Source organism: Callorhinus ursinus, unplaced genomic scaffold, assembly GCF_003265705.2.
Source record: "Callorhinus ursinus isolate GAN/ISIS: 27379988/994484 unplaced genomic scaffold, GSC_fseal_2.0 scaffold3, whole genome shotgun sequence".
Lineage (NCBI taxonomy): Eukaryota > Metazoa > Chordata > Mammalia > Carnivora > Otariidae > Callorhinus > Callorhinus ursinus.
Window position 1 is genome coordinate 52,018,376 of NW_027397065.1, and position 69,593 is coordinate 52,087,968.

General features: G+C 53.2%; 2 protein-coding genes, 1 long non-coding RNA gene and 1 pseudogene across 4 annotated transcripts in view; 1 reads left to right on the forward strand and 3 right to left on the reverse strand.

Annotated features, from left to right (window-relative positions):
* Nucleotides 1–8,701: 8,701 nt before the first annotated feature.
* LOC141372385 (uncharacterized) lies at nucleotides 8,702–32,388 on the reverse strand. 2 transcript variants are annotated; one of them, XR_012377573.1, is made up of 3 exons: nucleotides 32,202–32,388; nucleotides 17,360–17,498; nucleotides 8,702–15,648 (listed from the first exon to the last, which is right to left on the reverse strand). It is a non-coding gene; the product is annotated as an uncharacterized lncRNA (long non-coding RNA). The 2 variants fall into 2 exon arrangements; XR_012377572.1 differs by having other exon boundaries at nucleotides 8,702–15,678.
* A 6,361-nt stretch (nucleotides 32,389–38,749) lies between these two features.
* Nucleotides 38,750–52,418, reverse strand: LOC112820402 (ferritin light chain pseudogene; annotated as a pseudogene).
* A 1,402-nt stretch (nucleotides 52,419–53,820) lies between these two features.
* Nucleotides 53,821–62,001, forward strand: IL17B (interleukin 17B). The gene is made up of 4 exons (XM_073891137.1): nucleotides 53,821–53,929; nucleotides 55,066–55,163; nucleotides 58,750–59,039; nucleotides 61,700–62,001. The coding sequence occupies exons 1-4, from the start codon at nucleotides 53,821–53,823 to the stop codon at nucleotides 61,929–61,931; spliced, it is 729 nt and encodes a 242-aa protein (XP_073747238.1). The 3' UTR covers nucleotides 61,932–62,001.
* Nucleotides 62,002–67,473: 5,472 nt separating this feature from the next.
* Nucleotides 67,474–69,593, reverse strand: part of PCYOX1L (prenylcysteine oxidase 1 like) — an 11,190-nt gene continuing 9,070 nt past the window's right edge. Inside the window, exons 5-6 of the mRNA XM_025867274.2 lie at nucleotides 68,876–69,016; nucleotides 67,474–68,419 (exon numbers count right to left, since the gene is read on the reverse strand). Of these exons, the coding sequence (XP_025723059.1) occupies nucleotides 67,758–68,419; nucleotides 68,876–69,016 (803 nt within the window). The 3' untranslated portion in view covers nucleotides 67,474–67,757. The remainder of the gene's footprint in view (nucleotides 68,420–68,875; nucleotides 69,017–69,593) is intronic.

A 69,593-nucleotide genomic window follows, 5' to 3' on the forward strand; every position in this document is an offset into this window, starting at 1 on the left:
CCTTAAATCATGAAGCTTGGCTTGCTGTATGACTTGCTTTGACCAACAGAGGCTTCAGTGGCGCTGTGCTCGTTCCAAGCTTAGGTCTTAAGAGGGTTGTGGCTTCTGCTTTTGCTCTCTTAGACCTTGAGCTGCCATGTAGAGAAGTCTGGCCACCCTACTGGAGGGACCACATGAGAGAGGAGCCCTGGGCAGCCTCTAGATATTCCATTCACCATACTGACAGCACCAACCATGTGAGGGAAGCCATGTTGGACTTCCTAGTCCCAGCCAAACAGAGCACTGAACACAAAGTGTGATGCCGTCCTGATGACATTACCTGGGCCTTTGGATCCAGCCATGCCTGAAGTCAGTCCAGCTGGAAGCCGCTGAATGCACCTGCCTGAGCGCCAACACCAGGTGGAGCAGAAAAACTACCCAGCTGAGCCCAGCCCACCCACAGAATCATGAAAAATAAGAAATTGCTGTTTTTATTTGTTTAAGATTTATGTATTTATTTGAGAGAGTGTGTGCACGTACTTGCACTAGTGGGGGGAGGGCAGAGGGAGAGAATCTTTAAGCAGACTCCCTGCTGAGCACGGAGCTGGTCTCGGGGCTCGATCCCAAGACCCATGAGATCATGACCTGAGCTGAAACCAAGAGTCAGACGCCTAACCGACTGAGCCATGCATGCACCCCTTAAACCACTGAGTTTTGAGTTGGTTTCTTATACAGCACGAGCTGACTGAAATACCCACGTGAGCAACTTTGGAGTATCAGGATGTGTCACTGGGTAGCTTATTTGAATTCCAGGAACTTATCCCCTCATTGAGAAATGGTGGCAGGATGTGTAGGGACCAAGGGTCAGAAGAGCAGAGCATGAGGACGGAGAATCTAGAACAATGAGGCGAGGCACTCTGCTTCAGCACTGGGGGTTCCTGGGTGGCAGGGAACTCACCTTGAGGAAGAGAGAGCTCAAAGGCCGGATTTCAGCCCAGGAGCCTATGCGATGGTGAATGACAAACACCCTTTGGGAGGAAGTTGTTCGAATGTCCTCCAGCCCAGCAGTCTTCAGGGAGGGGGGAGCAGGAGCAGAGCCTGGTGGCCCCGGGGCAGCCCAGGTGGCGCTGGCCATGCCGGCACGGAGCAGGGACAAATGGGGGGAGAGAGTGCAGTGGGATGGTCAGGCAGGGCTGGGCCTGGGACAACTACACACCACCGGGTCCTTACAAGGTTAGAAGGCCCTGGGCCTGGAGAAGCAAGGGTAATGATTTTGAGGCTCCTACCCTCCTGTTTGGGGGCAGGATTTAACCTTCTAAACCATCTCAAATCCCTTTAGGAAGTGGGCGGGAGGAAGCAGTGGGTCACAGATGCCTGAGAGCGGGGACCAACTCTGGAACCCCAGCACACCCCAGAGCTCACAGACACCAGCCCCCACTCCCGCCGCTCTACCTGCTCGTCTCCGGGCGGGGCCGAATGTGTGTGAACGTGTGTGTGACCGAATACATGTGAGTTGTGTACGTGAGCACTGTGGGAATTGTGTGAACATGGGTGTGTATTTGCATGTGTTTGAGAGTGTGAATGTGTGAGCTGAGTGTATACACCCGAGTGAGTATGAGCATGCTGGTGAGAGTGCGAGCTGGGTGTGCATTCGCGTGTGGGTGTTTGTGTGAAAGTGTTAAGTGTGATCAGGAAATGCGTGTTCGTGTGTACCCAGATGTGTCCGTGTGCGCGCGTCCGAGTGTGTGAGACTGTGTCTGAGTGTGCGGACAGGGGCATGAGAACACGAGGGTGCGTCTGTGTGCCTGTTGAGTGTGTCCTCCACAGCACCCCAGGATCTTTAGAAAACGAGGCAAAGACCTGCAGGGTGCCCGGTGCTCCCAGGACGAGCCCAGGCCCGGGGGGCACGGTCACCCCGCCCGCGGGTGACCTGGCGGGGCTGCCCTCCCCGGCCTTTCCACTGCCCACTCCCGGGTGTGGTCCCAGCTGGGCATTCCTGCCTCATCCCTGGACTCCCCCCTCCCTGCCCCCCGCAAGGCTGCCCTGGGAGGGGTTCCTCCGGGGACTGCAGAGTGTGGGGGTGGCGGCTGCCCGGGGCCCGGAACCGAGAAAACGCTGCTGTGCCGGAGGCACTCGTGAAACTTTTTCCTGACAGCAGTGAGGCTGAAAATCCCCAGGCCTCCGCCTTCGCCGACTGCCAAGGTCACGGGCTCCCTGCGGCTCGGAGCCCGCTCTCCGCCGCCCTCTTCTGGGCACCTGTGGCTGCGGATGCGGCGGGAAGAACGGCCCCCATCCTCACGCAAAGCGCAGCGCTCCCCTCAACCCCTCGTGTCCCCAGCACCCCGGGCCCGCAGAGGGGGTAAGCAGGCCGGACACTCCCCAAGTCCTGGGATCTGGGTTCACTGTCTCCTGAATGCCACCAGCAGGTCTGACACTTGGTAGATGCCCCACGGGGGGCGGGGGGGGGGCAGTGTCTGAATGCATGGATTGGTTCAGGAGTCAAAGGGTCAAAGGGTCTGAGGCCCAGAAAGGGGAACTCAGTCAGCTGGTGGCATATGCGGGACTCATACCGAACCCGCCAAGTGACGGGGCAGAGCTTCTGCCAGGGCTTCTTGGTGGAGTGAGTCTTGGCCTTTTCCTGATAAACATGAGCCAGACTTTCCCATTTGACTGGGCTGCCCCAGGAGAAATAGGCTGTCCCCAGATTGGGGCAACTGGGCCAATGGAGGCTGAGGGGGCAGGCAGCCAGGGGCTGGAACCCGGCCTGCCTCGCTGGGCACCCTGCCAGGCACTCTGCGGGATTGTGCTGAGCTGGCCCATGTCTGGGAGGAAGAGGACCTGGACACAGACATGCCTGGAGCCAGAGGGTTGGGGGCGGGGGAGCCCAGACCCCTCCACTCCACCCCCTGCCTCCACCACGGTGTCACTGTCCCCCGGGGACCCTGAGGGCACTGAGCTTCAGAGGGTCCAGGCTGTCCAGGCTCTTTCCCTGGCCCCTGGAGCTCACCCCCTGAGGCTGGCCTGTTCTCTCCAGCTGCCCCAGAGCAGCTCCCCTGCCCTTGGGTGACACAGGCCACCTGATTCCTGCCCTGGGGCTCCCAGACAGGGATGGCTTGCCCCCTCTCTTCTAGTTACTCAGTGTAGAAAAGGGGGAACACACAAAAGCAGAAAGGAAATGAGATCACCTGAGATACGACTCTAGTGATCAGCCCCCTCCCCGAGTAGACCCAGTAGCTTCGCCTTTGCTTGCGTCGGAACGGATTCATCGCCTGCTGCTTTCTCCAGTGCTGAACCCCTCCCTGACCCTCCGTGTGGCCTCACCCAGGCCGCCTGCACCCTTCCCAGCAGCCAAGACTGTCCCCGCCCCAGGGTAGGCCTCCGTGTCCCACTCTTTCCTCACTGTTCCTGCCTCGACAGCTCAGAAGCCCTGCGGGCTGCAGGCACCGAGACTCCATTTCCAGGTGAGGTGACTGGGTCGGCCACTCCCCTGCTCTAGGGCCTGCTGTGGCTCCCAGGCAGACACGAGAAGGCCCAGATGGTTTAGCCTGGCATTCGGGGCCCCACAGCATCTGTCTAACTCCACCCCTGTCATTATTCCTCCACACTGTAGGCCCACGGGAATGGTGGGCTTCCTTCTGGGCTAGCCTCCCCTGAGGGCTTGTAAGGTAAGTGCGAACAGGAGCTGCGTCCATCTTATCTCTGTATCGCCAGGGTCTGGCTCAGAGCAGGCTCTTAGTATATGTTCATCAAAAGGAACTGAACGGGTTTGAGCAAACCAGTTCACTCACCAACAACAAGAAGCATTTTTTAGCTTGTATTTATGTCCGGACATCGTGCTGAATGCATCACAAGGATTCCTCACTTCGTCCTCAGAACTATGCTCTAAGGTGGTGCTACTATAATGCCCATTTTCTTTTTTTTTTTCAATTTTTTATTGTTATGTTAATCACATACATTACATCATTAGTTTTTGATGTAGTGTTCCATGATTCATTGTTCGTGCATAACACCCAGCGCTCCATGCAGAACGTGCCCTCTTTAATACCTACATCACCGGGCTAACCCATCCCCCACCCCCCTCCCCTCTAGAACCCTCACTTTGTTTTTCAGAGTCCATCGTCTCTCCTGGTTTATAATGCCCATTTTCCAGATGAGAGAACGGAGGCCCAGAGGTACTACATGATTTGCTCAGAGTCCTGTGCAGGATCCTGCCCCAGCCCATGCCCTACCCACTCTCCTAGACGGTAGGGCTTGCCTGCTCCTGTCTTGTAAGCACACGGGCTGTCCGCCCCCTTTCCTATCGCCTTTTCCCACCCTTCTCCATCTGGGCCCAACGGCCTTCCATTCTGCTCTCACTTCAGGCTCAGCCCCAGGCCTGGGCAGTGCCAGGCAAGGCTCCGGCCAGTCTCAGGTGCCTGGCCGTGGGTTCTTGAGCACACACCTGCCCTTTCATGTGTCTAAGCGAGATTCAACAGGTCTGTTTTACGTCCTGAGACTCAAGTTCCCGACATGAGCTTGAACCCGATGCAGCATTGGTGAAGCTGGCCTGGGAATTGGGGCCCAGGTACAATCACAGACTCGCTCTGTGGCTTTGGGCAAGGAGCTGAGTTTTGCTGAGCCTCAGTTTCTGCATCTGGGCAATGGGCATGAGAATATCCACTTCACAGCGTCACTGGGAGGATTAAATGTGAGCTGGTATGGGAAGGGATTCCCTAGACGGCAGAGCTGCTAAAGGAGGGTGAGGGCCCTGTGGGCCGGGATCGGCAGCTCCTGGTTTAGAGGTTGTGAGGGAGAAAGGCAGGAACAGTTGGTGCCCAGGCCAGGCACAGGCTCTCCAGTAAGGATGTATGCAGTGGGGATGGAGGAGGACAGGAGGAAAATGGGCTTGTGAAGTTAGGCGGGGCCCCTCCTGAAGCTGCTGGGGATCCCAGAAGAGCTGCTGACTCACCTCTTCCTCTTTACACTTCTTTTTCTGTTAGGTCTTAATTGGTCTTTCTGCTTACAAAAGCAGTCTCTGCTCACTGCATAAAGTTCAAATACCACCAAACTGTGGAGTGTAGAAGGTAGACAGTTTCCCAGATTCATGTGCCCCAGATGTAACCGCTGTTGACATTTCCGTGTATGTTCTTCCAGATTTTTGATGACCACGTGCATATTTTGTAATTAAAGAAGCATGTTCCTTGAAGAGGATTCAAAGCAATGCAGACTACATAATATGTACTCCGTCCCACACCCTTCTCAGAACCAACCACTATTAACAGCTTTGGAGGTATCTCCTTGCACTTTCAATATGCCCTGCTGTCCACAAGTGGGCATAAATAAGGAGGGGAGCAATGATTATAGACACCAATGAAACGAAGCCGTGCCCAGCATCCCATGTCAGTGAGGGTTTGCAATCATTATATATACACATAAGGAGAGTTGTTTCTCTCTCCCACAGAAATGCGATCATACTATGCATACTGCCCTGTCTGGTTTGGGAGGTGGGATTATGTGGAAAGATTAGTCATAGGGATCCCGAAATTTACACTGAAGATGGAAGTCTTGCATTTAGATGAAAAGAACTGGTTGCTTAAGTGTAGGACGGGAGAAACCTACATTCCCAGGCTGAGTCACAGCCGCCTCTGGGTTGTGGTTGCAGCCCAGGCTTGCATGAGTCGATGCTGAGCTTTCAAAACGAGGGAGGTGATGGGGTTTCTGTCGCCTGGGCCTGTCCTCTGTCTGCCTGAGGCTTCCCTTCCCTTAAAGGTATTCGGAGCCCTCACCGCGTGTGCATCCAGTGACCTATATGGTACCTTCTCCCGTGAAAAGTCTGAAACTTCTCCCTCCTATGTCTCATCTCCCACCTCCCAGGAGCTCCCATGTCCTCCAATCTTCTCAGCTTCAGTGAAGGCACCAAAGCCTGCCTCTTTGTTCAAGCCAGCCCCGGGGCTGGGGTGGGGTGGGGTGGGGGCGGTTGGCTCGCTGCTCTCTGACCTTCCCTCCCTTCCCACCTCAGATCCCTCTGGAGTCCTATGGGCCTTTGCTCCCACGTATACCCACCTCTCCCCACCTCCCTCCTCTCCTGCTGTCTCCACCCTGACACCCTACAGTCTACTGGCCACCCCAGAGCCAGAACAAAGTTTTAAAGTTGACTCTGATCTTTTAGGAATAGGTATTGTGATGAGTGGAATGGTGGTACCCCCAAAGGTATGTTAAGATCTGTTCGTAGAATCCATGAACATGACCTTATTCGGAAAAAGGGTTTTTGCAGATGTGATTAAGTTAAAGATCTTTTTTTTTTTAAGATTTAAAAATTTTATTTATTTGATAGAGACAGAGAGAGAGAGAGCACAAGCAGGGGGAACAGCAGGCAGAGGGAGAAGCAGGCTTCCGCTGAGCAGGGAGCCCAAACGTGGGACTGGATCCCAGGATCCTGAGATCATGACCTGAGCCGAAGGCAGACAGTCAACCGACTGAGCCACCCAGGCGCCCCTAAGTTAAGGATCTTGAGATGAAGAGCTCACCCTGGGTTTTCCGGGTGGGCCCTGATTCAGTGATAAGTACCTTACAAGAGACACGCTGGGGAGATTTGACACCAGACAGAAGAGGAGGAGGCAGTTCCGGGCAGAGATTGGAGTGGGGTGGCCTCTGGCCAAGGAAACCACTGGAAGATAGAAGAAGCAAGGAAACGGAGCTTCCCTAGCGCCTTCAGAGGGATCGGGACCCTGCCATTGCCTTGATTTCAGATTTCTGGCCTCTGGAACTAGGGGACACTACATTTCCATTGTGGCAGGCCACCCGGTTTGTGATCATCTGTTACGGCAGGCCTCAGGAATGCAGGGAATATACACCTGGGGTTACAATAATATAAAATGTAAATGCTGGGAAGTCTTGCTTTTCTAGGTAACCCCTGTTACTAGTTTTTTTCTATTTTCCTAGGATTTCTTCATAGAGACAGGACTATGTGAAAGGGAAGGGGCGCCGGGCTGGCTCCATCTGTAGAGCACGTGACTCGATCTAGAGCTCAAAAAAAAAAAAAAAAAGAAAAAGAAAACGGAAAAGAGGAATGCATTTTGATCCCCCAGCCCCATTTAAGAGTGACCTTTCAAAATGTATCTGGCAGTGTCACTCACTGCACTTAGATGCAGTGGCCCCCTTGGGGCCACTCCCACCTGGCCCATGTGCCCCTCAAACCCCATCTTATGCCCCCTCCCCTCCAGGCTGCAGCCTCCCTGGTCTCCTTGTGTGAAGATCCCATGCCCCTCCTGCCTCAGGGTCCTGACACTCATCCTTGCTCCTGCCTGACCCCCAGGCCCTTCTCTCCCCACTGTCACCTGACCTCTATTCAAATGTCACCCCCCAAGCCCTCTCTGGCCCCCCAGCTTAAAGTAACACTCTTCATCCTGCCACTCCTTGTTATACTACGCCATTTCATTTTCTTCCTTGAATTTGTCACGATATAAAATTGACTTACGTATTGGCTTCCTTGTCTGTGTCTGTCTCCTGCTCTAGACTGTAAATTCTTGGAGCTGGGATTTGGTTTGTTCGCACTTCCATTCTGGGCACCTGAAACAGTGCCTGGCACATAGTAGGCCCTCCCTAAACACTTGTCAAATACATAAATTAACCCTGAAGGCCAACCACATTCTAGAAACTATGACATTAAGGACAGGGTTCTTAGAGCCCATGGAACCCCCAACGCAATGCATAACATTTTGTGTGGATGTGCATTATTTTCCATGGAGATGGTTAACAGCTTTTACTAGATTCTCGAAGGGGTCCTGATCCCAAAGATGTGAAGGGGTCTTAAAATCAGGGCTTGATTGTGCAGGAAGAAAAACAAAGTTAAATTCAGTCTCCAAGGTCCACTGGGGGCCTGGGCTTGTTTAGCCTAGAGGAGAGATGTCCAAGGAAGCCAGCTCCATTGTTTGTAAATCAAGGCAGTGTAAATGTAGGCAGTGAAGAAATGGGAGAAATAAGAATTTCTCCCCAACAAGGGAAGGCCCGCCTGACTTAGAGCTGACTGGTGAGGTGCTGAGGTTCTTGTCACTGGAGGTATGCAAGCAGATGTGTATACCCCTTTGTCAGAAATTGTTCTGGGATGAACAGGCCAAGGAAACACATAGTTCTGGGATGAAGGAATGGCAGATGGCTTGGGTCAGAGCGGAGAGTCTCTAAATTAATGTCGCTGTGGTTCCTTCCGGTCTCCAACAGGTTGGAGTGCAATTGACATGCCCCTATGTGTCCCAGAGTGAGCCACTTGAGTGCCATTCCCATATCCCATAAGCTGGTGTCCACTTTGCCTGCTCCCATGACCCTGAGAGGCTCTCTCTGGATCTGAAATGCAGGGACGGGCCTGGGTCCCCTCTTCACAGCAATGACCTTGGCCTGTGCAGCCTGCCAGCCAGGATGACAGGACTGCTGGGGTGTGTAATCCCCTGCAGACCAGACTGTCCTCTGGGCTCCCTCAGGCTCCCTCAGGGTCAGCAGCTTTCTAGAGCATTCCATTTCACTTCCTTTGTCTTGATCATCAGATGACATCCTGCAGCAGTTTTGGGGTGACTTTCTGTTGTCCCCATAGGAGAGAAGCAGCTCTCAGGGAGCTGGGGATCCTTTCCCCAGAAACAGGATGTAAAATCTCTCTCTGCTGAGCCAAATTTGCCAATTTCCTCAAGGCACACCAGAAGGCAGACAATGGTGCCCCAAGAGGGGCTCTTGGCTTCAAGGTCAACAGCATGCCCTTGGAACCAACAGCATGTTGGGATCTATAGCAGGATCGATCCTGGTGGGTGAAGTCTCCTAGGGCCTTCTTCCCACCCTGAGGCAGCTGGGGAATCTTCTGGGAGCTGGAAGACCAGATTGGACACTCCTTTTTCCAAGGTTATATAAGAAATGGTTAGCCTGGCTGTGGAGCAGGTGTAGATGATCCCAGGTTTGCTTCCTGACTGAGCTATTTACTGGTTATGGGACCCTGGACACCTGTCTAATGCTTGGAACTTGTTCTGTATCTGTATCATAAGGACCACCACAAGTCTCACAAATGAGATAATTTGCATAAAACAAATTCACAGGGCCGGCACAGAGTAAGGGCTCAATAAATCAGGTGCTATTACTTTTATTATTATTATTAGTAGTAGTACTATTTTAATGAGTATTGCTTAAACCCTTTGGGCCTTTGTAAAAGTAAGATGACAACATGCACCTCATTGCAAGGATCAAATGAGGTCCTGTGATGGAAAGTGCATTTTGAAATGCAAAATCCTACGTAAATGTGTCAGCTAATGGTCATCAATAATAAATGATAATGGGAAGTCCTTCTAAGCAAGGAGGCCTGTCTTTCCAGGGTCGGCCACAAGGCGGCACCCTCTCTCCCTTGCCCCAGTCACGCCCCTTCAGCCACTCCTCCAGGAGGGACCGGGTCCGGGCTTACCAGCAGTAAGAGGAGGTGTAGACTCTCCTGCCGGAAGAGCCCGGGCCAATAGTCCTTGGGACATGTCACCGGACTTGTGCCCAGGGGTGCCAGTTCCTTCTCCTCATAGGACAGAGGCCTGGGGAATTTAGGGAGGTGTTGAAAACTGTTACTGCTTGAAGGCTGTGTTCAGAAGCGGTCCCAGCACTGACCTTCTGCAACGGAAGGCAGGATCTCATATTTACGTGTGTGTGTGATAGAGTCTGTCCTCACAACGCGGGAGTCCTCTGTTGTCCCCCGCGCTAGATGCACGTACATGGCGGCCCAGTGAAGGCCGGCGGAGTCACACCGAAGTGAATAAAGAGGTTCCTCCTTCTGTGGGATGGTTGCTGTTACTCCTGCCCACCCCAGCGCCCGGCCACCTCAGTGACAGTGAGGGATCCTGTCAGGAGGGCGCAGCTTAGCTGGCAATAAGTTCCCCAGGGTGTGCTGTGGGAGCTCTAGAAGGAACAACCACAAGGACAAGGCCAGTGAGCTTCTGACTGGGTCCTGTTTCAAAAGTGAACAAACTGGGGGCAGGGGTGTATCGTAGGGATGAGTGGAGTGGAGTGCACAGCGACAGGGGCTTGCCCTCGGCCTGCCTCTCCCACCCTCTCCCTGTGGCTCCCAAGTGGCCACAGGGACATCCGGCTCCTCAGGAGGGCAGGCGTGCAGGCGCTCCTCCCAGCCTGGGCTGGGGGGGCCAAGGAGAGACGTGGGGAGGCTTTGTGCATCTGGGAATTGTCATGTCAGTGGTTGTTTGTCAGGTGGTTGGATTTGTTTTCCCTCAAAATGTAGCAGAGCTTGGAGGATCGTGCTAAAGGGGAAGCGATTGTATTTAGAATGACCCCAAGCGTTGGCCATGGTGCCCATGGTACAGCTGAAGTCCAGAGTTCACTGTGAACCCTAACACCTATGTGAGGTGTGATTTCCTATTTGACCTGGTTGGTCACACCTTTGGGACTGAAGGGGAGAGGTCACCATGTGGCTAGGCTCCTCGGCTTGTGCCTTGGTCCCACCCCAGTGGATCTTACCTCGTGGGGCTCTTTCCTACCCTAACCCGCCGTAGCCGAGTGTTCTTAGATGTGGCCTGGAAGCTTCCTGGGGCTTCTGACTGCCCCAGTGTGGGTCCTGATTGGTATCTATGTTGGCCCCTGGAAATGGTTGGCAAAGTGAAAGCATTTGGGGATTATCTCAGCTGGGGTTTTGTTCTGGGCTGGATTGTGTCCTCCCCCACCCAATTCATGTTGAAATCCTAACCCCCAGTAACTCAGAATGTGGTTGTATTGGGAGAGAGAGTCTTTACAGAGGCAGTTAAGGTTACATGAGGTTACTGGGTGGTCCCTAATGCGGTACGACTGGCTCACAAGGAGAGGACATTAGGGCACAGACACACACCAAGCGAGGACACAGTGAGAACAGAGCCGTCTACAAGCCAGAGAGAGAGGCCCAAGAAGAAAGCCGCCTTGCGGACACCTTGATTTGAGACTTCCGGCCTCCAGAACTGTGCGAAAATACAATTCTCTTGTTAAGCCCCCCAGTCTGTCGTACTTTGCTATGACAGTCCAGACAAACTAAAACAGGCTGTCAGGTTCTTCTTTGCCTCCTCCTCCTCTCCCTTCCCCCATGTTCCCAGGAAGAAACAGGACAAAGGGCAAGGGTCCAGCACTTTATTAGAATCACGGGGCACAGGATGGACCACTTGGGTCTCACCGAAGGATTGTTTTACCCTCTCCCCCAGAGGAAGCCCCAGGCAGACTGCCCGCCAACAGGTAGGCCAGGCCCATGGGAGGGAGGGCGCAAGAGCAGGTTAAAAGCATAAACACAGACTTGATGTGATCCCAGCTTATTATTAGGTGGGTGGCCTTGCGAGTCTCTTAATCTCTCTGAGCCTTGGTTTCCTCGTCTGTGAAATAGGGTAAAGGATAGAACCTACCTCACTGGGTTGTAGTGAGGACTGAATGAGACAATGCCTGGGAAGGGATTAGCGGAGTGCCTGGCAAATTGTACAGTCAATGAATGGACACTATTATTATTATTATTATTATTATTATTATTTACCAGGAGCAAGTCAGCTATCTCCGGGGTCAGGCCCGCTCCACTCTATATAGGAGGAGGAGGGGGTCTCATCCTTCATGAAGGTCTTCAATATGGTCTGCTAGGAAGACAGCCGGAGCCCCATGTGAGAGCCATCTGGTCCCTAGGAGCATGGGGATGAGACCTGCGGGTAAGGATTCTAGGGTCATGGCACCTACCGCCCCTACCATGTCCATGAAAAGCACTAGGAAGAGTTTGCAAGAAGTTTTAGTCCAGCAGCAGGACCACCTCGGGTCTGGGGCATTCCCTGTGTCTATTCAGACAGTCTTCTTCTTCTTCTTTTCTTCTTTTTTTTTTCCCCTAGTTTTTGCTTTTAGCTAAGGAATTGCCACAGGCCACTGAACTTGGAATCAATTCCGGCTCTGCCTTTGGCTGCCTGGGTGACCTTGGGCTGGTCACTTCACCTCTCAGCCTCACCAACCACACTGAGAGTTTTGAGGACGAAGCCAGGCTACAGAAGTGGGATTAAACTCTTAGTGATGGAGGCACCCTGGGTGATGAGGTGATGGGCGGGCTAACGCATTCCCTGACGCAAAGTGATGCGGGCAAAAGGAAAGCCTCAGCGTGTATTGTGTGTGTCAGAGAGGCCCCGGGGCTCCTGGAAGGAAGGAGAGGCAGGTGTTACCACAAGAGGGCGCTCTGAGCTTTTTTTTTTTTTTGGTCTTCTGGGCTTTGATGAAAAAAATGTTCATTTTTCTGTGGTTGCATTGCAAATCGAACTAAGACTTATGGTTTTTAGTTTATCTAACTGATTTAATAAACTACTAAAATAAACTCATGTGCGTTTATTAGTTTATCAATAATGTAAATACCATATCTTGGCCCCCATCCCAGGGCATGCTGGGAAGTGGGGTGAGGGGCCGTGGTGGGGACCGGAAGAAGCACATACTTTATGGTGACCTGGTTCAACCACTCCTCAGCTGAGTGCCTGGACGAATTTCCCAAGAATACAGCCGTGGTGAGGTTCCCACATCCAGTCTCACAGGAGTGTTACGAAACGGACAAAATGGAAAGAAAAAGCAGCTTAAAGGTCAAGAACACCGTGGGCAAGCCCTCTTACCTCCAGCGCACGGCCTCCTACTTGAGCCTCACCCCGAGCTTGAGCTGAGGTCCCACGGGGACAGCTCTGGGTGGGGGCAGGTGAGTCCAGCTGCTAAACCATGACCTCAAGAACAGTATTTCCAGGAATCCCCATCTTAGCATCTAAGGGATTCCTGGGAAAACTGGACCGTGAGGACAAGGTGAGAGAGGGGCCTTCAGCACCAGGGTCCGGCCATGTCCCTAAGGACTGGCGAGAATCTTCTTCTGTGTCCAGTCCCATCTGCAGGAGTCAGTGTGGACGCCGCGGATCGCGGGACTGGCTGATGGCTCCAGCAGGAGCAGTGACTGGAACTTCAAGTGCCCTGGAAAGTACTTTTCCTGTAGTCAAAGGCCGTGTTGTTGACCAGAAACCATCTGGTGGCATCCCAGCCCCCCTCCCCCCATGACTGCCGGGGGCTGTGTGTGTTCTTGAGTCTCCGGCCAGAGGGAGGGCTTGAGTCTAAACCCTGGGCAGATCCAGTTCGTGGTCTGCGGCAACTTTCTCCCTGGGGATCTCCAGCAAGCCCCTTAGCCTCAGCTTTCCTCAGCTGTAATGGGAGAGGAGAGGACCTCCTGGTTAAGGTGTGACAGATAGAGTTTGGGAGGAGGGATAGGAGTAAGGCAGTCCATGGGGTCAGTGGAAACTCTCTAGGTCTGTCTTTATGAAAAGCGACCGAAGATGAAAGGAGAAGACCAGATTTATTTAGTATATTCTCCTCCTGCTCCCCCACCCCCCGGTTCTAAAATCACATGCACTGGACTAGGTAAGAACACGAACCTGAAAGCAGACAGATTAGGCTATAACCCTGGCTGACACAATCATTGCATGGCCGTGGGTGAATTGCTTAACTGAGCCTCAGTCTTCTCATCTGTAAAATGGGTCAATAACACTGGCCACCTTCCAAGCTTGTTGGGAGGTTAAATAAGATTGTGCTTAGCGCGGTGATTCTCTGCTATTCCTTGTTTGTCGGAAGCCTCTGAGACAGGCTGGACATTTGTGTAATGCCTGGACTGGCTCAGGCAATAGCCTGGAGCCAAGTTTAGGCACCCAAAGAATGAGGAGCCTGACTCAAAGCTTGGGACTTTGGTCTTCAGGGATGCAAGGGTTTTTAGGAATTGTCCAATCCACAAATGACAAATGGGTTTCAGCTCTGAATCATTAACAGTAGCTATCCAGGGCTTAGTGTTGAGAAGGATTCTGAAGATGCATCTGAACTCTTCAAGAAAGGATGCCCTGACTGATGAGCAGGGTGCACCATGGGCTCAGAAAGAGAAAGCAGAGGCAGGGTGTCGGGCATTGGTCACCACCGAATGCCCCAACCCCTCTGTTACAGATGGACCGACTGAGGCGCACAGAGGAGTCAGGATTTGGCCAGTATCATGAAGCTGATCAAGGCACGGGTAGGATTTGAGTCCAGAAACTTCCTTGGCTGACCGCACAGACGCTGGAAATGCTCCCATCCTTCCCGGTGTCCCCAAGCACTGCCACCACTTACCATGTCCAGGCTGACGGCTGCAGAACAACTTCTCCCTTCCCGAGCTACAGTGCTTCATCTCAGACTCCCAACTGACCAGAGATGCAGCACTGCACCTCAGGCTGGGAGACAGGGTGCGGCTTGGAGCCAGGAGCTGCTGTCGGGGCTCCACCCTAGGCAGGAGAGGGGGCGTCAGCGGGGCCGCAGTCCACCGTGCAGCCTGCCCCCACCCCAGACTGCTGTAACTGCCCCCACCCCACCGTGTCTCCCTCCTGTGCTCGGCCTGGCTTCCCAGCCCTCTGGGACCAACCCTCCACCTCCCTTTTCTTTCCTTTTGCTAAAAACCAGCTTTATGGAGATGTAACCGCCCCCTCACTTAAAGGGTACAATGAAATGGTTTTTAATACATTCACCGAGTTGTGCAAGCACTGCCACAATCAGTTTTAGAACACTTCATCACCCCAGCAAGAGACCTCTTATCGTTCAGCCCCCCCCCCCCATTCCCCATCTGCCCCGGCTCTGGGCAGACTGCTTTCTGTCTCGAGAGCAGCCTACTCTAGACATTCCAATAAATGGACTCACCCTATATGGTGACCCTATGCCCCACCTTTATGCTCCGTACCCTTGAGCCAAACAGCACATTCATGGTACTTGATAGTTTACACCATCAGACATTAGCCTTGGCCTCCTACCTGGTCTCCCAGCTTCCAATCCCTCCGCCCCCCAACTTCCCACCCATCCTTCCCAACCCATCCTTCCCAGACATCCTTCCAGAGTGATTTTCCAAATGTAAGTGTGGTCATATCTCTTCCATGCGTAAGATCCTGAAAGTGCCCGCCCTCCTTCCAGCTCATTTCTGAAACCCTCACCAAAGACCACGAGGTCTCTTCCTCTTCTCCTGTGCCCACCACCTCTGGGCTCCCAGGGGCTGTGTTGCTCCCCCTCGCGCCCCCTGCCGATCTCCTCTTCGTGGGCTTAAGAGTCTACTCAAAAGGCCACCTTTTCTGGGAAGCCCTCCTCAACTTCCTCAGACATCAGGACACCCCCGTCCACGTCTTCACGCATGCTGTGCCCTCTTTCTAATCCTGCACCCCACCTGTGGGCTGCATGGCCCACCCATGAGGGAGGGGACACGGCTGGCTGTGCTCACCCCTGAAAGCAGCTTCCGGCCGTATAGACGCTCAGTAAGCGTTGCTTGAATGGCTGAATTACTTTCCTCAACCTCATTCTCTCCAGTGTCAGAACTATCTGCATCCGGGTCTGACTGGGCTAGTATGCGGTTCCCTGGGGATAGCGCCCACATCTGTTAATTTGGGGGTGTCCTTGGGCCTTGCTGAGGTCTTTGGACATGCTGATGGTCCCCGGGGAATGCCATTGGCTGGATGATTGAATGGCCCATGTCGATAATTCATTTTCCTCTGGAGACCTGGCTTGGGGGGGAACTTCTCTGAGTGACAGGCCGAGCTCCCTCTGTTCCTCCTGCCCCGTCAAGTTCTCAGGGTACCCTCGGGGGACCTTCCTGCTTTGCTGGATTACGGCGGTGGCCGTGATAACGGATGACAGATACTTTCAGAGATCTCTGAAGGCCTAAGGGGGATGGGTAGGCTTTCCTTAGGGCTGGAAGAAAGCAAAAACAAAGCCAAACAAAACCAAAAACAAAACCCAAACAACAACAAAAAAGGCGTCTCTTACGCCTCTCCCAGAAATCCGAAATCTGGCCTTGATCTGAAGAGTGTCTCTCTCTCTCTCTCTCTCTCTCTCTCTCTCTCTCTCTCTCTCTCGTCTGCTGCTTGGGGCAGGTCAGTCCCCATGACCTCCTGAGTGAGACAGCCCCTTCCTGAGGTATTCCCAGCCAAAGAAATGCCTTTCTCTAATGTGGAATTCTCCTGTAGGAACTGTTCCATTTTCACTCCGTTTCTTCCTACCTTCATCCGCTCAAGATGGGCAGTGTTACAGGTGTTCACGGACAGTACAAATGTACAAACGTGCAAATGACTCATCTTCAATGTACAGATGCTGTGACTGGTTACAGAGAGGGGAAAAATACGAAAGGGGGCATCGGAGTGGCCGCGGTTCGGGAAGGGGCGCCCGTGGCCGTTAGCCTTCTGCACGGCTGGTGAGGCTGCTGGGCCAATGTCGTCACCGCCCCATGGAGGGCCAGGATGGAGCGGGGATGGTTCCACCGGCACAGCCTGGCTGAAGCAGGGGAGTCGCGGGCTATTTCCAGCACAGCCCACCCAGCTCCGAATACTGCTGCGAAGATGGTGCCTCTCCTGGGTGTGGAGGCGGGAAGGAGATGGGAGGCAGCCCCACGTTTTTGTGGGAGAAACTCTGACGCAGGGACAGGGGCTTGATGAGCAGCCTTTGACCGGGGGAATCTATTTACCTCCCTCTCCTCTGGCTATAGGCTGCGTCGTTCTGTTCCCTTGTATCTAGAAAAAAAATCTGCTGGGGCTGACTGTCATAAGCACTGTCGTTGTTTATTGACTGTTTTAATCCTGCTAATGCCCTTGTGTCCCCAAGGCCCTGTGGGAAGGGAATTTTCCAAGTCTATGGAGTTAGGAGCTGAGCTGGGTTCCTAACTCAGGACACCCAGCCCCGGCGCCCTCATTTTAACCTCTACGCTGAATGTCTCCTTCCCCAGTCACTTCACCAATCCTTTGGGTTTGGGACAGGGTCTAACCATTTCACCTGAACATTCAGCAAACCTAGGGCGTCTTCTACCTGCTAAGGGGAGGTGGGACTGAACCTGACCGGGTCCTCGCCCCGGAGGAGCGTAATCAGGCTGAGATGGACGGAAAATGTCCCTGGCAAGGTGAATGGTGGGCAGACCCAAGTGGCACAAGGGAGAGCCTGAGAAAGGACTGCCAAGGTCTTGGAGGACAAAGAGGTTCCTCTCCCAGGGGGAGGCTGGGAGGCCTTCCCGGAGGAGGTGCTGGTGGGCTGGGAGGAGGGGCAGAGATGCAGGAAGGTTGTCCTCTTGGCTCTCAGCCCTGGGAACTCTTCCCTTGAGTCTTTCTTACTTGCCCAGCAGGCAGACAGTGCTGGCCCTGACCCCTGGTCTCCTTCAAAGGAGAAGGGGTTTGGTAGCCTTCCTATTCTACTTGCTCCAGGAGAGGATCCTTCTTACTCTTGTACCTCAGTCAGGAGACAGGGGGCCACTTGGGACACCCGAGTTCTATCACCAACTGGTGTGGTCACTTCTCCCAGGCACTTCCCCTCTTTGTGGCTCCATTTCCCTTCTGTCAAAGGAGACGGTTGAACAGTGGCCTTGGACTCTTAGAGGGCAGATTCTTACCTGGTGCTGGCTGGTGGCAGTCTGGGGGGTTGCTCCCAGAGAATGGGCTAATTTCCCCTCCCTGCTCCCCACTGTCCTCAGGAAATATCGCTGAGCCCAGCCGGGGGGAACCTCTGTCTTCCTGGGAAGCTCCGGGAGGCTGGGAAGGAGAAAATAAACAGCGGCTGTCTGGGTTTTCTCGCCAGGCCTGAGTGAGGAGGCCTCCTTGGCTCCTTCCCTTATATGGCCAGGCTGCTCTGGGCTGGGAGCCCGTCACTGCGCTCCCCCACCCTCCACCACCACTGAGGGCTGGGGGCCACTGCTGGTCACCTGGGACTCTGGTGCCACGGAGGCCAGGGCAGGGCTGAAGGTGGAGGGTGGGTCCCAGGACATGTCCCCAGAGAGGCCTATATAGGCTGGCCGCCTGTCATGGCCTCTGGGCTACTTGGTGTGGAGCCAGTGGGGAGGATTTATACTGGGAGGAGGGGTGGGGGAGGGGGGTCTCGACCTGGTCCCGACTTTATCCCCAACTCACTGTGTGACCTTGGCCAAGCCCTTTCCCTCTCTTGCCTCTGTTTCTTTCCATGTCAAATGGGGGTTTGGCAAAATACTCATTAATCCTCACAATCAGCCCCACAAAGGGGGAGCTTTTGTACCTCCATTTCATAGAAGGGAAACCAGGCTTGGAGAGGCTAGCTGGACCACCACAGCTAGAAAGGGAGCAAGGCAGGGTTTGCACTTGGGGCCGACTTCGGGGTCTGCGTTCTGATGGGCTGATTGCTAAGGCTACTCTCAGTGATGATATTCAGCCAATCCCATGCGCCATATGGAAAAGGCATCTATGGCACTGCTCCCCTGGAAGACTAGGGGGGCCCCAGTGCCCAGGGCCCAAGCCCAAGAGGAAGCTGCTCTGTTTAGATGCCCCCAGCACCCCACACAGGGCTGGGGGAGCAGACTCGGGGCTCAGGAAAGGGGAGTTCTGGAATCACTCAATAGCAAACCTCAGTAGTCACATCTGTGCTATGGGCATCATTTCCCAAGTCCCAGGCCTACTCTGAGGATTGAGCAAAACAATGGATGAGAAAGCACAGAGATGTCACGTTTATAACTGGCATTGTCTCTCTGTTCATAAGCTCCTTTTCCCTGTGAAGTGTCTGCCTGTGTCTTGTCCCCAGGCCATTGTCTCCCAAGCTGAGCAGTTCTCACTTGCCCAACTGTGGGACTGAGGGATGAGGGTGGATCTGCTCGGGGGCCCGGGCTCTGGGCCCTGGCGGCAGCGATCGATCGTGGGAGAGGCTGGGGGAGGGGAGGCGGGGGTGGGTTGCTGGGAACGGCTCAGAAATGAGCCTTGCCCAAGCACCGACATCCTGTGTGCTCTTGAGCTAGCCCATCCATCATCCTGGCATCCTCTCAGACCCCGGCCCTCTTCCTGGGGCCCCGGGGCAGGTCTCCGGGGCTGGCAGCTCTGCAGGCCTGCTCAGTGTCGGGGCTGGATAGTGTGTGTGTGCGCGCGGGGCGGGGGGGGGGGGGGGGGGGGGGGGGGGAGGGGCCTGCAGGCCTCCTAATCCAATTTGTTTAGACGCAGGCTCGGAGGCTCGTTGGCCCGCGAGCGAGGGCGGGTGTGCACGCTGTGCTGGAGCACATGTTGGCTCGCACGTGTGGGCCCTGCAGAGGTGAGCAGGTGTGCCGTATTACGTAAGCCAGGCCTGGGCCTCGTCCCCTGTCCTGGACTGTCAGCTTCCAGCCAGAGCCCTGCGTCTTCCTCCCACCATCAGATCCTCGTCAGAGCCCTGCGTCTTCCTCCCACCATCAGATCCTCGTCCGGTCCGCTCTTTCCACCCTCATGAGATCTGGTGCCAGAACCCCGTGCCGCAACTGACTGTCCGTGAGAGGGTGTTCCTTCATTTCCCCGTGCCTCAGTTTCTCTATTTGTCTTATGGAGCCCCGTACCTCACCCTGCCTGCTCCATGTGCAGGGAACTGGAATTGGCAAGTGTAAAAGAAAGTGATGGGTAGGGGAAAAACAAAAACAAAAAAACCCAAACTGCTACGGTTTCTTGAGCCCCACTGTGTGCCCAGCGCTGCACTCCCCCGGCCCCAGCCGGAGCTCCCAGACCCTTCCTAAGCCCTGGGAGCTGTTTCTGTAATCACCAGGCTCACCAACCCCAGGTGCACCTGTTCTTAGAGCCCGACCCTGTCTACTCCTTCCCAGGGAAGATGGCTGTCATTCTCCACGTGTCCCCCAAATCTGTTATTCTCTGTAGCACACAGGCTTTGCCTTGCTGGCTTGTAGGGAGCCTGGGGTGGGGTGGACTTTTGCTTCCCGGTTGGTTTTCTCTTCTGTGACCCCACTTCTTTTCACCTACAACCCACACCTAGCTGCCCCGAACTGCCCGCACCCCTTCCATCAGCAGGGGCCTTCCTTCAACTCTTGCCACTCCCAAGACCTGGTTTCTCGGTCATTCTGAGGGTTGGGACGGCGAATGTGTCCTGAGGCGCGGGGCCCCTGCCTGAGCCTTGAGCGGCAGGGGTGGGGCTGTGGAGGGGGTGTGGGCACCAGGCAGGGGCAGGATGCCCTCACAGCTCTGTTCTCAGGGCCCCTGCTGCCTGTCCTCCTTCCCGGTCCTCAAGAGGGCCCTCTCTGGGGGGCTTATTCCTCCCATGTCAGGGTTGTAGGAGCGGCTTCCACAGCCAGTGCCCTTGCCTGCACGAAACAAAGATACCGCCTCTCAGAAGGATGCTGGGGTGCCCTGTGGCCAGAGCCCTGGCCTCTGGGGGCAGGGTCCTGATTGGGTTTCTGGGCTCCGAGGGCCTGAGGATGGGCCTGGCCTCCTGCTGGGTCCTCAGAAGCCTCAGGCTGAAACTACTGGGATCTTCCAGGCCCCAAAGAGCCTGCTCCTCGGGGCCCAGGCAGCCACTGTGCCCGCTTTGCCTGCCTGGCTTTCAAAGGGAATCTTCTGAGTAGCAAGAAGCTCTGAGAGCAGGAGGGGCTGCTTTCCCTTCCCAGCACACTGAGGCCCCATCGCGAAAGAATGGGTCTGGAAGGAAGTTTTCCAGAGGACCCTCTGACGAATGGCTCCACCTCTGGCCTCATACATCAGAAAGGAACTGATTAGGGGTAGGTCAAAACTTGGGGTTAACACGGTGGTCAAGGCCGAAGGGACAGGGCCCTTGTGACCTGGGGCCACTTGTGACCGCCTCCAGCCGTACAAGGCTTTCAGCCCGCGAAGGCTGCCTTCCGTAACTGCAGGTACGCTCGCAACCACTGCCAGAGGTAGGACCAACCTCCCCGCTTAACTGAGCTTCCGAGCGGCTCTGCGACGCGCCCGGGCTCCTCATCTGCTAGCAAGAACCAGAGACAAGCTTGACCCCAGGGCTGCGCACGCTCCATCCAGCTGTCTCCTGAGCCCGAGCGGCGGCCTGATGAACGACCCCAAAACAAAGCTCACATCGTTCCGGTCATTGCAAAAGCCGCTGTGCCCTCTGCTGGCCTTGCTCCTTTGCAGGGGACACGAGGGCCGGGGAATGGGCCACATCTGCGAGCCAGATGGCACCACAGTGGGAGAGGGCCGAGGTCGGGGCTCCACGCAGGCACACGAACCCATGGCCGCAGTCGGTTCTCTCTGGAGAGGGCTCCCTGCCCTCAGCGCCCCTTCCTTGGGTCCCTCATGCGTGTGCATGTCCTACAGCCTGTGTTCTCCTTGGGCTCTAGGGTCCTGGGGTTTCCAACATAAATTTGCAAAGAACAGAACGGACAGGCTCCGGAGGCAGGCAGATCTGCACTGAATCTCGCCCCCCAGCTCTTTCTAGCTATGTGATCGAGAGCTGGTGGCTTCACCTCTCTGAACGTGGTCCCCGACCTCAGGCTTGTCTGTGAAGGTCAGATGAAGTCGATATCAAATGCAAGCTCAGTTGGTGGCACGTAGTGAGCCCACATAAATGGCTGCGATTTCCATTAGGAGCCCAGGGCCGGACCCACAGCGAGGCATAGGCATGGGAGAAAGGGAAGCGGGAAGGATGAGGGCAAAGGTCCAGAGAGGCATCCAGAGAAGATGTGGGAGCTGGGGTGGGAGCTACCGTGTGGGGCCCCATTCCATGGCCCCTCTGTTATGCGGCTTCTCTGGGCCTCTGTTCCCAGGACGCCCTCTCACCCCCTTGACACCCCAGCTGAGTTCACTAGCCTCACACGCTCCCTACTTCCTCCCCAGGGAAGGCGGCCGCCGAGGACTTTTGAGCCAGCCCTGGGAATGCAGTTTAAGGCTGAATGGAGAGTGATGGAGGAAAACGGGGGGACAGGGAGAGGAAAGGGGCCCCCGCCTGCCCGGCCCAGAAGACCAGGCCGGCTTCGAGGTGCTCGGGCTCCGGGAGCGGGGGCAGAGGATCCCCGTGGCTCTCCTACACCCTGACCTTCCAGTGAGAACACAAAGAGGGACACGCAGTGACAGTGACAATAGCCACCCCGCAGTGACTTACACTGGGACATGCTGTAATCATAACAATAGCTTTCAATGTGCTTCGCACTTGCCAGGTACTTTCCTGTACAGAGGCTTTCTCCCAGTCCCTTAGGAGTTAGCTACCTTTGTCATTCCCATTTTACAGATGAAGAAACTGAGGCTCCCAGAGGTTACAGCACTCCCTCAAGGTCACGAGACTAGTGAGTGTCACGTTCAGGACCGGCATCAGGCAGCCTGACATACACTTCCACGGCTCCCCCCATGAGACTGGACTATTCCTGCTACCATTCTTACAGAGTGACAACCTGAGTCAGTGTCTCATGGTATTTTGTCAGGCCTGTGTTCGTTTTTATGGAAAGGGGGTTGTGAGCAGAGAAAGCATTTTTCAGTGGAGGTGGAGGCGTGTGGGCCCTGGCAAGGCTGCGTGTCTCCAGAAGCTAGGAGCCTTCTCATTTTGGCTGTTATTGGGCCTCTTGTCCACAGTGTTTCTCCCTTGCATGCTGTCTGTTTGAAAAACACACGAAGAAACATGATAAAGGGAATAGTTCTCCCTTCTGTCCTGTCTGCTTTGCAAAGAACCTCCAGAGTCCTAGTGTGCTGAGACTGAGTGATGCTTTTCGGATAATACAAATGCTGGTTTCTTCCGGAATGTGTTGGATGGGAAGAGCAGCAGGTTAGACACCAGGTCACTTGTAGCCAGGCTGTGCGACTGTAGACAAGTGCTTTCCCCTCTCTGGGCCTCACTGTGATGTGGTGGGGAGGGGTCTGGTCTCCATGGATAAATAGATAGGGGGCATGGCTCGACCCCAAGCCATCCTTCAGTGTTAGTGTCAGTGTGAAGGAAGATCTGCATGGATCTCCATGGAATGAGAGAGGAGGGGCGTCAAGGGTTGGGGCTGGAGCGCTTCCACCTGCCTCTCACTCCTTCCCGCCATCCCACCCTACTGCTCAGCTCAGAGCAGGCCCCAGGGACCTGGACCCAGGTGGGTTTTCTGCAACAGGACTCAAAGTCTCAGGACATTAGTGCTGGAGGCACTCTAGTCGTGCACCCGTTGCTCAGATAGGGAAACCGAGGCGTGGAGAGGAGAAGCAACCAGCTCAAGGGGATACAGTCAGAGGCCCAGCTGGGACTGACCATTTCTACTCGCTGAGGGATCCTAATCAGTTAGATCTTAACAAAGAGGCCCTGGGAGGAAGGCGGGAGAGAGGGGGCCTTTAAGTTCCTTTGGCTTTGAAGATGGAATAATCATGACTTCCTTTTCTAAATATCTTTTGGCCCTTCCTAGAACCAGATGGCGGATGTTTGGAATTTATGTTGTAAATAGTGTTTAGGAAGGGATGGGGGTGCAGATGTGTTACTTTCTCCGTCCTCCCAAAGCAAGATCTGAAGGAGGGAGTTGGGGGGAGGGGAGCTGGCTCTGAGATTGGGGAGAAGAACCTCAGGGAGGAGAACAAAGGAGGAGAGACTGGCCGGTAGTGAGGGCAAGAGTCGGGGCGGGGAGGAAGGTGAGGGGAGAGGGGTGAGGGCTGAGGGGGGGGGGGGGGGGAGGGGGGGGGGGGGGGGGGGGCGGAGAAGGGGCTCCCCAGCTGGAGGCTCAGACAAGCTCCATCTTCAGTTCAGGAGCGAACCCTTGAGTTTTCTAAAAATAGCTCAGCCTTTCCCCCAGTGGGGCTGGCAGCAGGGACGGGAGAGAGGCACGCTTGCCCTTTTATGGTAAGAAAAATTCAGATCCTCAGAGGGGGAGCTGGGCCAGAGTCTGTAGTTCTGGACGAAGCCCAGCCCTGGGGTCTGGCGTGGGACAGGCTGGGTGGGGGTTGTGACTTGGTGGGGTGTCCTGGCCTGGGTAGCTCCATCCTCTGTGAAGCAAGGGCTGAGGCGACCACACTGGAAAGCTCTGAGGTCCTGGTGGAGCCCCAGTGATGGGGGTGGAAGGGCTTATAGAGACATCTGGTCCACCCCATCTCCCTACTTTTAGAAGAAACTGTATCCCAGAGAAGGGAAGAGACTGTAGGTTCTCTGTGTGGACATTTGAGGTGTCAAGGTAAATAGGTCCCAGGCTCACATGAGGATGGCTTCCCTGCCCGTTATTCTAAAGGGTAACGTGGTTGGTGGACAGAGCACTGGCCCAGTCATCCGGAGACCCAAGACCCACTTCCCTGTTGGCACGTGGTTTGCTGTGTGACCTTGAGCGATCTGCTGAACCTCTCTGGTCTCAGATCCTCTCACTGGGGTAATCTTAAGGGCATTCTTAGCTTTTTGCCTCTCTGGGAATTCCAAGGCTGGACGGCAGAGCTCGGGTGTAGAATATGCTGCCCGCAGGCAGAGGGGAATCTGCAGGCTGCTATTTTTTTCCTGTGCCTGACCTACTTCCTGCGCTGAAGCAAAAGCTCAGATGGACCAGGACAGAGAGAGACGAGGCCTCACGGGAGACTGAGGCAGATCATGGATGGATCCTCTGACTGTTTAAGCCGGTAGGGCCAGCCCCTCACTGGACACACTGAGACTAGAAAAGGCCTCATGCTCATGGTCATGCTCGAAGTTATGTAGAGGGTTGGGGCAGAGCCAAGAATAGAACCAAGGGCTTCCCCTCCCAGCCTTGGGCTCTTTCCTCTGCAGGAGGCCTCCCATCTGCAGCAGCCAACAATTTGGGGGATTCTCTCTGGCCAGGAAAAGGGCCTTCCTGGGCAGAGCAGCCAGAACTCATAATACACCATCAACTTTTGGCTCCTTTTTGGAGATAGTTATGTCCTCATGGGACACCTGCCTCTCCTCTGACCCCTTCCCTTGGCTTTGAGGACCATCCCAGAGTTTCTATCTCTGGATAGAGGCAGGGAAGAGGCAGAGAAGGATGCACAGGGCTGGGCAGCCACTCTGGCCGTGTGATCTTGGGCAAGTCCCTCTCTGCTGGCGGCCTCAAGGTTTTGCATCGGTAACACGAGGAAGGGGCCTGATGCTCTTGAAGGTCCCTTTTAGCTCTAACAGGATTATGACACAATGAGTTTACAATTCATCACCAGGAATTATTACTAAGCATCTGCCAGGATCACCAAGGTGAATAAGACAGATCTAGCAGTGCTTCGTAGCTTTATGGTCCACTGAGCTGGGGACCCGGTGCCCAAGGTTCCGGGGAGCCCCAATCTTGAGATCTTCTATCTATTCTGGGAACCCGGGCTGATTCTCTGACCCCAGCTTGAACCCATAGCTCACGGAGCTCCGGTCTTGAGTGTCCAGGCATGCCTCGTGCTCAGCGCCCAGGACACTGGCCAGGCCTGGCTATGCCCTTGACTCTGCCCCTCCCTCTCCTCTTTCCCACATGGCCGTCTACCTTCCCATCTGCCCACACCCCATCTCTCCCCACTCATTCTTTCTGTGACTCAGCCCAAAGAGGAGGCCTGCTTTCCTCGTCCAGCCTCCTGCGACACCCCCACCCACTGCTGGGGGAGAGGAGGGACCGGAAAGGAAGGGGGACAAAAATAAAGCAGTTTGTTCTAAATTGGAAGCTTCCCTGTGACCCTCCTGGAATTTCCATGTAGACTCTCTGGGGCGTGTGAACAGAACTCCCAGGGACCCTGGCCCCCTCTGCCTCTTTCCTGTTGGGGTGGAAGGCCATCGGCTAAGTGTTCCCTGGGGACCCAGTCTTACAACCAGGCTCCAGGTCTCCCTGGTCAGTCCTGGCGCTCCCTGGGAAGGGCAAAGAGCAGCAGTGGGGTAAAAGGAAGTGGGAGGGAGGAGGGTCCCTCGAGAGCCCTTGTGAAGTCCGGGAAGAACTGATGTCATGCCTAGCTGGGAATTTGACATCCAGGAGGCAGGGGAGCTCAGTCCCGGAGGCTTGTCCCCAGGCAGCTAGGGCTGTGATGTGAAGACCCAGGCTAGTGGTAGGAAAGGCCATGAGGCCCATACTCCTCTAATGTTTGATTTCTCTCTGCAGTGTCTGTGCTAAGCTTGCATACCTCTGGTGATGGGGAACTCACTGCTTCCCAATCACCTTATCTTTCTTTGGACAGACTATTGGAGACTCCTTCCTAATATCTCACTGACATCGGCCTCTCTGGGGCTGCATGCCCCGTCCTTTAGGGCTACAAGGAAGAAATTCCTGTTCCCTAGAAAACTCCTCTGAGGTTTACAGATGGAGACTACCGCCCTTGGCTTTCCTACCCCTCCTGACCCCACCCTGAGGTCTCCTGTCCCATGATTTGATGTCTCAGAGTCACCAGTGCCCAAATCCCCAAGTCTCTCCCCTGCCACTGGGGCTTTTGGCCTGGTGGTGTGGGGGCAAACAGGCTAAGTAAAGAAAGGGACTCCCTCCCAGAGACGGGTACCAAAAAGGACTTCTACCACTCTGTGCGGCTTTGGTTGCAGGCTGTTCAATCCGCTCCACGGCCAAACCTTCCCCACTTTGCCAGCCTCAAATCGCACTGAGCTGCTAGACCTACCTTCTGTTCCAGCCAAACGGGCTTGTTTGTTGTTCTGAAAGTGTCCTTCCAGGCCTGTCTCCATACCTTCGTACACAGAACTCTCTACCTGGAAAGCCTTCTGCTTTCTTCTCTATCCAAAGCATGCCCCTGCAGCTCTGACCACCTCTGTCCCAGATTTTCTCTCCCTGAGAGTCTGGGGAGCCGCCATAGATAGCTCAGGATGACCCGAGCTATCTCCCTTCCATCCCAAATCATGGACCATCGGAGCCCGAAGGGCCCACAGGGACAGAGGAACTTACCCGAATGTGTTGGCTACAGAGCTGGGGTCAGAGTCTTAGCCTGAGTCTTTCCCTTTCTCCCCATCTTGTTCCAGCTTATCTCAGCCGACACCCTTGGACTCAATGGGATTGTCGGGTCACATGCTCGAGGTCTGGCACTCTCCGGGTAGACTGGCTAGTGGCTCTCGAGCCTGATAGACCAGCTAGGGGGGGTGCCATGGCCACTACAGATGCCATCCTGAGATGGCAGCCTCCCTCTGGACACTTTGGCCCCTCCCTGTTTGCCTGAATGAAGAGGAGGAGGATGGTATGGGGTGGAAGCTAGTGGCAGCTGAGCGGTGTCCCTGTTAAGCTCACAGGGTCCAGTGTATTTCCCCGCTTGGGGCTTTTCCATCTCCTTTGGAGCATGGCATGGGGGCAGAGGAGGGCCATTCAGGAGGGGACTTGGGCTTGTGGCCGTTATGGGCCCTTGACGAGGAACCGGGGTGAGGCTGCTCTTCCAGCCTCGGTCTAGCTCCCTGCTCCCCTCAAATCTCTGATGGGCTGTGCTGGGTCGGGGGCTCCCCGGACTGATGGGGCCCCCCAGGGTCCTCAGCCCACACTAAGGGGTGCTCGTTGGCAAGAAGGATTGTTTGGTTGAGGTTTGCACTTTTGAGCAAGCATGGGGAGGGAGAGCTCTGTCTATCCCCTTACCATAACAATACTTAATCGAGAAGGAGGCACGGGCTTCCAATGGTCCCCTTTCCAAATGCTGAGAGTTGGTCCTATTAGACCAGCTGGAACCAGAACCAGCTCTTGCCCCCAGACTCACTGGGGCAGTGCTGGAGTATAGTGCATGGGTTCTGGGGTCAGCCAGACCTGGGTTTGAGCTCTAGCTTGGCCTCCTACAAGCCCTGTGACTTCGGGCATGTGACTAAATCTCTCTGAGCGTCTGGGTCCCCGGAGAGGGGATGGTACTTACCTCAGAGAGTGCTGGGCAAAGGGCCCGGCCCTTGGGAAACCTTGGTATATGGCAACTGCTATTTTTGAAGGGACAAGGGCCATTTATGCCCCTGGGGGAAAGAAGAGTTGAAGCCCACGACGGCGCCTCCTTCCTTCCCGAAGAAGTTGCCTTTAGTAGAGCAGCCCCCCTGCTTCTCCACAGTTCCAGTTCCTCGTGGTCAACTGCCGTCCAGAAGCAGATGACCCACCTTCTGAATGAGCCTCAGAAAGTCAATGGTAGCCTAACGCTGTGTCACAGTGCCAACGTGCTGACGTAGGCACTGTCTTGTCTCGCAGCATCCCAAGGAGGATGAGTGCAAGCACAGTAGGGTATTTTGAGAGAGAGACCACGTTCACATAAGTTTTATCACAACGGATGGTTATAATTGTTCTATTATATTATTAGTTATCGTTAATCTCTTACTGTGATGCATGTATAAATTAAATCTTATCATCAGTTTGCAAGGATAGGGAAGAACATAGTACATGTAGGGCTCAGCACTACCTGCGGTTTCAGGCGTCCACTGGGGGGTCTCGGAACGTGTCCCCTGTGGATGGGGGGACCCCTGTTACCACATGTTAGCAGGTAGTTGTTGTCGAGCACTTCCCGTGTGCCAGTCACCATTCTGAGGGTCCAGAGTTCCCTCAGGAGTCTTAACCCGTTGAATCCAGACAACTCAATACCCTGACGAGACAGGAATTCTTAGGGTGCCCGATGTCACAGGTGCTACGAGGAACATCTGGAATTCAAACCCAGGCGGCCTGACTGCCACTTGGCACTTTAACCACCAGCCTCTTGCTCGGGCAGCCCTCTGGCCCGCCACCCCGGTCCCCTCTTCATCTGGGCACAGAGTTTCACCCCAGCTCTGAAAGCCCCCTGGCTCAGGAGTTGGCCTCGGTTTCCTCATCTGAGCAAAAAGGGGCCTGGATGAGTTGGTCCCCATGGGCCATGAGAATGGGTGACTGGTGCTGTGCATGAAGGTGTGCTGTGAACTGGACACAGGGTTTCTGGTGGAGAAGCATGGCTGCCAACAAGCCTCTTTTGCAAGCGGGGAGGGGGCCGGCTCTGTGGGCTCTCGCATGCGTGGTAAAGCCCCGTGGGGCCGTCTAGACAGGCCATCAGGAGATGGAAGCCACCGTGGGCTCTTTCCCCCGAATTCCTGCAGATGATCTGGCAGGCGGCCTCTGCTTGGAGCATATTGCCTACTGCTGGGATGGGGGCAGGCCACGTGGGCAGGGCCCGCTCCTGCCCCAGCCCCTTCCGGATGCTCTGCAACTTGGTGCATGCAGGGCACATTTCTAGATACCCATGTGGACAGTGGTGAGCAGCATTTTTGTTTTTTCCTTTCATTCTTTTTTTTTTTTTTTTTTAAGTAAGCTCTAGGCCCAACGTGGGGCTTGAACTCACGACCCTGAGATCAAGCGTGGCATGCTCTACTGACCGGGCCAGCCAGGCGCCCTCCTGTCATTCTTTATTATACAAATTTGATAGAGAAAAAAATAAAACACGTTAACATATATACTTCAAGAAATCTGACAATTTTAAGTGTGGTCAAGGAGGGGGATGCTCATATGCCGCTGGTAGGATTGTAACTTGGTTCAGCCACTTTGGAAAACAAGATGGCGCTCTCCTGTAAAGTTGACAGGCATGTACCCCAGAACCTAGCAATCTCTCTCTCTAGGTATCGATTCCAGAGAAACTCTGGCTCCTGGGCCCCGGGAGACATGGACAAAAATAGTCATAATAACAACATTCAGAAAAAGCCTTTATCACGGTTCTTTGCACGACCCCATGGCCCTGAGCCCTGGGGACGGTTCACTTGGAAAGCTGCGGTTGAGGCAGGGCCCAGGCGTAGCCCAGCAGGGAGGACCTCAGAGACCATCTCCCTAGCTCCTCGAGGGAATCCGATACAGCCCCGAGGGTCCGTGGTGCACTGGGCCTGGAACTTTCTATTCCTCAGGGCTATGTGTACCAGCAATTCCCCACAACTGGCCAGTCTGGGTAAGGGCTGATTTTGCTCAGAGAGCTGCGGAGTGGTTCTTAGGGACCAGCAACAAGCAAGGCCCTTTCCTTCCTGGGACAGCAGCGGGGCTGGAGGGCAAGCAGTGGCTGTGAAGCTAACTAGAACACTTGGACGCAAGTTCTGGCGAGGTCACCCCCTTAGCCTCGTCTCCTCTCTGAAGTGGGGTTCCTCGTCACTGCCCTCAGAGGGGTCGTGGCGGGCAGGCTAAGAGCAAACATTTTGGAGCTGCAGACTGGGTTCACATCCCCTCTGCCACTTTCTAGTCATGTGACCTGGGGTAAGCTCCAGTGGTTTACTTCTCTATAAATTGGGGATAAGGGAACAATGCTGAGTCCCGCCTCTCGGTAATCCTAGGAGGACCAAATGATACCACAAGCCATTCAGCCTGGTACCTGGCTCCCAGGAAATCCTCCGTGTATATTCACGAGGTACTTTGGAGGGTCTGCAGGAAGTTCTGGGGTGGAGTGGCCGAGGGGCAGGGCAGAGGATGGGAGAGCCCCGGTGGGGGCGGGGGGAGAAAGCAGCTGGGGCAGGTGGCACAAGATAGTGTGAACTTAGGCAAGCCACTTCACCTCTACACCTCAGTTCCCTCATCTGTACCAGGGGAATCATGATTACACCTACGTCACAGGGTTGTTGTGATGATTAAGTGAATGCATTCTCGTAAAGGCCTTAGGGAATGCCCCGAAAGTAAGTAACCATCGCTAGAGAATTCTCCTATCCGCAGCACCACCACCGTGGAGCGCAGGGCTGAGCAGAGCGGCTGCTTTGTCCCCGCCCTGTCATCAGCACTCTTGTGTGACCTAGAGCTGCGCTCTCTCTTGGTGGATCCAGTTGCTTCAGCTGTGTCTACGAGGGTCCCAGGCTGCTTGACAGCCCAGCATTCTCAAAACTCCACGTGTGTCGGAATTCTCCTGGGAGCTGGAGATGCAGATTTCTGGGGCCCCACCCAGGACTCCCTGTCAGCAGATGAGTATACGGTGGCTCAGACACCACCCTGAGGGACACCCTGCCCACACAATGTGCTGTAAATGCAGGAGAGGAGACCTCACCTAGCCTTTTAGGCATCTCAAGCTGATCCCCTCTTCTGTGCACCTTAATCTCTGACCTTTGAACTGAGGCCTCCTGCCCCTTTTCAGACCCTGTTCTCCCTTTAGCAACTCTGAGCACTCTGTGTCTGGGTCTCACTCCCACTTCTCTCTAAACATAGCGAAGGTCATCTGGCCCCTCAAGAGGAGGAGGGTCTGGTGGTAACGTAACACCAGCCCCACTGACCCTGATCCTGTGTGCCTATGTCCCTCACTCTCCATGATAACCAAGCAATGTGAGAACCAAGACCAGACTGATTTTGTAGAGGAGGAAGCTGAGGCTCAGGGATGGCAAGTGACTTGCCCAAGGTCACTTGTCCGATATGTAAACAAGCCAGAATTGGACCCAGGCAGTTGGATCCAGAGTTTCCTTTTGGACCATTATGGCCTCAGGCCTTATGTGACCAGAGTGGGGCAGGTGAGGGTGTTGGGTGGGCTGGCGCTGGAGGATTGTGTCCACTCTGGGCCTCAGATGTGGCCAGAGCATTGTTCATAAAAGCCATATTGTCTGCATGCCTTCCAGTGCTGATCCCTAGCCTCTACCCCTACACAGCCCGGCCTCCCACGTCTCCTGCCTTCTGCTGAGGCCCCCACCACGCCGTGTCACCCCTCCTGAAACCCTCTGCTCTCCATTCTAGCTTCATCCCACTCTGAGGCCCTGCACCTCCTGATCCATAGATCAGCCCTTTCCCCACCAGAGGCTCCAGGGGTGGGGGGGGCAGGCTCATCCTGAGGCCTCAGGCCTGTGGGCTGGTCCTCCCCTGGCCAAGCCTGTAGTCAGAGACCCTTTAGCTCCTTTCTGTCACTTGAGGCTCAGCCTGAGAGCTTGCATGGGCTTCAGGCATCTGCTTGGGCTCTAAGCCTCTGGTCAAAGGGCGGACTCAGCTCAGGGACTCCAGGGGAAACTTCCCGACACTGGCTGTCTTTTAGGCTCCAATAGGGCTCAAGAAGCTACGTCCTGCATGGAGACCACACTGTCCAACGGTTTCATGGTACAGATGGCCCAGAGAGGGCAGGGTGCCTGCCCAAGGCCACAGGGCCAGGCAGCAGGAGGCCGAGCTGGGGCTGGAGCGCACGTCCCCCACCCCCGGCCAGCACCCTGGCCTTCCTGCCTCTCTGCCTGTCTCCTGGAGCCTGAGCTGACATAGCTTTGCCTCCAGCTTTGCTTCTTGAAACCATTATTTGAAAACAGTTTTCCTTGCCAGGAGCCCCAGGCTCTCAGAGCTGTGAAATCAAACCTCACAGAACAAGGAAGAAGCGGTGTCTCCGGAGAAGCCAGGGAGACAGACGGGCCCAGACTTGGGCATGGCAGTGAGGCTGGGGCCGGCGGCCGGCAGGACATTACCACCCGCCGCTCCCTCCGCTCCCACCGCCATTTAACCACAGCCACCAGGAGTCCTCCTGGCCAACAGGACCACAGGTCCTGGGCAGGGCAGGATGGGCACTTAGAGATCATCCAGTCCAGCCCCTGTGCAGATGGGGAAACTGAGGCCCGGAAAGGTGAAAGCACAGAGCAGGTCAGCAAGAGAGCAAGGACCAGACCCCTGGATATAGCGTCCCCTTGGGGAGGATGCCCCAGATGCCCCCCCATTCGCAGACCCCGTGTCTGCCACTGGTTCTTACCTCTCCTGGGGTCTGGTCCAGGTGTGGTTCCTTGCAGCCTGGAGACGGGGCTCAACCCATTTAGGGGATTGTTGGGGGGTGTCATTGCTTCTCAACTAACTTGACCGGGCCTCTGCCACCCCTCATTGCCACGGGGCATTTTTAAATGGCTGGCACGGGGCCCCCCTCCCCTTAGCCCCTTGCCCGCTGCTCCTTGGCCACAGAGGCCCCTCTGCCTTTTACCTTATATGAGCTGAAGAGGCGAGCCCGGTGTTGGGGGGTGAGGCGGTGCGGAGTCCTCCCGGGGCCCCCCATTGGCCCGAGCGCCCGCCACGTGACCGCCTCGCCTTGACCTGCCCCCGGTGCCGAATGTTGCTTTTACCCCCTAAGGAAGGAGTGGTTGACAATTTTCATATTTCTTCTAAATTTGGAGATTTCAGACAATGCTGGGAGGCTTGGCTCCAGCTGCCAGAGGCCCATGTGGAAGTCATTAAGCCCGAGAAGGGGGGGGCGGGGGAGAGAGGGAGGCAGGCAGAGGAGGAGGAGGAAGGGGGCCGGAGTTCTGAGGGTTGCCAGTTGTCAGCCTGGGAACATGAGCAAACTCCCTGGGAGTCTGCTGTGTGTGAGAATTTCCTTCCTCTTTCCCGACCCTAGTGTCCCAGGACTGGAGAGGGAGTTCTGAGATTTTCTGGGAACCCCTGGTGGGGAAGACGCTAGTCCTGGCTCCTGAGGTCCAGTGGTCTGGTGGGAATGGCAGGGGACGGGAGACCATGAGAAATTCAATTCCCTCTCCAGAAAGCTGGGACCTTGATAGGCCAACCCCATCATTGTACAAAGGAGGTCCAGGGTCCCAGAGGGGAAGGGCCTGTCCGGCCACAGAGGAGGCCGTGATGGCGTAGGAGCTTGGATCCAGGCTCTCCCTGCTGGGGCTCTCTTTCCCCACTGTCCCAATGGTGAGAAATGCCCATCTCCCGCCCTACGCCCTGTTTCTCATTATGCTTTCCATAAATTCCTTAGCATTTTTCATGCCCGGGCCTTTGCACTTGCAAGTTCTCTCTGCCAGAGTGCCCTCTCCCCAGAGTTTTCCATAGCTGGCTCCTTCTCCAGCATCTGGTCTCAGCTTAAAAGTCACGTCTGGAAGAGGCTTTGCCTGGCCACTGCATGCCCCTCTACCACTCCCCTTGCTGGTTGCCTTGCATGGTGCTGATTGTATACGTTTCTTGGTTTAGTTGCTCATTGTCTAGCATTTCCAGGAGAGTGTGACCCCCCCCACTCCCACCCCCGGACAGGGTCTGTGTCCCCAGGCCTCCCATAGTGCCCTCTAAGAATGGCGAGAAAGCGGTCTTCCACGGGGCGGCCTCCATCATAGCATGGGAACAGCCTCTTTGAGGCCCATGGAGGCCTCCTGCCGGCGGCCGGCCGTGCCCTGCGTCAAGCACGGCTACCTCGTCCCTGCCTTTGTAGCTCAGAGCTTCCCTTCCGTGGCCAGGCTGGCTGGACCTGTTCACATTCTCGTTCAGTCTCCCACAGACCCCTGGCCGGTACCGCTGCCCCAGCTCGTCTCCTTCCTCAGGGCCAGGATTCCCTCTAGCCCACGGCCGTGTGCCGTCCCGCGTGGGGTGGCTGAGTGTCCCTGAGGCGGGTGGGATGCTGAGCCTGACACTAGCCTTACCCTTCAGAGGCTCCTTATCTGGTAGGAAAATCTTCACCCCTGCCTGTTCCTTCTGAGGAAAGAATGCGGTCATGTCAGGAGGCCCGTGCGCTTGCTCCTGTCTTTCCCACGTCCTAGCTGGGAGATCTGGGCACAGTTTTCTAACTGCAGCTCCGAGCCTCCTTTTCCCCCTCTGTGAAATGGGTCAAGCCTGCCTTGGGGTATTGCCCTGGTGGTCAGGTTGGGGGGGGCACCTGCAGGCCTGGGGGGAACCAGTCAAGCAGAGGCTCTGGAATCAGACTTAGACTAAGCTCAGCACTACCTCTGCTGCTTCCCGAGCGGGTGGATGGGAGTGGGCTTGGGAAAGTTACTTGCATCTGTGCACTTCACTTTCCTCCTCTGTAGCATGGAGCAAGTAACAGTCCCTACCTCCCAGGGTTGCTGTGAAGACGAAATGAGACCCTGCTAGGAAGGGGTAGGCCAGTGCCAGCTTGTGAGTGCTCAGTAGATGTTTGGTACTATTTATTAAGGTTTATGATACCAGACCCAATATACGCCGACCTGCCATGCCTTTCATGTCATCCCCTGCCTTCCCGAACCAAGCACATGGATTCCATTCATAAGCCCATCCCCAGACAGGGAAGGCTTGTGACCCTCCCTCCCCACCCCGCTCAGTGTTCGAGTTTATCACTCCAAGGCACCACCAACAGATCCCAGGTTATAGCTAAAACCAGCCCCCTAGAACTGTCAAAATTATGGCAAATCCTCTCTGGAGACTGCAAAACTTAAGTTATGCTTCTGTTAATCCTGCTACTGTATAAGCATCAAAGATTTTTCATCAAGACAGAAAAGAAAAACAGGACAACTACCAGTGTAAGTTGTAGAGACACCCACCATTTCAAAACCCGAGAACCCTGTGTCTGGCTGAGCAGTGAGTTGGCTGCCCGCGAGCCAGCAGGCCCTGTTATCAGGAAGTCCATCACCAGAGGTCAGGACAAGGAATTGAAGTGACCTGGAGACAGATCCTAGGACAGGAAGTGTCCTGGCACCACAATATTTTAAGAGGCTAACTAAATGGTAGCCATTTGTGACTCGTCTCTATAAATCTGTCTCAGACATTTTGAAGCCTGTTTCTATTTCCTCTCATACTTTCTCTTGGGAGTCATGAGTGCTTTAAGTTTATTAACCACTCTGTGAAGTGGCTTTTCTTTCCAGACTGTGGCAAAGCAGCCTTGAAATCCCCGCACTCCCAGAGGAAACAGGTCAATGAGACTCGGGCTTAGTGTGTATGAGTAAGGCATCCTAGGAGGGGAAGGGGGCTTCTTGTTAGGAGGTGGATATGAGAGTGTGCTTGGTGAGTTCTGTGTCTTCAGAGGGTGGGTGCAGCTAGGGGCAAGGGGAATCCTAACCAGGACGGTGAAGGGCTTAGAGAACAGGAGACCCATGGGACCTGGAAGAGTTGTCTTATCTCTACAGGTGATCAAGGAAGAGATTGAGGTGGTACAATTGGGACCTCCAGGGAGATAGAGTTTATGTCTATATAAGAAGGACTTTTTAAGTCAGTGGACCTACCCAAGGATGAAATGGGCTAATGAGTTGTCTCGGTAAAGTGAAGAGTTCTCTGTCACTAGAAGAATGCAAGCAGAGACCGGATGGTAAGTCTCTTCCAGCCCAGAGATCCTATGACCCCAACCTTTCCCTACCCCCCTAGCCCTAACTTCATACTCATCTGACCCAAAAGGCATGTCTCAGGGGTGATTGGTTGGGAGATATTCATGGATTGAAAAGGGCCATAACCCTTGAGTTAAAAATCAAGCTTCATATATTTTCTTTGGCGAGCATAAGACTCTTGCGTCATTGATTGAGTTTGGGTCTGAGAGGAAAGTAACAGTGAAGAAATGCTTAGAATGGTAATTAAGCCCATTTCTCAAAGACACCATTGCATAGACAGCTGTCCTCAATGTATTATCGAGGTTAAAAATCCTAGTACAGATGAAAATAGATGGTATAATCCCATTTCAGTAAAATGGTGGACTGCAATGAGATACCACTTCACATCCATTAGGATGGCAATAATAATAATAGTAGTAGTAGTAATAACCCCTAGATACTTAGACACTTGTACATTAATGTTCACAGCAGCATTATTCATAATAGCCAAAATGTGAAAACAACCCAAGTGCCCATCAGTGGATAAAAGGATAAATATACAATGTGGCACAATGATGTATTACTCAGCCACTAAAAAGAACAAAATTCTGGTACATGCAACAACATAGATGAAACTTGAACGCATTATGCTAAGTGAAATAGGTCAGACCCAAAAGGACAAACACTGTGAGATTCCTAGAATAGAAAGCTCATCGAGGGGCGCCTGGGTGGCTCAGTCACTAAGCGTCTGCCTTCGGCTCAGGTCACGATCCCAGGGTCCTGGGATCGAGCCCCGCATTGGGCTCTCTGCTCAGTGGGAAGCCTGCTTCTCCCTCTCCCGCTCCCCCTGCTTGTATTCCCTCTCTCACTGTCTCATTCTCTGTCAAATGAATAAATAAAATCTTTAAAAAAAAATTCATTGAGATGGAGAGTAGAATCTTGGTTGCCTGGAACGGGCCAGAGGGGAATGGGGGGTTACTGTTGAACGGGTATAGAGTCCCTGCTTGGGATGATGAGAAAAGTTCTGGAAACAGGTAGTGGTGAGAGTTGTACAACACTGTGAATGTACTTAATTATGTACTGAAAAATGGTTAAAATGGTCAATTTGATGCTACGCATATTTTACCAGAATAAAATAAATGACGCGTCTGTTGGAGGGGATGAGAGTGAATGTAGCCAGGTGCCCTGCTGGAGGTTGAGTTTGTGTTTTGTCTGTCCCTGAGGCTACTGCAAGACAGACCAGGACAGAAGGTCACTGGGAAGTGCCTGAAAGGCGTGTCTCTGAGAAAGGAAGGAAGGCAAGCTTCCCATTGTCCTGGGAGAAGGAAATAACCAACCTCTTGTGTGGATCACCTGGGAAGAACAGTTGTGGGGAGGGAATGGTCGCGTCAAAGGGCCCTGGGTGCTTGGCTTGGAACCTTTCCCTGGTCTGGGAGAATATTAGCTTCTATCTCTGTGGCCGCTTTGGGAGTGTGGACTTGATTCACAACTTGGGATATGACTCACCGAGACCAGCTTTTGCTGGATGTTCATGTTTTTCCACCCCAGTCTGCGTACCATGGCAGCACTGGATGGGACTGGACGCTGCCCGTACCCAAGACACCTGTAAGGACTAGGGGCCTCCTGGATGCATGTGAAGAAGTTGGTGTGAGCCTTGGAGAGAGCAGCTACCCCTGCTGTTACCATCATATGGGCCTTGAACATTTGAATTCTTGGGGCAAATTGGGCCATACCGATCACACCCCGAACTATGCAAAGGAACATCCCAGTAACATGTGTGAGTGTGCATGTGATTATATATGTGTATGAAAATGCACTGCTAGATGTTTGAGAGAATGGGAGTTTGAGTGATTTTGCTTTACTTCATTATTGTTTTCTGTATTTGAGATTTTCCTGATTTATACTGAGCATTTATTGTTTTTCCCTATCAGAAAAAAAGGGGAATTATCACTTTAAAAAGGAATACACCACAGACACACCACGGAGGTTCCTCAAAAAATTAAAAATAGAAATACCATTTGATCGAGAAATTTACCCAAAGAAAAGGAAACCACTAATTTGAAAAGATATGTGCACCCTTATGTTTATGGCAACATTATTTACAATAGCCAACATATGGAAGCAACCCAAGTGTCCATCGATAGATGAATGAATAAAGAAGAAGTCGTACATATATCCAATGGAATATTACTCAGCCATAAAAGAGAATGAGATCTTGCCATGTGTGACAACATGGATGGACCTAAAAGGTATCATGCTAAGTGAAGTTAAGTCAGACTGAGAAAGACAAATACCATATGATTTCACTCGAGTGTGGAATCTAAACAACAAAACAAATGAATAAACAAACAGCAGAAACAGAGCCATAAGAACAGAGAACAAACGGATGGTTGCTAGCAGGGCAGGGTGGGGGGGGAGGATGGGCAAAATGGGTCAAGAGGAGTGGGAGAGGCAGGCTTCCAGTTATGGAGTGAACAAGTCATGGGAACAGAAGGCACAGGAGAGGGAGGGAGCCAATGACATTATAACAGCGGTGTGCGGGAACAGACGGTAGCTCCTCATGGGCTGAGCGCGGCGTAACAGGTAGGCTTGCTGAATCACTGGTGGGCACTTGAAACTAATGTCCCGTGGTGTGTCAGCGATACTTCAATTTTAAAAAAAGGCACACAAGTCTCTGACAACGTACTTTTGTTACAGCTTACGAATGCGAGCTGTGCAAGGTCAGAAATTGAATAGGGTGCGAAACGTCCAGGGAATTAGGATGAGTCAGCGTTCAGCTGAGGAAACCACTCCTGCTCATCCAAGCAGAAAGGAAGTCACTCCAGGGAACTGGGTGCTCCTACCGTTGTTAGAAAGGTTGAAGAAGCTTCCGTCAGGGCTGTTAAGGACTCCGCTGCCCACACCGCAGGGCTGTCCCTCCAGGGCGGTCGCTACCGCCGCTGCCATCAGAAGTCCTGGGCTCCGAAAGGGCAGCTCCACGGCGGGCTCGGAGGACACACCGTTGCAGATGAGTGCAGGGGTCAGGAAGCCACCTTCACCTCTCCCACAGCTGCCCCTCCTTACCCACAAAGCCGGCAAGGGCTCTATATTAGGCTCTATACTAGTTTCTTCCTCCACCTGCCCCCAAAGCTTTATGTTTCCATTTGGTTTCTGGCTGGAGAGAGGGCTCCAGGGTGGATTAAAAGCTGCCTAGTGGCTGCAGGGAGAGGCTCAGGCAGAAGGGGCATGCCTGAGGGCCCCCTCCAAGGCCGCTGGGCTCTGGAGGCTCCTAGTCATGCTTGAGGGTGAGCCTGTGGAAGAGATACTTGTCCAGCCTGCCTGGGGGCCAGTCAGCCTGCAGAGGTGGGTCAAGCGGTCACCATCTTCTTGATGAGTTTCACCTCCCCACCCAAGAAGTGGTTCTTCAGGTCACAGAAATGGGGGTCTGTGCAGCAGAACCCAGGGCATGCAGCTCCAGAAGGGCCTGCTTCAAATTTTTCTCCAGGTCCACGGGGCTTCCATGGCATCCATGCATGTTGGGATGGCTTCTGCAGGTCCCAGAAGAGGGCACAGCCAGTGTGCTGGTTTTGCATCTTCAAGAGCTTGGTGCCCTTGTGCTTCTCCTCAGCCAGCTCATGGAAGAAGTGGCCCGCATTCAGAGCCACATCCTCATGGTCGAAGTAGAAGCCCAGGGAGAGGTAGGTGCAGGAGGCCTGCAGGTGCATGTTGACCGGGCAGTTGACGGTGGCCTCCACCTTGGTGGAACAATTCTAGGAAGCTCATGGTTCATTGGCAATAAGGAGTTAAGCTCAAAATACAGTGTTGGCTGGTCCCAGAGGCAGAGGATGGCTGTAAAGATGTTCCCAAATGTTGTGGCTGGAAAATAGGTTGGAGAGTGGTCAGAGGCTGGAAGAAGGGGCGTCCTTGGGTCTGTTCTGTCCAAACACGGTTGAAGCAAGAGACAGATCCATGGGCCCATTGGGCACACTGCCTGTATTAGTTTCTTAGGGCTGCCATAAGAAAGTACCAGAGCTGGGTGGCTGAACCAACAGCGTATTGTCTCAAATTCTGGAGGCTAGAAGTCCAAGAGCAAGGTGTTGGCAGGGTTGGCTCCTTCTGGAGGCTGTGAGGGACAATCTGTTCCTGGCCTCTTGTAGAGTTTCTGGTGGTTTGCTGGCAGTCTTTGATGTTCCTTGGCTTGAGATGCATCAGCCCGCTGTCTGCCTTTATGTTCACGTGACATTCTCCCTGCGGGTGTCTGTCTCCAAATTCCGCTTCTTCATAAGGACACTAGTCATATTGATTAAGGTTCACTCTATTCCAGTATGACCTCATCTTAACTAATCACATCGGCAATGACCCTATTTCCAAATAAGGTCAATTTCTGCCATGTTGGGGGGTTAAAACTCAAACCTATGAATTTGGGGGGATACAACTCAGCCCATAAGTGATAGAAAATTGCTGCAGAAAACCCAAAGGATGGTACTTGACATCAGCTGCAATGAAGAAGCAGAGATACGACATTCATCTAGAGCTCTAGGAGCTCTGGGATATGTTTTTAGCTTATTAGATTCTGCATTAATGAAGGTACTCTAGGGGTAGGCTGGAATGGGTGCTCTGCCATTCCACCATACCCCCCACCTAAATCCAAGATCTTCCACCTGCCTTTCTCAGTCCTGGTCATTTTGCAGCTGGTAAAATTCACACCACTGAGCACATGAAACTGGGGTACTAAAAACAGCACTATCCTTAGAAACCAGGAGACGGGAGTCAGACCCTGACCTTCCTGACTTGTTGGGTGACAGCCATAGCTAATCAAAACCTACCGCCTTCCACAATTCACTCAACAAACACTGCAGTGTTCACAGTCATCACCACTCTCTAGAATCTGGGACCACACACTGGTAATTCATAAATTTGTTCTACAAGCCTGTCCCACTCAAATTTGCTTCTTTATTCTTTCAATCCTGGGATTTTTAAAAAGATAATTGTCTCTTCCCAACCATGACCGATTTCCTGCCACCACCATTTTTCCTTTTTGTGTCCTGGTTATTGTGTGTGTGTGCAAGCCAAGCCCGACCATTCTCCTTTGATGATGGGTAAATGATTTAGAGGGCAACGGAGCCAGGAGGCCAAATTCTCCTCCAAACTGTGCCACTAACTTGCTGGGTGACTGGGACCCGAGTTTCTCCACCTGTAAGCAGGGTCATTACTATCTGCCCACCTGGCAGAACTTGGGCAGGGTCTGCAGAACTTTAGGGCAGGGGTTGTGGTGTGTGGGACTGCTCCGCTCCATCACCAGCCTCGGGGTCTGGGTCTGAGTCTGGTGCTTTCTGTTCTCATGCAAATTTGGGTATCTATTGTATACAAAGTGTTGTGGAAAGGGAATGAGACCATGTATGGAACAGTTTAGGGTGTTCTCACACAACACTCTTTTATGGAGAGGGATGGAGAAAACTCAACTCTTAGTGGTTTCATAACAAAGGGGAATTCATTGGCTCATGTGACTGAAAAGTCCACAGGTAGATTCCGCTTTAGGCATGGCTGGATCCAGGGACTCAAACAAAATTCCTGGGTTCTGTCTCATTCTGAGGATGGATCCTGGGAAAGGGAGGGAGGGAGGGAAGGAGGGAGAAAGGTGGTGTACAGAGCAGGCTGGAGTCACTCATGTCAAGCAGTGACCCAAGCAGCCAAGGGCATTGCAGTGAAGACCAGATATGCCGAAACCGGCACAGGCTGACGACACTCAGAACCGATGACCCGCAGAACCAGGGGAGGTCTGCGAAGGCTCAAGACTGATTAAATCCCTTTAAAAAGGGAGAGTTTTTGCAGCAAACTGTCAGACTTTCAAGACGCTGACCCTTTCACATCTGACCACATCAAAAAGGCAGCCGCCGCCGAAGGCTCTGCCCGATTGATGTCTGAACAGAACCGAGATCCTCCGCTGGTTGGACGTAATAAGCAGCACGTGCCGAGAGCTGCCCCAGACAGATGGAGGCCTCGTCCCGGCTGCGCCCTCACAGACTGACTTCCCATCGGGTTCGATAACTTCCTAACCCTTGTTGTATCTTGTCTGGTGTGGGACTTCGGATCGTGCTTTGCTTTGTGTGACGTGTAAAAAGCCAAGTTAAACACATAGTGAAATGTCACTGAGTTTGGAATCCTGAACCTGCTTTATCATTATGTTAGCCTCGCTTTACGATTGAATAAAGCTGTCACTGTGGAAAGAAGACACAACTCGTGTGTGCGCCTTCATAGCGTGCTTCTAACAGATGGGTACTGCGAATATGCCCAGAAATAATTACGCTGTTAAGGAAACAGTGCTGAGTGATATGAGAGGTCTTGGTGAAGCACGGGAGGATTTCAGAAGACGCTTTTATTCATCCATTCAGGTCGTCAACATTAAACTCCCGTTCTTCGCACTGGACCAGGCCTGGGGCTCTCAAGGAGCTCGCGCTGGTTAATGGAGAAGGCAGGGAATTTGGACAGTACTGTGGGGGTTCACGAGGCACGCCTAGAGGTCATATCCAGGCTGGGAATCTGGGGAGCTTCTTGGAAGCAGGATGTTGGACTGGAAGGGTGAAAATAGGAAAGAGCATTTGGAATAAAAGGAACAACATGAACAAAAGCACCGGGGCTCTATTCAGAACTGCACAGAGGCTGACTTCCTAGGTGACATTGGGCACACGATTTTCTCAAGCTGGGCCTCAGGTTTTCTGTTGTATAGTAACGGGCTTGGACAACTTGCTACCGAGGAAGGGAAGGAGAAAAGAATGAGACACTCCGGATGAGGCTGACTCACTTCAGGTGACTTTCACGGCTTCAGGAAGGCGACGCCCCGCCCCCGGGCCCAGCCCAGAGGAGAGGGAGGGGACAAAATGATATACATCACACAATGATCGATATTTATTGTTCGAATAGGGAATATCTACACATTGTGACCATCAGAAAGGTTTAAATGGCATACCATAAAACCTAAGTGCCCTCCCAAGCCCAACCACTCATCCCCCTACTTCCCTACCCAGAGCAAATCTCTGTTATCAAGTTTTGCTTATACTTGCAGAGCTGGTCGATGCAGACGCGAGCAAGTTCGCCCACACACACGTGCATCTACGGCCCTGACATGTTGTTTACACATAGGAGCACACTATTCACACTGTTCTGCACCTGACTTCCTTTCCTTAATCACGTATCTCGGATACTGCAGTCTATCATTACAGAGAGGGCTGCCTGGTTCTTTCAGTGACTGGAGAGGGGCCCACTGGGTGGATGTGCCCCCCCTGCAGGCCACCAGTCCTGCGTGAATGTAGGGATGAGCATTCTGAAGGGTTGCAATCCTTTGCTAGTATCAACAATGCTGCAAAGCCTGTCCTGGTACTTGGGGTGTTTTTGCTTGGGGGTGTCTCTGGCACAAGAAGGCCTGGAAGAGCTGTTGTTGGAGCCAAAGTCTTATGTATTTGTGGTTCCGACATATTGCTCCAGTTCCCGTCCCCCCACAGAGGTGGTAACCAGTGTGCCCTCTCTCCAGGCAGCCTCGGGGAGAGAGGATGGGGGGATGGGACCCTGGGGAGGACTGCGGGGGCCAGGGAGGAGGGAGGATGTGCTCTGAAGGGGGAGGAACCTGGAACCTGAGCAGAGACGGGGCCAGTGAGAAGTCCCTGGGGTAATGACAGCAACACAGGGGCTTGAAAAGCCAAGGGTGATGTCCTGTGCACCCTGTCAGTTGTCCTTCCTCCACCAACAGTTTGGTGAAAGGCCTGCTACCTCTACAGCCTTGCATTTCCAGGAATGGCGCTTGGAAGATGAAGGAGTGGGCGCCTGGTGGTGCCGGGTGGTGTGTGTGTGTGTGTGTGTGTGTGTGTGTGTGTGTGTGTGTGTGAGTGTGAGCAGGGACAGGAGCTCAAGTTAGGAGCCAGCGCCTTGGAGAAGCAGGCGTGCCAAGTGAGGACTAATTCAGGAGGAACTTAAGCGTCCCTAAAACTCAAGCAATAGTGGAGAATTCGCTGCACCTGCTGAAAGTGTGGGTAGGGAGCTAAAGCCACTGGATCCGGACATTAAAGAAAAGTGACATTGGACGTGGAGAAGGCAGTCAGTCACTAGGCTGACGTGCCCAATGGCTGAGGTTCTCAGCACCTCTAAGACTGGGTGGTGTATCCCTGCCCCCCTGCTATTCCTCCCAGTCTCAGTCCGCAGAACTGCTGAGTCTCCATCCCTTGCCTTCCTGTTTTGAAAGGGCATGAGTGACCAATCTGACCCTAGTTTTGGGGGGAGGTGAGAGAGGACGTACTTCTGGGGTGTTTGGTGATGGTTGTGGGGGGGGCTTCCCTGCTGCCAGTCCATCACCAGCCCATCTTTTGACTTGGGCAGTAGAGATCCTGGACCCCCACTCCCTGGGGTCTGAGACCACTGGAACAACACTCCTTCCCCGGCACTATTCTTTTTTTTTTTTTTTTTTAAGATTTTATTTATTTATTTATTTGAGAGAGGGAGAGAGAAACAGCATGAGAGGGGAGAGGGTCAGAGGGAGAAGCAGAGTCCCTGCTGAGCTGGAAGCCTGATGTGGGACTTGATTCCAGGACTCCGGGATCATGACCTGAGCCGAAAGCAGTCACTTAACCAAATGAGCCACCCAGGCGCCCCCCGGCACTATTCTTTACCAGACCACCTGCCCCCAATGGCCCCTGCCCTAGACCCTGTCCTGTACTCTGTGGTTCCTCCCAAGGATCCGCAAGGCGGGCAGACAGGTGGGACTTTTTGTCCCACTTTGCACATGAGTAGACCCGGGGTCTAGAGAGCAGCCTCCCAAGGAGGTGCATCCTGCCCCCCAGCATTGCCTCAGAGAACTTCCTGCTTCTAGCACGTGATGTGCAAAGAAGCAAAGCCCGAGCTCTCCCACACCAACAGGACCGCAGAGGTGACGGGCTGACTTAAGGGGACAACAGGAGACATGGAGGGTGGCCTGGCCCTCTGCCCCTTTCATGCTGTTGACCCCATATTACCAACAGTAAGTCCTACAGCCCTGGGCCTTGTCAGTGTTTGTAAACAGGTCTGATGCTCACTCTGTGCAAAAGCAACGAGTGAGGGGCTGGACATAGGGACAGATATATGTCACTAATCAGTGTGTCACATCACAGGGGGTGGAATCCGGCACGGCCCTGGAGCCCGTCGGACCTGGGTTTGATTCCTGGATATATAATGAATTTACTATTTACTTGCTATCTTCACGTGTCTAAATGCCCAAGCCGCTCAGAATGTGAAAGAATCAGAAAGAATGAGAGGTGCTTTTGTTTCCCAGTTCAGAAGAGCAAGCAGGACTCGAAATCCTGGAGGCTGGGCGTCCCCTCTCTCTACCCAGAGTTAAGGAACACTAAGTTCCAAGTCCTAGTCCAGGGGAACTCAACATTTTTGATCATAAAACCCTAGAAGTAAACAACAGTTTTTTTAAATAAATATATTTTAAGTACGTTTTTTTAAAGATTTATTTATTTATTTTAGAGAGACAGAAAGCGAGTGAGAGAGCATGGGGGGAAGAGCAGAGGGAGAGGGAGAGAGCGAGTGTCAAGCAGACTCCTTGCTGAGCTGGGAGCCCGATGTGGGGCTCAGTCTCATGACCCTGAGATCATGACCTGAACTGAAATCAAGAGTCGGATGCTTAACTGACAGAGCTACCCAGGTGCCCCTCAAGTAAGTTGTTTTAAAAATAAATCTCTATAAATTCTGTAAAGTACTATTTTATTAATATATCATATTCTCTTAAAAAATAAAAAAATAGAAATTAGAGAAGAGAGAAGTAAAAAACAGAAGATCCTAATATTTTCTCTGAGCTTTGAATGACGCCCCCCCCCTTTGGAAACCATGAACCTAGCTTTAAGAAATCACAGAACTGGGTTGTCCAAGGGCCTTAGAGTGGTGTGTGTATGTGTGCATGAGCACGTGTGCTAACTCGGGAGCTGAGGCACTGGGACATTTGGGACAAGGTGAGGGTTTGGGGGGTTTCCTTGAGTGGCTGGGGCCTGGGCTGAGTAACGGAGGCCTGAGTGAGGACAGAAATATGGCCATATGGTAGATGGGCTGGACCTTTTCGTGTCTTGGCCTGGGAGCAGCTTAGCAAGATCCCTGTACCCCGACTTGGGCTACATTAGTTGGGGGGGGACTTTCCCTTTCCCCACCCCTAGAGTCCCCTTAGATAACTCTCTTGCCTCCTTAGACGGTGAGCTTAACCATAGAGGCTTAGTTATGTATTATATTATATTATTAGTTATATAGAACATGAGGGACTTCTCTTTCACTTCTATCTTTTCTAATTTCTGTGTTAAGAAAATAAACATATTCATGTAATAGTATTTTACAGAATTTATAAAGATTTTAAAAAATAACTTACTTAAAGTTATTTATTTCTATAAGCAAGGAGCTCGAGCCAGCCCCTAGCCCATGTCCCCGGAAGGGGGAGGGGGTATGCTAAGAGCACTGAACAGTAATGTGATCCTTGTTTCACCTGCTTGCCCTAGAGCTCATTCATATTCCTTGTCTTGTATGAAAGGTTTATGGTAATGGTTATTGGAGGTAATTTCCAACTGGGAGCAACCTGGCTGGGGGGGGATTAGGGAAAATTAATGCCCCCTAGGCCTTGGCTTAAATTGACCTTGCTTGTCATCTCTCCCTTTGCTGCTGAGGCCTCTCCTGGCCTCCCCGACTCCACCCTGCCTATGTCTCCCCGGCTGACACTCCTCAGGATGGAGGCTGATCCAAGCCTTCGTAAACCATTCAGGACTGTTAAACAAATCCTATAATTAGAAGCCAGGTTTCCTAAACGAAGTGAAAAATGTAACGTTACCCTTTGTTTGTTCACTGGATGCTCAACGCATGTCCCATGACCCAGAGGAGCTGTGACTTTGGGTTTTCAAGAAGCCTTAATAAGGCAATGTTTATAAAGTTCTTAACTTTACAACTCTGCTGGAGTACAACTCCACGAAATGAGGACAAGCCGCAATTCCAAGGAGATTCCACACCACCAATCCCCCATCCCAACGGTAAAGAACGCTGTCCCCTCTTCCTCTTCCGTGGTGTGTGGGAAGCCCCAAGACGGAGACTAAGGGGAGTGGGTTCAGGCCTCGGCTCCTACGCTGAATTGCTGTGTGACATTGCATCAGTCTCTTTCCATCTCTGGACTTGTGTTTCCCCATCTGTAAAAGAGAAGAGCCGATGAGACTTGCTTATTCTAAAAGTCTCTTCTAACTTGGATAGTTTACAGTTTGATTTCTGTGTCTCGCCATCATTGGGTTTTATCTCAAGCGAGGATTTTTCTCCAAATACAACCTCCCGTCTCTGGACTTTCCGAAAGGTCTTGGTAATGAACTTTGAGCAGAATAAATCTAGTTTGGGGTTGGCAAGATGGGTCGTTATACCTTTTCTGCCTCAGCTTTGAATGCTCAAGCTCCTCCCTCATGAAAAAAAATGCATGACAAAAAAATGTGAAAAAGACCTGTGGCAGGAAAAAGAACTCCTTAACTCTTTCAAGGAATTCAAACTGGCCAAGAGGGGGAACAGAGGAAGGAGCGGGGGTTGTGCTATCAGGAGATGGTAGCCACTAGTAAGTTAACAATATTATGTTAACATCGTAACAGCTGACGTGCATGGAGTTCTTGCCCATGAACCAGAGCCCGTGCTGAGGGCTTATATTCATCCTCCCAGTTAACCTCACAGCAAATCTGTGAGGTAGGTACTTTCTCATTGTCTTCATTTTATAGATAAGAAACTGACACTTAGGAGCGCCTGGGTGGCTCAGTCAGGTAAGCATCTGCCTCCGGCTCAGGTCATGATCCCAGGGTCCTGGAATTGAGTCCTGCATCAGGCTCCCTGCTCAGCAAGGAGCCTGCTTCTCCCTCTCCCTCTCCCACTCCCCCTGCTTGTGCTCTCTCTCTCTCTGTCAAATAAATAAATAAAATCTTAAAAAAAAAAAGAAATTGACACTTAAGGAGAGGAAAGAATTTGCTGGAAGAAAATAAGCAGTTGGAGCAGATTCCAAAACCCATTCTTGACCTCTATAAATGTACGGCCTCCAAACCTCTGATCCTGTTGTGGTGCTTGTGGAAGTATCCATCATTCTGGGTCGCTGAGCGATTCTGATGAGCAGAGCACACCCTAGTAGCCTACACGGGACTTATAACAGAGGTGAGAAGGACACCTTTGCTGGAGTGAGTCTCTGAGATCTGGGGGTGGTTGTTACTGCAGCACAATGTGGCCCATCCTGACTGACACTGCTTGTCATAGGGCAGAAGGAGCAGCTTTGTTCTGTATATTCTCAAAGAGGAAAATTTGTCATCAGGAGATGGAGGGAGCAAGGAGGTAGACATTTAAATCAAGCAGAGCCTAATAAGAGACTTGGGAGCATTTCCTAGGAGTATCCTTGAGAAGCCAGCAAACTGACTGTAAGGTCCTGCTGATCCTGAGATTTGAAGAAACAGTCTAAAACATGCAATATGTGTAGGGAATTCTGGAAAGATAACGTCAGAGCTAGGCCTGGGGTTGAGATCATGAGATAGAATGCAAGGGAATCCCAATATGGAAGACAAAATTTGTGGACATAGCTCTGTAATCACCAGGCTGAAGAGCCAAACACTCCCAGGTTTTCCAAGAGAGCATTATTGGGGGAGAGAGAGACTGGGGTCAGCCCGACCCTAGAATTCTCTCCAGAGCTGACTCAGAAAACATGTCCGCCTGGCACCAAGCCCTCTTGCCAGACACATTTCCCTTCAGTATAGGCTTCTTCACAGAGCACAGCCTATAGCCATGTCAAAGAGAATTTGGATGGACTTTGGTGCTCTGTGTATAGAGCCTACTGACCCGGGTGTCCACCTCTAACCAACGCCTCGTTCCAAAGCTCATTCCTCATTCCCTAAACTGGGCAAAGGTTAGGTGTGGTCAAAAATGACCTCAGGGACCCAGGCTTTCATCCTATCCTCTGCCTCTTTTCTCCTCACTATTTTTCCCTTCCCTGGGCCTCATTTTCCTCTTTTGTAAAAATCTTTATATTCACATGGGGTTGATACAAGGGAGTAAATTAAGTCATGGATGTAAAAGGGCTTTGTAAACTGTAGAGTGCTATACACACACAAGAGCTATCACTCTTACCGCCAGGCAGTTATTGGCAGTGTCTGCCCGGGTCCTCAGGCTGCACCACCACTGTCTCCCAGGGCCAGAAACTTTGAATTTGTCTTAAAAAAATTTTTTTTTAAGTTTATTTATTTTTCTAGTTAGCTCTATACCCAACATGGGCCTCGAATTCATGACCCTGAGATCAAGAGTCACATGCTCTTCTGACTGAGCCAGGCAGGTGCCCCTTGAAACTACCTTCTTTTTTTTTAAATTTTTTTTTTTAAGATTTTATTTTATTTATTTGACAGAGAGAGAGAGAGACAGTGAGAGGGGGGACACAAGCAGGGGGAGCGGGAGAGGGAGAAGCAGGCTTCCCGCGGAGCAGGGAGCCCGATGCGGGGCTCGATCCCAGGACCCTGGGATCATGAGCTGAGCCGAAGGCAGACGCCCAACCACTGAGACACCCAGGCGCTCTGAAACTATCTTCTAACATTAGAACAATCATGGAGGCCTCTTTCCTGGGAACCAGATTTTGGACGTGGTCGGATTTCCCACCAACCATTTCTTCTTCCCTCACAAATACAAAATTTATGAGAACCGAACTTTCAATAGAAATTTGGCAAGATGTGACATTCTGGAGACATTGTACCTTCTTCCACATGCCCTGAGAGCTGAGGTCATGGGTTCCAGCCATACTCACAGATGCAGGAGGTATAGGAGACTAAGAACAGCGGCACCCGGCCATCGTCCCTAAGCCTGGTCCTAAAATCTCAATATTGTTGTCTCGACCATCCTCTTTAAGAACATGAGCTCAGGAACTGTTTTAGCTCTTCCCTGCTGTATGCTCAGTGCTGAGCACAGTGCCTGGCACATTATGTATCTGTCAAGAAGTGAGCGGACCCTCCTCAAGAACTCTCAAGGCTCTTCACGGCCCACACCTTAAGGTCACAGCTCATAGAAACTTACAGAGCATCCTGGGCACAATATTTAAGATCCCACCTGAGGCAGCTTCCCATTATCCTCAGCTAACAGGTTCATACCACAGAGACAGGAGGTTCAGACCTCCTTCTGCAGGGAGCCCTAGGAGTCTGTACCATTTCTGAGGCTGGTTCCTGGGTAGGGAGACAGGTTGGGGACAGAGGCGTGGTTACGGCCACCCAGGCTCCTTGCTGAAGGGCAGTGGGACATGTCTCGCTGCCTGTCCCCCAAGAGGCTCCCACCCGATGACTCCAAAACATGCACACGCAAGACCCCATCCGCAAACTCACACTCACACAGACACCAAAACAAACACAACGAAAACATGGCTATTTGAGCCAGTGACAGAAGCCAATATGTGAGGCAGACTCTGATAAGTACCATGCCTTTCAGCTGTGTTTGGGGAGCAGGCCTTTGAACGCAAGCTGTGAAGGAATTCCCCTCTCCACCCCTGCCTCCCCTGGAGGACTCCTCTCCTATAAACAGCCGGGAGACACCAACCTCTTTCTCTCCCACCTCCCCCCAGGGCCGGGCTTCTTCTTCCACCAGGTCTGAGCTCTGGGGGTCTGAAGAGAACATTTCTCCTGCTGTACCCTTTCCCTACTTCTGCTGGAGGATGGGGCCTCCCACACAAAATAGATGCAGACCCACGCAGCAGGAGGAGGGGCTGACAGCCTTCACGGAAAAGTCAGGACTCTGGATCTTGTAAGTCCAGACGTCCTATAAACTCTGAGCAAAGGATAAACATCCCCCGGGACTGAGGGGAGGATATGCTGGTGGGCAGGGGGCCCGGCGCCTCTGTCTGCCCCGGGGACAGGCTGTTTAGTCCATATCCCTCACAGGCCTCTTTGGGCTCCTTCCTGTTCCAGGTCTGGACAAGTGGAGACAGGCAGGACGGCCCCACTTGGGAACCTGAGGCCTCGGACAGAGGACTCAGACCTCTCAGGGTTGGAAGGGAACTTTTAAAACTCAACAAGCCCAGCCCTTCCCTCTTTTTTATTTTTATTTTTAAGTAGGCTCCATGGCCCAATGTGGGGCTTGAGCTCATGACAGTGAAATCAAGAGTTCGCATTCTCTACTGACTGAGCCAGCCAGGCCCCCCCTTTCCTCTTCTTGAATCTCCCTCATACCACTCCCAACTGGCCTTTGGCCCCTACTAAAACAACTCGGCCCATGGGGAGCTTAGTTTTTCCCAGGGCAGTCCATTCTACGCCTGGGACTCTGGCAGTTAAAAAGTTCTAGAAGAGCTGACCAGAATTGCTTTCTGCAAACTGGCTGAGCAAGAGCAAAGAATAATGTGTACAACAGAATAATAGCAGGGCCATTCCCTGAGCACCGCACCGTGCCAGGCACGTTACATGCATTATCTTGTTAAATCCCCCTGCTTTCCGGGAGGACACACACAGGCTCAGAGAAGTTAGGTCACTTGCCCAAGGTAACCCAGCTGTTGTATGCAGGGGCTGGGGTTCAGGTCACTCTGGTTCAAAGTCCATGCTTTAAATATTAGTCTATACTGTTTTTTCACCATCGAAAAGCAAAGATAGCATACACAACCACAGCAGTACCAGACACCCAACACAGGCACACACAAAACCAACCAATGACAATAAAAACAGCCAAAATTTGCCAAATATTAAGTACCAGTTGTGTGCCAGGCAAATCATAACTTTTTTAATCTTTTTTTTTTTTACATTTATTTTATTTATTTGAGAGAGAGCACAAATAGGCAGAGCTAAAGGCAGAGGGAGAGGGAGAAGCAGGCTGCCCACTGAGCAGGGACCCTGATGTGGGGCTCGATCTCAGGACCCTGGGATCGTGACATGAGCCAAAGGCAGCTGCTTAACCGACTGAGCCACCCAGGCGCCCCGGCAAATCATAATTTTTCTGATAAATTTAAGCAAACCTGGGAAAATACGGGGGCTCACTGAAGTTAGGAGAAGTGGATGTGGCCACATATGAGGGGCTGGGCAAGTGTCCGACCACCATTTCTGAAGGCAGCCATCTCCCGCTACACCATATTGCATTGTAAGAGGGGACGTCGGCATAATGAAAGATAAAATTTTTATAATCATCATTATTGTTTTCAACCACGAGAGCTTTAAAGAGTAGGATGTGTGTCCTCAGAGAGAGATGATCTCCCTGCTATGAGGGTGTCCAGCGGAGATGCTTTAAATGGGGATCCTATGCCGGTAGTGGCTACACAAGACACGCCCTGGCTCTGAGGGGCCACGGGTAAGCGCTAACAAGAGACGAGGTCCGGGGTGGAGCGGATCTGTAATTCGGAAATGCAAGCTTGGTGTTTTCGCGGCTGGCTGCTGGGCAGCAGGGACACCTTGGCCACCCAGTTCCAGAGCACAAGTCCACCTCTTAGAGTCCTACCCCGACTCCCACTTCCTTGACTGCCCTCCACGGGGGAGGAGGCATGGGCTCCTGGCCTGGGCAGAGGACCCCGTGGGTGTGGCGGCCCCTCGGCCCAACTCAGGGGCCGCCCGCTCACCCAGACCTTTCCCTTTTTTGAGAACTGGGAGCTTGCTGGCTGGGTCTGCTCCCACCAACAGCGTTCCCGTCCAGGGAGCTTAAAATAGTGCCTCTTGGCTGGGTCTCTGGAGTGAGCAGTAAGGCAGGCATTTGTGCAAATATGGGCCTGGGAGAAAGACTCCTACCCAGGAGGGTGGCGGCGGGGTGGGCCGCATGGCAGGAGAGCCAAGACCTCCTGTGGAGGATGCGCCCTCCTGGCCACAGCCCCCCTCCATCTCGCAACGGAGGCGCCTCTTAGTGTCCCGCTTCCCCAGGCCTTGCTGGGTCCGCTTGGGCAAGTCTTTACACTGACTCCCACAGGTCCTCCTGGCTCCAGGGTGAGCCCACTGGCAACGGGGCCGCTGCATTCTTCTGCAGGTTCTATCCTTGTTCCCACCTCACAATGTCCTTCCCACCTAAGAACTCTCCAGAAGCATCCTTGAAGGCCCAAATCAAAGATGTGTTTTCACAAGAACAGTGACAACGGCAGCACCTTTAATTGAGCATTCACTTTTGTCAGGCGCTCTGCTAACTGCTTTCACATGCAGTATCTCATTTGATACTCACAACGTGCTAGCCAGGCCAAGTTATTATTCTCTCTGCTGCGCAGAAGAACCTAGGGCTCAGAGAAGTCAAGTGACCATCCCAAAGTCACACAGCTGTGGACTGGTAGAGGCAGGATTCAAACTCAGGTCTGTCAATCTCTAGAGTCTGAACTCCTAGTCCCGGGCAATCCTGCATCCTACAGGTCCCCACTGCCCTGGCCTCCCGTTCTCCATTTAGCATTACCCCTCCATATTACAGACACCTGGTTTGAGTCAATGCATCCAATATCTTGTGAATGCCAGGAACATTGCTGGGTGCCGTGCTCACCCCCTCGGAGCTCTCAGATCCCCTTGAGGACTCTGGTTTGGGCTTGGGTGCAGTGACCTCCCCAGCATTCACGGTCTGGGTCGTTTGAGGATGTCAGGGTGAGGCTGAGGCAAGCATAGCCCCTCCTCGGTGACCGGCTGGACATCGCCGCTCCTTTTCATCCCCCCCCTCCCCCCGCAAGGAACAGAAGGAACAGCATGTACGGGAATCAGACAGACTTCCTTCGAATGCTCTGTGACTTTGGGCTCCCTGAGCCTCAGTTTCCCCACTTGTACACGAGGGATAAAATTAGGACCTCACTCCAGGGTGGCCCGGAGGATTTAATGACCCAATGCACACGAAGGACTTGGCACAGTGCCTGGCAGTCAGTGAGTAGATGTTAAGCAGTAGCTGTTATTATTACTCATTGTTCTTTCCTGTAAATTACGATGTCTAGCTGACAAGTGCCTAGGGCCTAGCACCTGGTAGATGCTCCACGTGAAGGGGATCACTCACGCAGCAGACAGAAGCCCCCCCTCATCCTGCCCCCTCACTCTTGCTGGTTGTGCTGTTCCTGCTCTGATGTGGGAGCTATCCCTGGAGCTGGACCCTAAAGGTAGGGTCCCTCGGGCAACCAGGGGCAGGCACGGGACCCATGCCCCCTCCCCTGGTCCCCTCATTTTTAGCGCCAGGGCCCATTCCAGGGAAGGGCGGGGGGGGGGGGGCGGGCGGAAGGGCGGCGTGAGATTCCCTCAGGGCTTGCTGTCCTCTTTGGGGCTGTCTGGCTTTCTGGTGGTGCCACCTGGTGGCAAGCACAGCACTGCTCACGGAGGCCCCTGCCACCGAGGGCCCCTGCGGCGCTGAACTAGACACCCTGCTGCCTCTCCCTCTCCAGCCCATCCGCCCCTTCTCTCATTCATGAGTGCTGATGACCCCAACTTTGCTGTGACGCAGAAGCCCCTGAAGCCCAAGTTCTTCCGCCTCCCACTCAGGCCTGGGTTGCATCCCGCAGTGGTCCACCAGGGTGGTGGGCCAGGGTTCACACTTAGGACATCCCTGAGGGCAGATGACCCTTCAGTGGTTTCTAGAAACCTAGGCTGGAAGAAGGGACTATCTTCCAGGCCTGAGATGGCCCAGGAATGGGAAACCCAGTGATGGTCACTATGCCCATCCGTGACTCCCCATGCACCTGCCTGTGTACCCCACAGATCCCTCTCCCCACTGGGAGGAGTGTCCCTCCCCCCCCCCCACCCCGGAGTCCCAGCCTGGCCCGGAGCTGTAGGTGTAAACTTCGGGGGAAGAGTAGCAAGAATTAGGAGACTGAGGTGTGCTCTAACCAGCCTCCCCCACCGGCTCTGGCACCAACAGGCCTGTGACCTTGGATGAGGCCCACCCCTCCCAGGCCTCTGTCTCCTGTGCTAAAGTAGGGGTGGGGTCGGGGAACGAGAAGGGGATGGGTAAGGACTCCTGTAGTTCCCAGACTGGCTCCTTGTTAGGTGCAGATTCCCGGGCCTGCATTGTCAGAGCTCCGAGGCTGGGAGCCTGGAATCTATGTGGACAAGCACCAAAGCTGGAAGCCGAGAAGCTAAGTCCTGACTTGGGGATACAGAAGCGAGGGTGTGTGTGGCCAGCAGGCAGGAGAGTGTGGTGGTTTCAGGGGTCCTGGGAAGCAGAGGAAACCCCTGGCAGCCGGGTCCCTGTCTTTTAATTTCCCTTTTTGTGGGTGCCAGGGCGGGAGTGGGGTCCCCCCAACTGTGTGCTGGTCGGACGCTCTGCCAGCAGCAGCAGCAGGGGGGTAGCGAGGAGGCTGCCCGCCTCCCTCACCCCTTCACGCTTGCTCCGAGGGGAGTGGGGCAGGGGCAGCCGGGATGGGAGTGGGGGCCCTTGCTGCCCGAGGAGGTATTTTCAGAGTCCCCCGCCCTCTGGAGTTTCCAGTGATAGAATAGAGTCCTGTCTAGTATTTGACCAAATATGGTGGTATCTCTCGATGAGCTCTAGCCTCAGCCAGTTTCTCAGTTATGCTGTGGAAACCTGCCCCGGACAGATTAATCTTGTGACATTCAGGAGCGCGTCGCACTCTGTGTTCTCCCCCTCACCCGATTCCTGTAAATGGCCAGGACTGGCCCTCAACAAGACGGTGCAGTCCTAGATGTTTGCTCACAGTGTCCCTCCCTGTCCTCTGCACGCTCCCTCCCACGCCTCCTCCGCCTCCCTGGGTGGACTGGCTCGCTCCTGTCGTCGGGCTGGGCTGTTCACTTGAGGTGAGAGACTTCGACCCGCGGGGCTGGTCAGTTCAGCGTGGGATTCCAGGCCCCGTAGACCCTGGGGTCACCCGAGCTCACCACATTGTGGCCAGAGCCTGTGAAGCCCAGAGCTCTCTCGGGAGGGTGGGCCCAAGGGGTAAGGAAGGAGAGTTGACTGAGCAATGAGAACCATGCTGGCTCTAATGCTAATTAGAACAGCTAATGTTTGTAGTTACAATTATATGATTATTTCATCATAATCAGCTAAGTATCTATTGAGCACTTTCTACATGCCAGGTACTGAACCAGCTGTTAAACATGGCTTATTTCCTTCTACTCCTTTTAACAGCCCCAAGTAGTGGCCACTACAATTACCCCCATTCTAGAGAAGTGGGAAGGGAGACTCGGAGAGATTCCAGGAAGAAAGGGGCCAGGCCACCGCTGATTCCTAAGTATGACTCCCATTTTACAGAGAAGGAAACTAAGGCTGAGACAGAGTCAAAGTCACAGACAGCCACACAGGGGCAGGCCCCTGAAGCGAAGACCCTCTGCACGGGGTGGGGAGCACGACATCGGGAAGGCCAGAACAAGCAGCCATGAAGTCCTCACGAATTGCAACTTAGCCCGCGTGAGGGCACAGATTCAGGAACACGCTCACGGCAGGCTGGAACCTTGCAGAAAATATCCCAAGACAAACAGCTGGGGGTGGGGGATAGGGCCCTGCGCCGGGACCGGGTATGAATCCCAGCTCTGTCATCTCTAACCCACTGTGTCATCCCAGACACGTCCCTTCCTCACCCTGGCCTCAGTTTCCCTGCCAGTGAACTACGTGGGTGGGACTCCGACCCCCCAGGGCCACGGAACTCACCTGAGGCTGGCTGAGGCCGGGGTGCCTGAGGCTGTTTCCCTGGGAGATGGGGCCTGTGTCCTGCTCCTGGCCGGCACACTCGAGAACATTTGCTCTCCTGACCAACGGACAGCCCATCCCTCCTCCACCCTCACCCCCTCGCCATCCCCAAAGCAAACGAAGCTGATTGTCTTAGCTGGCCCTGCGGGTGCTGGCCGGGTGGCTAGCCACAGGCCACAGGCGGAGGTGCCACCCGCCAGAGCCCCGCCAGACACACAGGGCATTGTCCCTCAGTCAACAGCCCCTGGGCACCTCGGCCCAGCTCCTGGCCTGCCCCCACGCCCCTAGCCGCCTGCCACTGCGCCAGGCCCAGCCAGCTGGGGGCCTGAGGCTCCCAGCTGATGACGAGCCCACCCAGCCACCCCCAGCAGCCCCCTGACGAGCTATAATTGCTTCGCTCCATCCTGTTGCTGCCATTCTCTTGGCGGAGGCATCTGGGGTTCTAGGCGGGCGGCAGCTGCAGGCCAGCCGCCTGGCTCGCGGGATGGACTGGCCGCACAACCTGGTACGTGGCGCTCTCCCCCCCCAACCCCCACCCCATTTTCGGGCCTGAGGATTTCGTTACTTCTTTCCTATTGATTAATGGCTGCCTCTGTTTGGCTTGGAATCTGCAGAGGCGAGTTCTCCCTCGGCCATCTCCCCCAGGGTGAGAGAGAAACAGAGACGGGTCTCAGAGCCTGCAGCCATGGCCAACAGCTCGGGCTCCTGAACCGGGCTCAGCCCGTCCGCAGTGAGGCCCTTTCAGGCCGAAGCCATCGGGGCAGATCTTGGCAAACTCCATTATCGGGGGTTTTTCCAAAGCGTCCCCGGGGTCCTGAGATCCAGGCCGTGTGACCTTGGGCGAGTCCTTTTTGATTCTTCTTCCCAGGGAAGGGGACTTTGATTCTGCTCTGGGTTTCTCTGAATGGAGAGCCAGAGTTTAAGAACCCCACGGGAGACACTCAGATGGGAAAGCCAACGGTTAAGGAGACATTTTTCTGCACCAGAATCCAGGGCCAAAAAGGAAGAATTTAGCGACTTAAGTCTCTGTGGTGGATTTGGGGCCAGGCAGTGGTGCTGCCAGGAGGGGCTATGCTGAAACTTGTTTCCAAGGGTCAAGACTTGCTGGGTAGCCTGGATAGTTCAGACGTGGGCCGTGCAGGTGGTGAGGTGAGTGACTCAGGGCAGGTAGGAGCCTGGTTAGATTCAGGGACCAGATGAAACCCTCCTGAAGTTTCTCCCTTCTGGCGAGCCCTGGGCCCCACCCAAGTTCTGGTCCGTGTCTCCTGGGCTTGCTGAGGAGTCTGGGTTTTGCCAGGCCCCCAGGGCTTCTCCCGAGCAAGCCAGAGCCTTTCCTGACACTCCCGGTTCTGTGGGAACAGGAGAACGACGGTTGGATACAAGTGGGTGAGGCGTGGATGGTGGGCGGCAGGCAGAGCGCTGGGCATGAAGGAGGGGAGCACAGGTGTCATGGCGTCCAACGGGGATCCTCAGCCGGGACCTGCCTGATTCCCCACCTTAGTCTGGCCCCCCACCCCCCCGCCCCCACCCTGCCCTGCTGGCTTCCTCTGCATACTCCATTTCAGCCTCGTGGTTTCCCCAGCACAGCTGTTCACCAACTCAAACCTCCTTTCACACTGCTCCCCTCCCTGTGAGATATTTAGACTCCCTCTGCCCACCTCTGCCTCCCTCTTATGCTTCAGACCTCACCTACATGCCCGCTCCCCAGAAAGGCCTTGCGGGACCAATCCACTGCACCGGCTGAGCCGCTGTCCCTGATCTCTAGCCACATGCAGCCCACCTCATCATCATCAACAACCAGCCCCAAGAGATTTAGGGGCTTGCTTCTTGTCTACTGTGTCCTCCCCATCCCAGACGGTGAGCTACAGAAGGGCAGGGATGGGGACAGCCGTTCACTGACCCAGTCACGGGGGTTGAGACACTATGTGGAAACTGTTGCAATGTCTGTCCACACGAGGTCTGTTCTTGGTGGGGGACGGCCGTATAAAAGAACCACACACACACACAATAAGTCTACAGTCACGCAAGGGGCGTGTGGTGCTGGGAGCCCAAGAAAGTCCACTGAGGCATCCCTAAGGACATGACCCTGGGCTGAGACATGAGGGGTAAGAGGCATTTAGAAGGTGAGGGGAGGCAGGACTCTGCAGGTAGCAGCCTGTGCAAAGTCCCTGTGGCAGGAAGGATCATGGCGGGAAGAAGGGCTTCAGAGAAGGCCAGAGGCTGGAGCACAGGTGTGAGAGGAATCAGGGGTGGTCTGAGGAGGTGAAGGTCAGACCGTGTGGCAGAGTCGGGGTGTTGTTACCCTGAGGGTGAACTGCTAAGCTGGAGGGTGACATGATCAGATTTGCATTTCAAACACCTGTCCTTGGCCATGGTATGGAGAACAGATTGAAGGAGCCAGGGAGGATGTGGGGAGCCCAGGTAGGAGGCTTTTGAGGGAAGTGAGGATGGTTGCCCAGAGAAGTGGAAGTGTGGTGAGATGTTTAAGAGGTGCCTCAGGTAGGACTTAGCGATGACTATGGTACATACACACACTTGTGGTACACGTGTGGTGGCCTGGTGGGACCAGGCCATGCATGGCAGGTGAGGGTGGTCCCCATAGAGGCTCTCTTCCCTCTCTCCTTCTTGGGCCTTGAGCCTTGTCCCAGAGCGGGAGACCAGGCTCTCCTACCTTTGACATGTGGCCTTCTTCCCCAGCTGTTCCTTCTCACCCTCTCCATCTTCCTGGGGCTGGGCCAGCCCAGGAACCCCAAAGGCAAGAGGAAGGGGCCAGGGCGGCCTGGCACCCTGGCTCCAGGGCCTCACCAGGTGCCGCTGGACCTGGTGTCCCAGACGAAGCCGTACGCCCGCATGGAGGAGTATGAGAGGAATCTCGGGGAGATGGTGGCCCAGCTGAGGAACAGCTCCGAGCCGGCCAAGAGGAAGTGTGAGGTCAACCTGCAGCTGTGGCTGTCCAACAAGAGGAGCCTGTCACCCTGGGGCTACAGGTAGGCTGGGCTGGGCAGCCAGGGGCGAGCCGCACACGGCGCCTACCGTTCCCATCATTGTCACAGTTAGACCTTGGGTTCAGAGACCTCAGCGCCTGGTTTGAATCCCGGCTCTGCTTCTTACTGGCTGTGTGGCTTAGGGCAAGCTTAGCTTCTCTGAGCCCCAGGTTCCTCAGTGTAAGTGGCGGTGATACGGGTTCATACTCATAGGTGTTTTTATTTTTTTTCATTTAAAAAAGTCTAAATACAATTAGTCAACATATAGTACATCATTAGTTTCAGAGGTAGAGTTCAGTAATTCATCGGCTGCCTATAACACAGTGCTCATCACATCATGTGCCCTCCTTAATGCCTGTCACCCAGTTACCCCAATCCCCAACCAATTCCCCTCCAGTGACCCTCAGTTTCTTTCCCATAGTTAAGAGTCTCACTTCATAGGTTTTATAGGCTTGTTATTAAATGAGCTATGGAGGCAAAGCCCGGGGATTGTGGTTCACATCCCCGCTAAGGGCCTGCAAGGCTCTCACTTCCTCCCAGTCACAGTTCTTGCAGGAGGCATCAAGTTGCTGTGTCAGCATCTGTCTCATGTTTGACTGGCACCTTCCCAGGGCCTGCATCAGAGTCATGTAAGGATTCGAGTGGCCTATTCAATCACAGTCTCCAGGAAGAGGCGCAGAAAGTGGTATTTTTTTTTCAGATTTTCTTTCTATTTATTTATTTATTTATTTATTTATTTATTTATTTATTTAGATGTAGTGTATTTTAAACATCTCCCCATGATTAGGGTGCCAGGTTTGCTAGTTAAGACCTGCCGTCCCTACATGATAGGTTTGGTGTCTCACCTTGACTGTAGCTCTCCTTCTAAGCACAGACCCTGACATACAGGAGGGGCTGAATGTATGTGTGCTGAATAAGTAATGAAGAAATAGACTAGGGCGCCTGGTGGCTCAGTTGGTTAGGCGACTGCCTTCGGCTCAGGTCATGATCCTGGGGTCCCGGGATCGAGTCCCACATCGGACTCCCTGCTCAGCAGGGAGTCTGCTTCTCCCTCTGACCCTCTTCCCTCTCGTGCTCTCTATCTCTCATTCTCTCTCTCTCAAATAAATAAATAAAATCTTTAAAAATAAAAAGAAATAGACTAACCTGGAGGGGTCCTCACTCACAAATCAGGCCAAAGATCTTTTTTCAAGATTTATTTGAGAGCGAGAGAGTGCGAGAGGGAGCAGGGGGAGGGACAGAGGAAGAGGGAGAGAGAGAATCTCAAGCAGACTCTTTGCTGAGTGTGAAGCCTAAAGTGGGACTTGATCTCACAACCCTGAGATCATGACCTGAGCCAAAACCAAGAGTCGGATGTTTAACCAACTGAGCCACCCAGGTGCATCCAGGCCAAATACTTTTTAGCTGCACATCTTAGGTCCCGAGACTCTAGAAGAGTATGTTCAACAGAACTTTCTGTGATGATGACTAGCTTCATGTGGCTCTTGAGCACTTGACATGTAGCTAGTGCAACTGAGGAACTCATTTTGATTATTTCATTTATTTTAGATTTATTTATTTTAAGTATAGTTGACTAATTTTGATTGAGTTAAATTTAAATAGTCACATGTGGAATGTGTATCTGGAATGTGGCCATTAGAAGGGTCCGTTAAAATCCTGCAAACCTGGGCTTCAAACTTTACTGTGCCCTTGATTTTTGGTGGGGATCTTATAAAAATGCAGGTTGTGACTCAGGAGATTTGGGGTAAGGATGAGATTTTGCATTCCTTTTTTTTTTTTTTTAAGATTTTAATTTATTTACTTGACAGAGAGAGAGAGACAGAGAGAGGGAACACAAGCAGGGGTAGCGGCAGGCAGAGGGAGAAGCAGGCTTCCCGCTCAGCAGGGAGCCCGACGTGGGGCTCCATTCCAGGACCCCGGGATCATGACCTGAGCCGAAGGTAGACACTCAACGACTGAGCCACCCAGGCGCCCCGAGATTTTGCGTTTCTAATACGCTCCTGAGTGATGCAGATGCTGCAAGTCCACAAACTCCCTCCCTCCCATTTAGCAGACGAGAGAGCTGAGGCACAAGGAAGGCAAGGTCACAAAGCAAGTCCCTGTACTCTCAGCTCCAGGAGGGAACCTGTGTGTGTTGTCCATGAGTGAACACCTCATGTCTGGGACAGATTCACTCACGTGGTAGGTGTGTGAAAAGTATGTCCTGAATGAAGAGAAACGCAGTCAGAATAGAACCCAGGCCTCCTGACTCCTCTTCTGGCGAGGATTAGGCATCAACGAGTTCCTACGTCATTTCCCGTGGATGAAGTTATATATAAGTATAAACACGTGGCAGGGGAAGGGGTGCGAGACAGAGAAAGCGTTGGCTTCCTTGCGATCCCACAGTACAATCTAGTACTGGGATGGGCAACTTGGGGATGAAAGAAGGGAACTGGGTGACTGGTGACCTTGAGCCTGGATAACTTTGGGGCTGGCTTGCCTTCTAAGATCTTCGGTTTTCTCACCTGGAACCCGGAGTTCATCACTGCGCAGGCCCCAGCAGAGCACAGTCTTGCTGCGGGTATGAAAACCCCAGTTAGGAAAGGTAGGGGTGTGGGGCCTAGGCATGGATTTGCCCTGTCCTGAGCACCTGCCCCTCAGGGCTCTCTCCTGCCTTCTTGCAGCATCAACCATGACCCGAGCCGCATTCCTGTGGACCTGCCGGAGGCGCAGTGCCTGTGTCTGGGCTGCGTGAACCCCTTCACCATGCAGGAGGACCGCAGCATGGTGAGCGTGCCCGTGTTCAGCCAGGTGCCTGTGCGCCGTCGCCTCTGCCCGCTGCCACCACGCACCGGGCCCTGCCGCCAGCGCGCCGTCATGGAGACCATTGCGGTGGGCTGCACCTGCATCTTCTGAACCGGAGGCTGAGGGTAGCCAGAGACCACCCTCCCTGCGCTCCCATGCCAAGCGAGGCCCATGAAAAGTAAACGCTGTCTTTTGTTAAGCAAGATCTTGGGTTTGCTCCTTGTGGCTCCGAAGCTGAAACTGGGGTGGGGAATGGGAGGTTGCAGGGAGGTAGATTTCGGATCAATATAAAGGAGGATATTCCATCACCACCACTGAGATAGGTTATTTTAAAAATACCGCATTCATTTCTACCACTTAGGGCAGTCACATACTTCCTTTAGTTGGGGTTTATAAGCCTATTTCAATCAAGTTACTGGAGCCTGGTTGATCCAGACCTATGTAGGAGTGAACAAGCACTAGCCCTCCCCAAATAAATCAAGGACAATTGCAAACAAGCTCTTAGGAAGCGGTGAGCTCCCAGTCTCTGGAAGGGCCCAGCTAATGCTGAGGCTCTATGGATATTGTAGAGCAGATTCCTGCTTTGGTTGGACTAAGTAACCTGTAAGGTCTCTTTCAGCTCTAAGATTCTCTGTAGGTCAGCCTTAGACCCAGAGAAGAGCAGAGCCTCTGGATTGCCAAAGAGTGGGGGTCTTTCACCAGGGCCAGCCGGCCCTGAATCTTCCATGTGGGTATACATTTTTCTGGGCTGGGATCCCTTGCTTTGAACAAACACTCAAGAGTTGAGAAGCACCAGTGTAGATCATTCTTTCCTTCTGCCTTATGTACAAGGGGATCCGTGTAGATGGTTTGCTGATATCATTGGTTCTCAAACTTTAGCTAGCACCAGAATCATCTTGAGCGTTCATTAAAACACAGATTGCTGGGCCCCGCACACGGTGGTTCTAATTCAGTAGTTTTTAGGTGGGAGCTGAAACTTGGCTCTTCTTTATTTCTTTTTTTTTTTTTTAAGATTTTATTTATTTGAGAGGGAGAGAGAGCACAAGTGGGCTGGAGGGGCAGTGGGAGAGGGAGAAGTAAACTCCCCGCTGAGCAGGGGGCTCGATCCCAGGACTTCAAGATCATGACCTGAGCAGAAGGCAGACGCTTAACCGACTGAGCCACCCAGGCACCCCAGAAACTTGGCATTTCTAATGCACTTGGTCCCAGGTGACACTGATGCTGCTTATCTAGGGGCCACATTTTGAGAACCACTGGATTTTTTTTTCTTTTTGATTTTTTATTTAAATTCTAGTTAGTTAACATACAATGCAATATTGGTTTCAGGAGTAGAATTTAGTGATTCATCACTTACATACACACCCAGTGCTCATCATAACAAGTGCCCTCCTTGGGCGCCTGGGTGGCTCAGTTGGTTGGGCGGCTGCTTTCGGCTCAGGTCATGATCCTGGAGTCTCAGGATCGAGTCCCGCATCGGGCTCCTTGCTCGGCGAGGGGCCTGCTTCTCCCTCTGACCCTTCCCCCTCTCATGTGCTCTCTCTCTCTCTCTCAAATAAATAAATAAATAAATAAATAAAATAACAAGTGCCCTCCTTAATACCCATCACCCGTCTCGCCCATCCCCTCCCCTCCATCAACCCTCAGTTGAGAACCACTGGCTTAGATCAAGACACTCTGCTGATCAAAAAGGCACTGCCGACTGACTTGTCCTAAAGCTCCTGCTGGTTCCTGCCCCCTGGATAACTCCCTGCTCCCCCCATTAGCTCCTTGCAATTCAATCCTCCCCCTGACCTCCTAGCCCCTGCAGCTAGTCCTAAATCAGCTGTTCTAGGGTCTAAAAATACCTTCCCTGCCCCAAGACAGCTGAGGGGTTGAGGTTATTTTCTGAGGGTAAGAATAGCTGGCACTTCAGAGGTAATTTCAATAAGAGGGCCAAGAGCCAATATAGGGATACTTTGCTTGGCTCCTCTACCTTCAGTTTTAGCTCTGAATGTTTTAAAAGTCTAATTCGTGAAAGGGCAATGATTAGGTATGCGCCTGTCTGGGGTGGCAAGCAACTTACCTTTTTTGGTATTGTTCTAGAGTGGATACTGGTTAAAATTACCCCAGGAAGCTTTGGCCTGGTTCCAGACACATGGAAAATAGACTTCATGAGCCAGCCTGAGCTGACGCCTTTAGCAGCCGTCCCTTCTCCCTGGGGTTGTTCATCTCTGAGGCCCCCACAGCCCACTCTTGGGGCTTTAGGACATGGCCTTCAAGGCTGGTTGTGGGGTGAGGGCGTGGGAAGAACTGAGCTGCAGGAGGATTGCTCTAGTCCTGGGAGAGCCCGAGTTCCCTGGGGCATAGGGATTGGGCGGGGAAACTCCTCATCCGGGTGGGACAGAGAGCCTCAGTAAATGCCAGCTAGTTTTATATGGATGCTGCCTTTTCCTCTGTCTGGGTTTCAGTATTCTTGTCTGTGAAATGAGCAGGTGGGATTTAGGATCTTTGGGGTCTTTTCCAGTGTTACCATTCTGCAGCTTAGGAGCGTGGCCTCATAAGCCTGGGCTGGCAGCTGGTCCTTCCCAGTCCCCTGGTTTAAAAGCAGCACAAGTTGCTCAGGACCTTTGGAGGTCCAGGGAGAGCACTGGGTCTGCACCGTGCCCAGGAACCTCTTTTGGTTTGAGTTGATGTGTGTTTCCCGTTTTGCATTGTCTGGTGAGAAACCCCCACTCCATGAAAATAGGGGCCTTATCTGCCTCCTTCAGTGCTGCATCTCTGGCACCTAGCATGGTGTCCAGTGCAAAATGGGATGAAGGGCTTGGTGAATGAATGCATGCATGCATGCATGCACGCATGGGGGCCTCTAGGGGGAGCTCAAGATCTGCCCCAGCTCCTGTTGCTCCTTTAGAGGTGGATCAGGAGCAAGGCATTCCTCTCGCCCCTGCCATTCCTTAGTTATCCCCAACTCTACCCTCCACAACCTCCCCTACTTCCAGGTGTTGAAGTTTCACTTAGGTCACCTGCTCTGGGAGTGGAATCCCTGGGAAGAGTTTTAAGTGTCCGCCACACTGCTCCAGGACTATTGCTGATGAGTATGGCCTCCTTCCTTCTTTGGCAGATTATAGGGCTCTCTGTTGCTGCAAATGCTCTCTCTTCTCCCAGAAGGCTATGGGCCCTTTGGGGCTCCTATCCTGGGCTGAGAAGGCTAGGCTGGGCCCTGGGGCCAAGGTTTCCTGCTGGTCCCCATGCTCCTTTCTGCTATCTTCAGGAATCTCTGGATTTTCCTTGCAGGCAGAGGTGGTGAGGTCCCGCTCCTGGGTCGGGGCTTGAGGAAGCAGGCCAGCAGGAAGTGTGGGCATTTTGGCCGGCGTTGGTACTGAGCTGTTCAGGCCTGTCTACCCAGATAAAGGAAGTTCCCGAAGAACGAGCCTCCTTCACTGCAGTCAGGCTGGGGCGTGGAGCCAAAGCCCCTGCTGAGGACTGGGGATCAGGTGTAACTGTCCTGGTTTGCCTCTTCTGTGCGCAAAGCCTTAGGAATGCAAGGGATGGATGGTTATCCGGGACAAGTTTGAAATTGGCCTTGACCCTCTGGCCCAATTCCAATGCTCATCAAAGACACCATGACAGCCCATGGCATCTTCGTTTCAAACATAGACCATGAAAGGATGTCATTACATGTTGATTCCACTGGCCTTGAGAAGAGGGCGAGGGCACAGCCCCATCCTGCGTGTGGTTGACATTGTGCGTCTCTCTAACACCCTTTCAACTTTTCCAAATTTGTAGTTTGGATGAGACCACCTCTGCTCCAGGGGAGGGACTTGGCTCTTCTAAGCAAATCAGCTTCATTTCATCCCCTGTGTCCTGATGACTGGTCTAGCAGTGGAGACATAAGCCAGTCAGCACGCATGGCATTTGCTTGGTCACCGCGCATTGGTTCAGCAGCGGCCCAACTGGCCCAGAACCAGCTTTGGTTCACAGGTGGGAGAGATCTCTCGGCAGCCATCCTTGACCAGGAGAGAAGAAAAGGGTCTGGCACGACACAGAGCTGATGCTTGCTCTGTGCCTGGACTCTTATAACCGGTAAGACCTTGAAATTGCTTAGGCCAGTTTAAGGTTGGTTTTCTACTACTTCAGCCAAAAGCATTCTTACTGATGTGCCGGCCTCTTAGTTCCTATAATAACCAATAAGTACGTGCTACCTGCACTTCTTCTTCACTACCATCTTCTTGGCACCATCTTCTTCACTACCACCTCTACCACCCCAGCATAGCAAAAACGCCTCCGCCTACTTGCAGGGTATTTTGTCCCATGCTGAATTCAAATTTTTTTTTTAAAGATTTTATTTATTTATTTTAAAGAGAGAGTGAGCATGCATGCGCCAGCAAGAGCAAGGGTAGGGGCAGTGGGGGAAGGAGAGGGAGGAGGAAAGTATCTCAAGCTGACAGCACTGAGCAGAGTCGGAGGCAGGGCTTGATCCCATGACCCTGAGATCATGACCTGAGCTGAAACCAAGAGTCAGAGGCTTAACTGACTGAGCCACCAGGGCACTCCTGAATTCAGTTATTTTTAGGGAGACGCTCCAGATTTAAGCCCTCTGAACTCACCAAGAGACCTTGGGTGAGTTATTTCCTCAAGCTGGGCTGTTGTCGCCATCTCTACAGAAAGACGGAAGTTGGCTGGATGACCTTGGGAGCCGTTCCTGTTAGGAAAGCACAGTATCAGTACTGTTTGGCAGTGCTATGTCCTCATGGTTTCTGGGCCCTCCCCCAGACCCAGATTCAGCAGTTCTGGGTGGGAACTGGGCATCAGTCTCAGCTTAACCTCAGAACTCCATCCTGACACCTTTTCATCCTTTCTTGTGCTGGGGTGAATGTTTTCGGGTAAGGTAGGGCTGCTCTCCACCATCTGGGCCCTTGTATTCTTGCAAGAAAGATCCACCCTATTACTCTTCAACCTGTGCATAATGGATAGAATGGTCGACTCTTCCAGGTGCCAGGGAGAAACTTGCCTCTTCTTATGGCCTGGTGTATTTCCCTTTTTCCACTGGTTGCCAGGAAGCTCAGAAGTATACTAACAGCTTCACTGAGGTAACCATCTCAGTAACCATCTCTTGCTTGGGTCCCACCATAGTCATCTCTCCCAATATGCAGTGTTGTTGAGAGGCTTGGGTGGTGTCTAGGCACCTAGTTCTTAACTAGTTAAGACATCTAGCAAGCGCATAGGAAATAGGAGTTACTATCATGTCTTATGTTTTCTGATCTTCCCTTCTACTTTATTTGTAACCATCTGGTACATGTCTTTATTTTTATTAAAGATTTATTTATTTATTTGGGGGGGGCAAGAGAGAGAAAGAGAGAATAAGCAGGGGGGAGGGCAGAAGGAGAGAATCTTAAGCAGACTCTCCAATGAACGCAGAGCCCAGAGCCTGATGCAGGGCTTTGATCCCAGGACCCTGAGATCATGACCCGAGCGGAAATCAAGAGCTGGCTGCTGAACCGACTGAGCCACCCAGGCGCCCTCGTATGCGTGTTTCATTGTAGGAACTGCCTCGCATACATTTTGGGAGTAGGCAATGAAAAGCAATCAAGAAATGTGACTCAGGATTCTCTGCCCCATATTTCCTCCCAGTTATCCATCCCCATCTTCTAGTTAGGAAATCAAGTCAGAAGCAGCTGGAGAGAATGGATTTTTATTTCTTCTTAAAAAAAAAATAAATAAAATGAATACACAGGCTTGAATTTCCTTCCCTTCTCTTCTTCTCCCCTTAAAAAGAAGCAAACACTGCGGAAGTCCTTAAGATAGAGAGGCAGAGTGGGCCGCCTGGACCTGCGCTGGAAGGAGAAGCAGCTTGACACAGGAGGCTTGGCGGCGAGCGCAGCCTGCCCAGCCGCGGCCGCTGTGGTGGGGAGCCCTCTTCAGCGGGGGATGGACGCTCCCGGGCTGTCCCCGGAGCCCTCACAGCTCAGTCTTCACCTTGTGCATCAAATCCTTTTGGTCGATCTTGTCTAGGTCCTGGTACCAGCGGTTGTAAGCCAGCAGGGCCACGTTCTTGGCAGCCACAGCCATCACCTCCACGGAGCTGGCCGCCCACTCCAGCGCATTGAGGTGGAAGAGTTGGTCGTGGAGGGCGAAGCGCGGGAGGGTGGTGTGAGAGCCGTACACGGGGTGGGCCTGCCACTCGGCTGTCTGCACGGAGTAATACGAGCGGAAGAGGGTCTTCAGCTGGGACCGGAGGAGGGGCCTGGGGGACTGGACTCGCCAAACGGCGGCCTCCTGGGGCTGCTTCCGCCGGAAGTTGGCCGAGATGTTGACAGGACAGATGTTGTCCAGAGCGCAGAAGAAGTTGGGGAAATCTGTGGTGAGGATGCTGGCAAAGGGGAAAAGCTTAGGGTCGGGGAAACCGAAGTAGGAAGAGTTGAGGTAGCCATGGACCAAGGAGACCACGGTGGGCTGGAAAGAGCCCTGCGCGGCATCGATGGGCGGGTCGAAGCCTTCAAAGGTGATGGAGCTGCTGCTGTTGTCCAGGTGCAGGGGCGTGGCGATGACCACTATGTCATAGAAGTCGGACCCGTTGCCCACCTCGTTCTCATACTCTACATAGTACAGGGGTTTCCCTTCTGGAAGGAGAGAGAATAGAGCACAAAAGTCAATTTGTTTCTTGCCCACTACCCACTGATCTCCAGCTGGGGCCCAGCGCTGAGGGTAGGAGGCTCTGGGTGCCGCGGGGCCGTTGGGATGGTGGGCCCTGGGCTTTCCATGCTGGTGTGGCTGCAGAGGGAGCACTGGACTGGGAGTCAGGAGTCCAGAGCTTTTGCTCTAGCTCTGCGGCTGACTAGCTGGAGGGCCTGGGGCAAGGCTGAGGCTCACAGTCCTCAGTGGTCAAATGAATGGGGCTGGCTGAATGCGAGTCTCAGCTTTCTGGCTCTGACATTTGAATCAGGACGACAGTGCCCTCTGGTGTCACTGGGCAGTGCTGGAACCACTTTTCCCAGACCAGGGTTTAGGGACAGACTTGTGGAAGTGTTCCTGGTCTAGGAAATCGAGCGGCCACGTGCCCTGCTCTGCTCACTCACCTGTATTTTGCAGGGTCACAGAGGTCACTGTGGCATGGATCACGTTGGCCTTGGTGAGCTTCAGCAGACCGGAACAAACCAGCTTGTTACCTCCCTCCACAGACCACAGGCTGCCCTGGGCCCCGGCTAGCGACATGGCTCCTGGGCAAAGAGGGACAGTGGCCAGTGGGTTCTCAGAATCACTGGGCTGTGGGGCCGGAGAGTCCGGCACCATCCTACCTGCTGGGCCTCCCTCTCAGGCGAAGACTCGCCCAACATGGGCATGGAGAGACAACACATACACAAATACAATAAAATGTACAAGTGAAGTGAAAACAGGCTCAGTGCAAGAGCCATCTATAAAAGATCACAGATGGTAAGATTCTGTTTATACGGACTACCCAGAAGGGGCAAATCCCTAGAAACACAAAGTGGATTTATGGTTGCCCAGGTCTAGAAGGTGGGGGGTCGTCAGGGAGGTGATGGCTACAGGTATGGGGTATTCTGGAGGCAATGAGAATATTCTAAAATTGATTGTGATAATGGATGCACAACTCAAATTCACTTTACATCGGTGAATTGGGGGCACCTGGCTGGCTCAGTCAGTGGAACGTGTGACTTTTGATCTTAGGGTTGTGAGTTCTAGCCCCATGTTGGGTTGTTGGGTATAGAGATTACTTAAAAATATAAATGGGTGAATTGTGTGGTATATGAATTATATCTTGAAAGCTACACACAA

Bases quoted from the DNA above. Each gene is read 5' to 3' on its own strand.
- IL17B (XM_073891137.1), top strand. From the start codon at position 53,821: ATGAGTGCTGATGACCCCAACTTTGCTGTGACGCAGAAGCCCCTGAAG. The intron at 55,164-58,749 runs GTGAGAGACTTC...CTTCTTCCCCAG, and splicing joins GGCTGGGCTGTTCACTTGAG to CTGTTCCTTCTCACCCTCTC. The intron at 59,040-61,699 runs GTAGGCTGGGCT...GCCTTCTTGCAG, and splicing joins CTGTCACCCTGGGGCTACAG to CATCAACCATGACCCGAGCC.